This window comes from Sarcophilus harrisii, chromosome 2 (genome assembly GCF_902635505.1).
Source record: "Sarcophilus harrisii chromosome 2, mSarHar1.11, whole genome shotgun sequence".
Lineage (NCBI taxonomy): Eukaryota > Metazoa > Chordata > Mammalia > Dasyuromorphia > Dasyuridae > Sarcophilus > Sarcophilus harrisii.
The window spans coordinates 322,948,127-323,009,049 of record NC_045427.1 but is presented as its reverse complement, the minus strand read 5'-3'; the positions used below and the strand labels follow the sequence as shown (position 1 = coordinate 323,009,049).

At 36.2% G+C, this 60,923-nt stretch overlaps 1 protein-coding gene across 5 annotated transcripts; it reads left to right on the top strand.

Annotated features, from left to right (window-relative positions):
* The first annotated feature begins 20,257 nt into the window (after window positions 1-20,257).
* On the top strand, window positions 20,258-59,843 carry MAX (MYC associated factor X). 5 transcript variants are annotated; one of them, XM_031952725.1, is made up of 5 exons: window positions 20,258-20,560; window positions 21,287-21,313; window positions 29,039-29,146; window positions 57,840-57,969; window positions 59,178-59,838. In XM_031952725.1, the coding sequence occupies exons 1-5, from the start codon at window positions 20,525-20,527 to the stop codon at window positions 59,363-59,365; spliced, it is 489 nt and encodes a 162-aa protein (XP_031808585.1). In that variant the 5' UTR covers window positions 20,258-20,524; the 3' UTR covers window positions 59,366-59,838. The 5 variants fall into 5 exon arrangements, with proteins under 5 accessions (XP_031808585.1, XP_031808587.1, XP_031808586.1 ...); XM_031952726.1 differs by having other exon boundaries at window positions 20,262-20,560; window positions 57,846-57,969; XM_031952727.1 differs by lacking the exon at window positions 21,287-21,313 and having other exon boundaries at window positions 20,260-20,560.
* The last annotated feature ends 1,080 nt before the right edge of the window (window positions 59,844-60,923 follow it).

The following is a 60,923-nucleotide window of genomic DNA, read 5'->3' as shown; positions in this document are numbered from 1 at the left end:
TTTACTTTTGATCTTAATGGAAAAGCTTTGTCATTTCTCCAATACAAATAATGGTATTTCTTGATTTTTGATAGATCTTGTTTCCCACACATTAAGAAAAGGTCCATTTAATCTTATGCTTTTTAGAGATTTACAGAGTTTTTTTGTGGGAGTTCTCAAGTTCTCTAGGTCCTAACATGCTGATATCTTAAGCAGAAAATCTCTGTTCATTCATTTTATAGATAGGTAAGATGTATTTTATTAAGGTCAGATCCATTTATTCCTATGCTTTTTCATGTTTTCAACAAATTATATTATCATAAGTTTTATTTCTGCACCAATTAATATATAATTTTTATTGTGTTGATTATATACTCTGTTCTGTTTATAGTCTTCCTAATGTTGAATCAAATCTGCATTTTTGATATATAGCTAACTTGACCATAATAAATAGTTTATTATCCTGCCATAACTTCTTTGCTAATATAATAGCCAGTATTTTTGCATAGACATGCCTTAATGATTTGGTCTAATTATTAGAATCATATTTGCATCATAACATTTTGTCAGGATAATTTTTTAAAATTTTTTCAAGAAACTTATGTGATGTTGGAGCTAGTTGTCATTTGAATACTTGATATTTATGAAATTCACTTGTAGATCCTTCTAGAACAGAGGTTTTATAATTCTGGAGTTTATTTGTATATGTATTATTCAATTTTGTTTTCTGAGATTGAGTTATTTAAATTCTCCATTTCTTCTGTCAATCTGGGTACCTCATATTTTTACAAGTATTTGATGAGGTTTAAATTTGGAGTACCCAAATGAAATTAGGGTTTCTGGTGGTCAGGGAGCTAAATAAGGTCTAGTGGCAGCGCAAGGGTAGGGAGTTTGGGGGAGCTCCCTTCTGACGGTACAGAGGTTCTTTGTAAAGGAATTTACAGACCTGAAAACCTAGATTGATAAAAGAGGTTTATTATGGGGATTGGAAATAACGTTAAAGTCTGGTTAAGGAAATAGGTGAGGGTAAAGAGAAGAGGGCACTGGAAAAAGTATTCCAGTGGGTAGAGGTTCCTTGGGATGCCAAGCATAGTGCTGGTATGTTTGGAACCTCTGCAAAGAGACGATTTCAATTTGGCTCTTTTTATAATGAGAGATTTAGCTAAAGGAGTCCCGTGGGTAGAGTCCCAAGTTGGCTCAGACTCAGTTGGGGCTGGGACAAGGCTGGATCTCCTGTTGGAATTCAAAGGGATGCTTTTGACTAGGATTTGTGAATGAAAGGTACAGGCTTCCTGAACTGATAATACATCACAGGAGGGGCTGGGAGTAATCTGAATCACATATCAACCTGAAAGGATCTTAAAGAGACCACAACCTGCTTCAATATTCACTTATTTATCAGTTTTATTGGCATATTTATTTATGTTGGTATATACTTTTTTCCCTGATCTGTTGTGAATTCTCTATTTTAATTTTGACCAGTTTTATTCTTTTAAATTTTTATCAAATTAGCTGGCTTCTATTAGTATTTATATATATATATATATATATATATACCTCCCACTTAGTTCTATTTATCAATTCAACCATATTGTTTCTATTTTATTTCTTTCTTTCACAGTTTCTATTTGGTGTTTAGTTTGGGGTTTGGGATTTATTGCATTTCTAGTTTTGTTTTCATTAGATGATTATTTCATTGATCTGCTCTTCCTCAGTTTTGTTGATGAAAATATTTAGATATTAATTTTCCCCTGATTGTTTCAGTTATATCCTCAAAACTGTTAGTATATTGTCATTTTTAAAAATGAAATTACCCCAATTACTAGTTCTTACACTTCTTTTTTCCTTGTAACCCTCCTTTTATGATTTGCCCTTATAAAGTTAAATTTTGTTTTGTCTCTGACTACTCCTTCTTTGGCAGCAGTAAATACACAAAGTCCCCTACTTCTCCCACCTCCTTTCTTCAAGTTAAGCTAGTTTTTTCCTTAAAAGGTATTGAAACCATCCTCAAGATTTAATTGGCTCAGAGGACTAAGGCTCAAGCCATTGATATAGTTTCCTGGTCACTTGCATATAAAACAGCCAGGACACAAGGGTCTGAAGCTCTTGCTTCTGGCTTGCAAGCATAGACCAGCAGCATGAGCCACATTGGAAAACTATGCTCAACTTAATGCTTTTTTTAAAAATAAACTTCCCTTCTCTGATCTGAAATTCTTTGCCTTGCTGTGGCTAAATAAATCTTAATTAGTTTAATGATCAAATGGATTTCAAATGTTTCATTCATTTCCATTTCAGACAAGCTACCAGGGAACTGGCTAAGGCAGGCCTAGAGCATGACACTCTCTTGAATCTATCTTACTTCTTAAACCCCCACTTCCTGTTCCTGCCTATTTTTATGCATGCATGTTTTTGTGTTGCACTACTGTCCTTCTGGTTCAGATAAGACTGGAGCTCTTTAGATTCTAGGCTCTCTCCATCCCTTCCTCCCTATTCTTTTAACCCACCCCAATAAGAAATACTAAGTTTCTTTCTATTTGCCCTCATTTCTTCTTAATGTATTTCTTCCTTCCTTCCTTTCTCTTTCACTTAAAACCAATCAAATAATTTCGAGACTTTGAGTTTGTGTCTCTCTTTACTCTGTGACATTTGAAGACAGAATTTCTTTTTTTTAAATGACTAAATTTTATTTAGCATTTTATATGAGACAGCATTTTATATGTGCTAAGCATGGCATTGTGCTAAATATAGATGCAATTTCTTTTTTGTAATAATAGCTTATTATTTTTCCAAATACATGTAAAAATAGTTTTCAATATTCACTTTTGCAAAACCTAGTGTTCCAAATTTTTCTCCCTCTTTTCGTCCCCTTTACTCCGCCCCCCCCCCCTTCCCCACTACAGGTTAAACATGTTCAATTCTCTTCTAAACATATTTCCATATTCGTCATGCTATGCAAGAAAAAAATCAGATCAAAAAGGGAAAAAAACACAAGAAAAAAAAACCAACAAGTAAACACTACCACTACTAAGAAAAAGTGAAAATACTATGCTTTAATTCACAATCTCCATACTTTTCTCTCTGGATGTGGTGGCCCTTTCCATCACAAGTCTATCAGAATTGCCTTGAATCACAACTTTGTTGAAAAGAGCCAATTCCATCACAGTAGATCATCACATAATCTTATCTTGTTGCTGGACAATGTTCTCTTGGATCTAAAGAAAACAAGAATTCTGGAAGGATTTCTGTACCTTCTTTCTCAGAACTCTTAATCCTGTTTCTGCCAAAGGCTGGGGAGTAGTTTTGTGGAGGAATAACTGGATTCCTCATTGGCTAAGAAAATGCTGAGCCCTGAGTACAAGAAAAAGGTACTTCCTTCAGTCTGTTACAGAGACTTCAGGGAAAGAGACTCCAAAGAGAAGCAGAGAAATAATAAACTACAAAAAGGCAGCCAAGGGAGAAATTTTTGAATGGTGGACTCAACCCTAGCAGCAATAGCCTCATCATGTTCTCTGTCTATTAAAACTTATAACTCTAGACTGTTGAAAAAGGATCTCCCCAGGTGAGATCATTCACTCCTTATTTAAGCTGAGATCATTTATTTGACCCAGATGAAAAGTTCACTTACTTTGTATATTCTTTGATATCCTAATATATAGAACTTCCCCAATTTTCATTTGTTGCTTCACTTAATGAGTTCATTTGATATTTGTGATGTGTGATGGTCTTGGTAGGAAGAAGCTAACCTGGCAAATGTAAACTAAGGCTTCTTTTCCACCTTAAGAACAATGAGGAAAGTAGCTTTCCCTCTGAACTGACAAACACCATAGTCCTAGACTAGGAGTGTTTGAGAGTTAGCCAATATTTCTAGATTAATAGCCCTAGAGACTGAAAGACTGAATAGCCTCAGCAATCCTGAATTTCAGGTATCCTTCCCCATAATGTGACACCAGCACAGCCTTCTCCTGCTCTCCTCTTTTTTATCCATGTCACTTACAAATCATATTTAATATATACTTAAACAGCTGTACAAATATAGCTGTATAAGTTTAAGCATTTCATCATCATTTAGCTCTTTCAACCTGCCATCTAGCACTATTGTGAGGATCAAATGAGATAGTATTTGTAAAGTGCCTACCACATAGTAGGTGCTATATCAATGCTAATTATTATTTATTACCATTTACCTTTCTAAACTTCCCTTATCTCCTATATTTGCATTTCACAGAGCTATTTTTGCCTTTTTCATCAGGAATGCTTTGATGTCTTCTATTTTATTAAAGGTTTTTTTTTCCCCCGATTGAATTATGCTGTTTTACAGAATAATATTCTCAATTGTAAGGCCCCTCTTTTTTTTGTCATTTGGATTATCATCTTCCAATATTTCCTTTCTGTTAAATTAGTTGCAACAAAATCTTGTGAATTCATGATAGTAATTCCTTAGTAGTTGAGATTTTTCTGATTGGTTACAGTATTTCTTCTTTGAACTAAAAAACTGAATTTTGGCTATGACATTCTTGGATGTTTTTCTTTTTCTTTTTTTTTTTTTTTTTTGAACTATGCCTGGGATCACATAGCTAGCATGTATCTGAGGCTGGATTTGAACTCAGGTCCTCCTGACTCCAGGGTGGGGCCAGTGCTCTTATCTATTATATCACTTAACTGCTCCATTCCTGGATATTTTTAACTTGGAATTTTTTTCAGGAAGTGACAGGTGAATTCTGTGGCCCTCTAGTGTTAATAGTTAATAGAGTTGATAAGAGTGCTTTCCTAAAATATGTCATACAGTTTTTGTGATTTTAATGGAGTCTAACAATTTTAAGCGATCTCTCCTGAACCTATTTTCAGGGTCAGTTATTTTTAATGGTAAATATTTCATATTTTCTCCTAATTTTTCAACCTTTCCTAGACTTTGCCTTAATTCATGCCTTCTGGTGACCCCATCTCCTTGTACAATTATCTATGAGGCATTGGATTCATTCCCTGTTTTAGCCTTGACAGACTCTGGGTGGAAGTCAGGAATTGTGCCATCCGCTGTAGATTACCTTAATATGGATTTCCCAGGCACTGAAATCCATCAGAAGCTGACTGGATCTAATAGCAGCGAATTTATCCTCTTCATCCTCTTGGAGGACTCCAATTCATGAGTACATTGTCTGGCCAATTCCATGTGTAATAATCTACTGGAGCTGGCTCTTTCTCCCACTGTAACTCTAGCTATGCTTCTGGTTTTAGACCTTATTTACCAAAGATATGGCTGGTTTCAGGCTCTTCTGGTTTATTCCTGCTCAGATTGCCTGGAGACTTCTGTTTTCTTGAGTAGTCAATAATTGATGGAGATGCTTACTCCTGTATTCATTTGGTACCATTGATCATTGTTTTATCTGGTGCCCTTTCAAACCTTTGTTGGGATTATTCATCAGGGAATCTGGGAATTATGACCTTGGACTTTTCTTAACAGGACCACCTTAACAGGAAGTCCCCTTTCATTGTGTTTTAAGGAAGTTACAGTCAGAGTTAAGTGGCTCAGATATCACTACCACAACCACAACATTTTTATGTGAAGTAATAAAGAATAAAGGAATAGGCAGACTCACTGCTATTTGGCCGAAAGCCTGCAATACCTTCCATATGTTCTTTAGTTATTTTTCATGTCCAGAAAGAACAAGGAACTGCAGTCTAATATCTTAAAACAAAAGGATCAAATGTGATACTTCATCAGCAATGCATCAACAATCCCCAATCAGCTAAATCTGATAAAATGTAATTGAGAAATATTTAACAAAATAAATATACACTAGCATATGATGTTAATATGTGGTTTTCTGAGTCAACAGTCATCCCACAGGAATTCTCCCATTAATTTGACACCACTGTTCTACAGGTCTTGCACAATTCTCAGCTGATTCTGTTGGGACAATTTAGTCAATCAACTTCCTAGATCTGAAAATTCTGGAAATTGAAAGAATTTAACTAGGTTTTTCATTATGTTTTCCTTTATCTTCTAAATCCATCCATCCCATTTCACCCACACTCCCAAAGCCCTCTGAACTTAATATTTGCTATGCTCTATACATGGCCAACCAAATCTTGTACCAGGCACACTAAGTAATAGTTATAAATGTTAATACAATAACATCATTACCTCAAATTTGTATAGGACTTTATTTTTTTTAAATATTCTTATACATAGAATTTTATTTCAACTTTACTTATCCTTATGTGAAACAAGTAAAATATTGCTATTCCCATTTTTGTTGATAAAGAAACAGAGAAAATGGAGGCAAATTGTAATGATTTAAGCTCTGCGAGCTAGTGTCACAGTTAGGATGAGATTTCCATTTCCCTGATTTCCTATCCAATGCTTTTTACATTGTAATTTGATGAGATGCTATCAGATTTTAATCCTTACAATTAATTTTGCTTCTCATTTTCTCTTTAAAAGTCATAAGCTAATAATTTCCTGAAGTCACAATAAAAATAAAAACAACCCCCCAAAAAAGAGATAGATGTTCCCTAGATCCATAGGTACCCTGATCCTTTCCTTTCATCATTCTTAAATCTTGTCCATGAAAAGGGGATATGTGTGCAATATTTGGTCAGTTTTTTCCTAGAGCAATTTCTTTAACTGCCAAGTTTCCCATAGCATTCTGCTTCCAATATAAAAAAGAATTCTATAAAAAAAAACTTTCAGTATAGGCATAAAATATGCACATGTTTAAATATTAAAACAAGAACTGAAACTGGGATTTAGTTATCTAGTACTCATCTCCCTCTCTTTAGCTATCAACACTTCTGATTGTCTTTTGGAGTTAAATTTATATTTGGAAAAATGTCAAAATCTTTAAGTTATTGCCCTATTTAGGTGCATAAATCCTCAATAAAGATCTGTGACTTATCTGCAAGTTGTAATTTTCTTGACTTCATTACAAAATCAATCAAAAAACCATTTTTGAGGATGAATTTTATGCAAGACATTGTGATGTGGGCTGTATGAAAATACAAATGATAGGAATACAAATACAAATTATAGCCCCTGTTCTCAAAGGAAAACAAAGCTTAAATTCAAGAAAAAATAGAAATGCAATAATTTAATGATAATAATGACAGTAACTAACCCAAGAGCTGTCCCAGTGCCTCACATAGTTAAATGGTGTTATTTGATTGATTGTTGTCCTTGGTGCTTGAAGATGGTCAAAATGACATCATTATATTCAGGTCAAAGTGCAGTATGTCTAACTGTGGCTGATCAGACCAATAAAATCTCCTAAAGTTTTATCACAAGTCCAGCACAAACACTGGAGTGGAGATGTCTCTAAATCTGCATGTCTCATGTTTCTTTTGAGATAACTGCCATTCTATTTTGCTTGTGCAACATCTATTTTGATATGGGCATGCAACGCTGGGCAGTCCTGTGCTAATGTCTCCCATGTCTCCCAAATGATTCCAAAGTTCTTCACAAAGATCATGTGAGCACTTGCCTTATGTGAGTTTTCCATAAAATACTCTTTTAAGCAAATGTATTTGAACAACATGGCCAGTCCATCAGAGTTGCATCCTATTTTATTTATTTATTTATTTATTTGTTTTGCTGAGGCAATTGGGGTTAAGTAACTTGCCCAGGGTCACACAGTTAGGAAGTGTTAAGTGTCTGAGTCAAATTTGAACTCAAGTCCTCCTGACTTCAGGGCTGGTGCTCTATTCACTGTGCCACCTAGTTGCGCCCTGAGTTGCATTCTTTGCACTAGATTTTTAAGACTTGGCAGTTCAGCTTAAAAAAGGACCTCGGTGTCCAGTATCTTCTCTTACCAGGTTATCTTCAGAATTTTCCTAAGACAATTCAAATGGAAGCTATTCAATTTCTTGGTATGATGCTGTTAAATTGTCCAGGTTTCACCAACATACAACAATGAAGACAGCACAACAACTCTGTAGACCTTCAGTTTCTTTTCTCCCCTACTTTCTTCAGAGTCTCCCAAACACTGAGCTAGCTCTGGCAATATGTTCATCATTCTCATCATCTATGTATACATCCCTGGAAAATATACTGTGGTAAGTGAATTTATTTACAGCATTCAAAAATTTCTTCATTTGCTGTAACTGATAGTTACACATATGGATGGTGGAGAACATGTATTTTCTTGGTCTTGTTAGGTCAAAATTAGCACAGGCAGTAGAAAATTAATCCATATTTTGCTGCCCCAGAGGCTGCACTGTGTGCATAATAATCTGTAAACAAAAAGTCATGCACTACCACTCCTTCAATTTAATCTTTGCTTGTTGTCTTTTCAATTTACCATCAGTACAATAGCTAATGGTACAATATCACTAAAAACATCATGCTATAAAGCATAAAAGCAAGCACACAACTCTGTTTCACTCCACCGATGGCAAAGCATGAGAATATCATCCATTATCCAAAACCTGTGAAAGTATGCCAACATGAAATTGAGGTACAATGCTGATAAACTGATTTGGGCAACCAAATTTTGCCATGATCTTCTACAAAGCCCTACTGAAAGCATCAGACTTTAGTCAGACCAATGTACATTGTGTACAGATCTATGTTCAGTTCCTGACATTTCTCCTGGAGTTTTCAGGCAACAAACACTGTATCAACTATTCTTTGGCCTTTTCTAAAGCCACGCTAGTTCTCAGATAGATGATTACCATCCAGGTTAAGAACCAGTCTATTAAGGAGGACTCTGACAAGGATCTTGTCTGCAACGACTACAATGTGATTGTCATAGGACAAACCATTTCCTTTTCCTTTATGGAGATGGACAATGGAGGCATCTTTGAACTCTGGGAAATAACCTCCTCTTGCCATATAACCCAGAAGATTTCAATTAGCTTTCATATAAAAATTCCATTCCCAGTCCCAGTCTCCCTCCTGCTCTCCTGAAATGGAATGAGCACCAGATACTTAGCCACATAAGAACCTCCTATTGACATTCAAAACCTCTTCTTATTTAAATGGAAGTTTAATTAGAGATAAATGGTCAATGTCTTTAGTATTGATTGACAACAATCTGTTGAGAACACTTTAAAAGTGTTCAGCTCATCTTTCTAGGATTGTGCCCTTATTACTAAGCAATAAGGGCTGCATCAGTGCTGACTAGTTGAGATGCACCATAGGTTTTCTGAACATAAATAGCCATCATAAAAGTGCTGTGGATTGTTAGTAACAGTGTAAGACTGAATTTTATTCATCTTCTTACTGAGTTAAGAATCCTGCATCCTCACTTACATTTTACTTTGTATGGAATTAAATGTTATCTTTTTAGAGACAGATGAACTATCCTACTGGTAAATCCTGTTGTTCTTATTTTTCATTTAGAGTTTCTGAATTTCCCCATTATTTTTGTCAAATTAATCTTGATATTTGCAAATGTTCTGGCCCACATGAGTAAATGTAGTGCTGCACACCAAATCTCTAAAAGTTGTCTACTCCTTTTCTGCTCTACTATTGCCAACCATCTGTTGGCTCAGTTTTCTGTCCAAGTTAGCAAGGAATTGTTCAGGCTCAGAGAAGCACTTGAACCTGTTAAGTTTTCTGATAGTTTTATCTTGGGGCCATCATTTTTACCGAATGTGAATGTTTAATTCAGGAAGTATAAGTCTATGATCAGTCCAGCACTCTGTACTACACATCTTCATCATACTAATACCTTTCTGCCTCTTCTTACAATGACATAGACTATTAAATGCCAAAATTTGCTGTAAGAGTGCAATCATGAAGTTTTATTGCATTTAGATAAACAGAAGACAATGTTGGTGATAAGAAAGTCATGAAACATACAAGTCTGCAGTAGTAAGTAACCATTGCTATTGTTGTTTTCATTTCAACTCTATTGTTGTCAAGGACTCCCCAACATGTCTTGATAGTCTGTGCCTATAGTCACAGGTGCCTAAAATCATGTATCATTACAAGCTTGTCTTGTTGTCTTTTGGCCTACTGATGATGAGGGTCTTCAGGTCTTCATAAAATTTTTCTTTGATCTCATCTGAATTTGTCATGGTAGGAACATATCCACTGATGATGGTGTGGTACTTTCCTGCAAATGACAACCACATTGTCAAGAGGCAGTCTTTCATCTTTTTTGAAGACATATAAACTTTATGACTAGATTAGTTTTGACTGCAAAATTCAGGGTCTCCTCTCCACTCCAGAAAAATGTGTATCCAGCTCCAACTTTGATAGACTGACCTTTATTTGCCAGCCTTGTTTCACTCAGAGCTATTGTTTGAAGTTCTCTTGAAACAAGAGATGTTTCTTCTTTCAGATCTACTGGATTTCATGCTGTCCATAAGTGTGTACATATTCCCTGTACCAATGGTGAGTGGAATTATCTTTGTAAAAATTTTTGAACATTTCTTTTGTTTGTTTTGTAACGTAGAATCTTCATCTCACAGTAAAAAGGCCAAACTTGGAGCAATTTTCTTTTCCTAAATAGTATTTTATTTTTTCCAATTACACATAAAAGTAGTTTCCAATAATTCATTTTTGTAAGATTTTGTGTTCCAAATTTTTCACCCTCCCTTCTGACTTCTCCCTCCCCAAGATAATAAGCAATGCAATATATGTTACACATATACAATCCTTTTAAACACATTTCCATATTTGTCATGTTGTACAAGAAAATTCATACTGAAAGGGGAAAAATAAATCACGAAAAAGAAAAGGCAAAAAAACAAAAAAGGTGAAAATACTATGCCTTCATCCACATTCAGTCTCCATAGTTCCCTCTCTAGATGTGAATGGCCATTTTCCATCCCAAGTCTTTTGGAATTGTCTTGAATCACAAATTGCTGAGTAAAGCAAAGTCTATCACAGTTGTATAACATTCTCCTGGTTCAAGCAGACAATTTTTAGGGCACATTTTCTAGTTTAACAGGAGATGAATATATGATCCTTAAAAAAAAAAAAAAAAAAAAAAAAGGCTGCTCAGACACCAACAGGGCTGCTGAATCCCACCACTGCTTCAATCCAGTGAGAAGATAACCTTATGGTCTGAGGCTGCCTTTGTGTAGGATTCTGACTATAGCTCTCGTTGTCCCCTCACCTGTTCCTTCATCACTTGCATGTTGTTACAGGCTTTGAGGTAGGTAAAAATGGTAAAATGATATAGGTGATATCTTTGGACTTGCACATAAACTGGATTTAAGTGAGGCACAGATGCACAAAGTCGTAGGCCTCACTTTGTCTTGTAGAGTCATTGAAGTCTAGTGGCAAGAGAAAAGTCAAAGCAACTAGTGATGGCTCAGGATACAGTGGTGACCTTGGGATCTTTGCTGTCTGACCAAGCTCTCGGTGCTCTACAAAACCTGCTTCTGCCACCCTCATGAATCATTGACCAGGGGAACCACTGTTCACATCCACTCATTCCACAAGGGCAAGTTTTCACATGCCTGGGGTAGACATCTCCCTTATTCATTGATGGGTTTGAATCCTGTCAGTTACTCTCAAGCTGGCTTAGCTCATCTACTGAGATGGTTTTAAGAGGGTGTGGCCGCTGTGCATGCTACAGCTTCTTGGAGCCAGAGGTGAGAGTTAGATGACAGGTGGACACTAGGTGAGAAAGAGCCCTAAGAAGGGCTGGGCCCAAACATCCTTAAATCCATTAAGTACAAATTGACATTCAAATGAATGCTATGAAGAGAGAGAGAGACAAGAAAGAGATTTGGCAGATACCTTCTTGGAATAAGAGGTATTTGAGATGAACTTTGAAGGATAGGCTGAAACTGACTATATGAAGAAGAGAAATATACAATTACCCAGAAAGGAAAAAAGCACATTGGCTCCTTGTAGGAATTAATTCGTTTGGCTTGAATGGAATGCTTTAAGAAGAATAGAAAATAGAGTGGAAAGGGGAGTTTGTACCAAATTTAGAGGGCCCTGAATCCCAGACTAGGGAATATAAACTTTATCCTACTGATATGCAGAGGAATGATTACACCAAAGATGAAAGTAATGAAAGTCTGGTGGAATGATGCAGGATAAGTGGAGGAAGGAAAATTCAGAGCAAAGAGATAAATGAAAACAGTGGTTGACTAGGTATAAGATAATAGCTTGAACCAGAGTATTAGAAATGAGAATGCAAAAGATATTTCTAAGAAACAGTAATCATGGCGATTAACTTAATTTACTTGAGCATGAAGACTTTGTTGTCAGTCCATCTTTCAATTAAGCAGATCACAATCCATCCACACACCCTCTGAGACTTCCATCCATGGCTTCTTCACAGAGTTCACTCAATGTGCTGGGATCATTCCCCCAGATCTTTTAACGTTACAGCAATGAAATATGCAGGTTCTACAGGTTATCCTTTTCTCTTGCTACACGAATAGATCATCTCTTTTCCTGTATTTCTTGGTGAATTCCTATCTTCCTTCAAGTGACACTGACTTCAGGTCAAGTGCTATTTCCTAAAGAAACACCTATCTTTATGTCTCCAGTAATTAATATAAGTAATAATTAACATAATATTAATAATCTCTATGAAACTACTCAACTATTTCATATTTAATTTTCTACATACATGTAATTCTCCCCTTCCCCCCCAATAGAACATGAGGGCAGGGACTGCTTTGTTTTTTTGAATTTGTTTTAGAATGTAAATGAAAACTGCTGTGAGTGGATTAAGAACTCTGATCAGTGAAATAACTAATGACTCCAAAAAGTTGATAGTATCTCATCTCTCAGCAAAGAAGGAATGGACTAGTGGAACAAAATGAGATATTCATTTTCAGGCATGGGCAATGTATTGAAATTATTTGCTTAAGAGGGGAAAGTTTGAGTAGTAAGGGTGATGCAAAAAAGAAAAAAAAACAAGCAATGAAACATTTAAAAGTTTATAAAAGAGAATCTAAGGAAGTTCAAAAGGGAATAAAGATCAACAGTGTTGATACTGTTATGTTAAATTTAATATATACATTTTTAAAGCTGTGTAATATAGATTCAATTTAAAATATAATTTTCCTTATATTTGTAAATTAAAATAGTCATATCTTTTGATGGTTGCTCATAATACAAATTTTTAAAATATGTGTGTCATAAGAAATTAAATAAACTAAAACAATGAATTCAGAGAAACATAGAAAAAAAGTATATAAAATGATGCACAATAAGGTAAAGAGGAACAGGAAAATAACTTATTTGAAATCATAATAATGTAAAGGAAAATCACTTTTAAAGATTTTAATATTCTAATCAGTATAGTGACAAATCATGACTTTCATTAAATACATGAAGTAGTATGCTTCCAACTTTTTATCTTGTTTAGAGCTACGCAAAGAGGCATGCTTTTATTTATAGAGTCAATGTTTGTTTTGCTTAACTATACTAGTTTCAATGGATAGATGACTTTATATGAAGGGAGGAGTTGGTGCTTATTGATAGTGATGCAAAAAATAAAAAGGAAATTTTAAAAAATATTTTAAAAAGAGTAAAAGTAAGTTAAACAGTTTTGTTACTATCATGTTAAACTGAATGTATTTTATATGGAGATGAAGAAATGTGTTCCTGCAGAATCCTAATGTCTTTAAAAATCATAGAGTTTTAAAAGGTAAACAGAAAGCCCATGGATAACTTTATTCTTTTTTAGATCATCTTAAAATAAATAGGAAAAGAAAATAAGAAATATCCTGGGGGAAAAAGACAGAATTTACTATCATCTCATATAACCTTAGTGTGGGAAATTATACAAACATAGAAAAAAGGGAAAGAAAACCTTACTCTCATCTGAACAAAAGCAGATTGAACATATACACATATATGTATATACATAATTTAGTGTAGAAATAATATGAAACTACAGAAAAAGAGAAAGGAATAGGGAGGGACAAGAGTGGGGTTTAGTTTTTGGGTAGAATGGAGATTTGTTATTTTTCCGTCATTTTCAGTTGTATCCAACTCTTTGTGACTCTATTTGGGGTTTTCTTGGCAAAGATACTAGAGTGATTTCCCATTTCCTTCTCCAACTCATTTTAGAGATGAGGAAACTGAGACAAACAGGATTAAGTGACTTGTCCAGGGTCACACAGCTAGTAAGTATCTGAGGTGAGATTTGAACAAGGAAGGAAGGAAGGAGAGAAAGAAAGGAGGGAGGAGAAAGGGAAGGAGGGAGCAAAAAGAGAAAAGGAGGCAGGAAAGAAAGGAGAGAGGGAAGGAGGGAAGAAAGAAGGAAAGCTAATAACAAAACTAAACCAATATGATTGGAGAGACATTACTTTTTCATGGATAAGCATGCCAATAGAAATGAAAATACTATCTAAATTAATTTATTCATTGTTATATACACAAAACTACTAAAATATTGCTTTGATAGAACCAGAAAAAATAATAAAATTCACCTAAAAGGAAAGGAAACAAGGGGGAGGGGGGAATGTAAAGAAGTAATAGACTTCCAATTACAGATCTTAAATCATAATACAAAGCAGTGAACACCACAATTATTTGATACTGGTTGGAAAAAAATAGAAAAATCAGTTAATTGGAACAGAATATATACATATAATTCAGAAACTAACATACCATTTGAAAAATCCAAAAACTAGAGCTACAGAGGAAAGTATTCACTATTTAATAAAAACTACTGGAAAAACTAGAATGTATCTCTTAAGATATTTAGTTTAGACCAATATTCTCACATCTCTTATCACAAAAAACTTCAAATGGATACATGACTCAAGATATGAAAAATCATCATAAAAAATAGAGAAACAAGAAAGGAAATACTTTTCTTAACTATTGTCAGGAGAAGAATCCTTGATCAAACAAGGAATGTTACAGAGCATAAAATGGTCAGTTCAAATGACATGAAATTGAAAAGATTTTTCACAAACAAAAGCAACGCAGTTAAAACGCTGAGAAACAGTTGAGTAGGAAAAAATATCTTTTCAATATTTCTGTGATAAAAGGTTGAAATTCAAAGAACTGATCTAATACATGAAAAAAAGAACCATTACCTAATTGATAGTCATCAGTTATGATCAGTCAGTTTTCAAGGGAAGAAATTCAGATTATCATCAATCATATGAAAAAATGCTACAAATCTCTAACAAGGGAAATGCAGACTAAAATAATTCTGATGTCTGATTTATACTTAGAAGATTGGCAAAGATGACAAAAAGGGGAAGTGATAATTGTTAAAAGTGATGTAAGAAGTAAGGCACACAAACGCTTTGTTGGTAGAACTTTATAATTGGTCAGCTATTCTAAAAGACAATTTGGAACTATACCCAAAAGTCCCTAAACTGTGCACATCTTTTGACCCAGTGATTCTATAACTAGGCTCATTCTCCTAAAAGATCAAAAATGTACAAAAATATCTATAGTAATACTTCTTTCTGTAGCAAATAACTAGAAACTAAGAAGATGCCCATAAGTTAGGAACTGGCTAACAAGTCACAGTATAATAAATGTAATGAGAAAGAAAAGGGAATAAGCATTTAAATAGTTCCTACTATGTAGCTGGCATTGTGCAGAACATTTTTACTACTACTGTTGTTGGTTTTCCTGGGGGCCAGCCTGGCTCCAAGAGATCTTGTAGCTTTGTCCTTGGCTCTTGCCTCTGCTTTCTTCAGTCTCCAGTCAGCTCCGACTCGTGGCTTCTCAATCTCCAGTCTGTGGCGAGTAGTCTTTTCTTCCAGAGTGTTCTGTCTCAGAGCCCTGTTGATGTTCCAGAGAAATTCTCCTTTCGCTCCAAGAGCTTCCTTCATTTATGTGATCTCCCCAAGGTTAACTCCACCTTCTGGAGGGAGAGGGATTCTGGGTTATCTCCCAGAGTGCTCTCTGGTCCTAAGGGAGGTGTGAATTCAGCTCTTATACTAGCCCTGAACTCTCGTGTGAACTCCATTGAGTACTTAGATACTTGAGCTCTCTAAAGGTGTGAACACAAGCATTGTTCAATCAGTTCCACCTAATACCTTGTTTCAAGTTCTGGCCCAAAATCAGATCAAATCAACTCCAATGTCTTCACATTTTGTAAAAGATTCCAACAACTACTATTACTACTTACTGCTATTATTAATAATAATAACAGTTAACATTATTACATAGTACTTATATGTGCCTGGCACTAGGATAAGTTTTACAAATGTTATCTCATTTGATCCTCACAATAATCTTTCAAGGTAGGTGTTATTTGTCACAAAACAAATGATTTTTTGACCAACAGGATAATTTCAGAAAGGCCTGGAGAGACTTACACGAACTGATGCTGAGTGAAATGAGCAGGACCAGGAGATCATTATATACTTCAACAACAATACTATATGATGACCAGTTCTGATGGACCAGGCCACCCTCAGCAACGAGATCAACCAAATCATTTCTAATGGAGCAGTAATGAACTGAACTAGCTATGCCCAGAAAAAGAACTCTGGGAGATGACTAAAAACCATTACATTGAATTCCCAATCCCTATATTTATGCACACCTGCATTTTTGATTTCCTTCACAAGCTAATTGTACAATATTTCAGAGTCTGATTCTTTTTGTACAGCAAAATAACGTTTTGGTCAGGTATACTTATTGTGTATCTAATTTATATTTTAATATATTTAACATCTACTGGTCATCCTGCCATCTAGGGGAGGGGGGGGGGGGGTAAGAGGTGAAAAATTGGAACAAGAGGTTTGGCAATTGTTAATGCTGTAAAGTTACCCATGTATATATCCTATAAATAAAAGGCTATAAAAAAAACAAAAAAAAACAAATGATTTTTATCTTCAGAGCCAAATAAATAATTTTAATGACTTCAAGTCTGGTTAAGAACAAACAAGAACTTGAAGCTATTCTCTTGTGCTTCATACTGACCTAAAAATTCTCAGACATGAATGCCAAAAATCAATTTTCACAAAAAGTATTAATAAAAATCTGCACCACTATCAAGAATCGTGCCACAATATAGTACAAAAAGAATCAGACTCTGAAATATTGTACAATTAGCTTGTGAAGGAAATCAAAAATGCAGATGTGCATAAATATAGGGATTGGGAATTCAATGTAATGGTTTTTAGTCATCTCCCAGAGTTCTTTTTCTGGGCATAGCTAGTTCAGTTCATTACTGCTCCATTAGAAATGATTTGGTTGATCTCGTTGCTGAGGATGGCCTGATCCATCAGAACTGGTCATCATCTAGTATTGTTGTTGAAGTATATAATGATCTCCTGGTCCTGCTCATTTCACTCAGCATCAGTTCGTGTAAGTCTCTCCAGGCCTTTCTGAAATCCTCCTGTTGGTCATTTCTTACAGAACAGTAATATTCCATAATATTCATATACCACAATTTATTCAGCCATTCTCCAACTGATGGACATCCATTCAGTTTCCAGTTTTTAGCCACTACAAAAAGGGCTGCCACAAACATTCGTGCACATACAGGTCCCTTTCCCTTCTTTATAATCTCTTTGGGATATAATCCCAGTAGTAACACTGCTGGATCAAAGGGTATGCACAGCTTGATAACTTTTTGAGCATAGTTCCAAACTACTCTCCAAAATGGTTGGATTCGTTCACAACTCCACCAACAATGCATCAATGTCCCAGTTTTCCCGCATCCCCTCCAACAATCATCATTATTTTTTCCTGTCATCTTAGCACAATACAGCCCTCTTTGTAGTGGCTAGAAACTGGAAACTGGATGCCCATCAGTTGGAGAATGGCTGAATAAATTGTGGTATATGAATATTATGGAATATTATTGTTCTGTAAGAAATGACCAGCAGGAGGATTTCAGAAAGGCCTGGAGAGACTTACACGAACTGATGCTGAGTGAAATGAGCAGGACCAGGAGATCATTATATACTTCAACAACAACACTATATGATGACCAGTTCTGATGGACCTGGCCATCCTCAGCAACGAGATCAGCCAAATCATTTCCAGTGGAGCAGTAATGAACTGAACCAGCTACGCCCAGAGAAAGAATTCTGGATGATGACTAAAAACCACTACATTGAATTCCCAATCCCTATATTTATGCACACCTGCATTTTTGATTTCCTTCACAAGCTAATTGTACAATATTTCAGAGTCTGATTCTTTTTGTACAGCAAAATAACGTTTTGGTCATGTATACTTATTGTGTATCTAATTTATATTTTAATATATTTAACATCTACTGGTCATCCATGCCATCTAGGGAGGGTGGGGGGAAGGAGGGGAAAAATTGGAAGAAGAGGTTTGGCAATTGTCAATGCTGTAAAGTTACCCATACATATAACCTGTAAATAAAAGGCTATTAAATAAATAAATTTAAAAAAAAAAAAAAAAAAGAATTGTGCCACAATATCATTGTGCTAAGAAAACAATCTCTTGGGTTTCCAGAGGATATATTTCTCATTTACCACCTGAATGTTAATTCCACATCAAACCGGTGAACCATAAATCAGATAAAAAAGCTCTGAAGGAAACTAAGCACCTCATGCAATATATAATATTCCCATATTGGCCTTCTAGAAGAGAATAACTTGTCCATGAGGCCTTTGAAACATAACAGGCTTATGCCCATCAGTTGGAGAATGGCTGAATAAATTGTGGTATATGAATGTTATGGAATATTATTGTTCTGTAAGAAATGACCAACAGGATGATTTCAGAAAGGCCTGGAGAGACTTACACGAACTGATGCTGAGTGAAATGAGCAGGACCAGGAGATCATTATATACTTCAACAACAATATTATATGATGACCAGTTCTGATGGACCAGGCCATCCTCAGCAACGAGATCAACCAAATCATTTCCAATGGAGCAGTAATGAACTGAACTAGCTATGCCCAGAAAAAGAACTCTGGGAGATGACTAAAAACCATTACATTGAATTCCCAATCCCTATATTTATGCACACCTGCATTTTTGATTTCCTTCACAAGCTAATTGTACAATATTTCAGAGTCTGATTCTTTTTGTACAGCAAAATAACGTTTTGGTCAGGTATACTTATTGTGTATCTAATTTATATTTTAATATATTTAACATCTACTGGTCATCCTGCCATCTAGGGGAGGGGGTGGGGGGGTAAGAGGTGAAAAATTGGAACAAGAGGTTTGGCAATTGTTAATGCTGTAAAGTTACCCATGCATATATCCTGTAAATAAAAGGCTATTAAATAAAAACCAAAAATAAATAAATAAAATAAAATAAAATAAAAAAAGAAAAATATATTCCCTTAGCCAATTATTTAAGCCTATTCCAGATTATTTATCCTATTCAGGGTTCCGATTCTGATCCCTTAAGGAAAGTCTTTCTGGAACTCGAGAAATTTACATACTACCGGGAATATTTAACACGTGGAGAATATGAAGCATATACAGAATAATGGGTTGGGCAACGGGACAAGGAGGCAATCTAGTAACAAATTCAAGAAAGGCCTCGCACCACAAGTTGGCACCAGGGTCTTTCCAAATAACCTATTATCAGCTTCCACTTCTCATCTTCATTTGCCACTTGTCACTTTAAATAACCTAAAAATTTCAAAGAAAAAAAAATTTTAATTCCTCACTATGTTTTTTTAAAACCTGATACATAGGGGATCGGTAAGTTTTGGGACTTCCTCTGACACACCAGAAAGGTGTTCACAGCCTGAAGCCCCCAGGAAAAAAACAAGTTCCGAGACTGACTGACGGGCAGATTCACACTTCCGGTCTGCAGTTCACACCTAGGATGCCTAAAGCTTCTGCCCACATTTAAAACGCCAGTGACAAATCGCCGAGTCTCCCGCGGGACAAGGTTTTCCTTTGCGCAGAGTTCCTCCCAAAGTGGCTTACATCCGCCGCGGGAAACCGTGGCGGGCGAGTCAGGGGAGAAGGGAAATTATCATTCGGACGCTCTTGCGCCGCGCCGTACGCGTGAGAGACTTCCCCACCCTCCCCCGCAGGCCGATCGCCCAGCAAAGAGTGCGTGCCTGGACACCCCACGCCGCTCCCGGAGCTTCAGCAGCCTCCACGTGTCCTCTCCCTACCCAGCAGCCTCTACGGCTACCCAGGGAGAAAAACCTCCTGACAACTCGCTCCACACCCCCCCGCCACGCCGAGTACTACAACTCCCAGAAGGCTCCACGCTCTCCTGTCTCCCTCCCTCCTTCGCGGGACACGCAGGCGCTCTGGTCCTCGTCAACAAGCCGGAGCGGCTCTGAGTGTTGGTCGTGCCTAACGGGATTTGTAGTTCTTCCTGGATCTTCAGTCCTTGGGCGATTGAAGGAGAGTGGACTCCAAGTCTCAGCGGCCCTTGCGCGGCCGAGTCCGGTCACGTGGGCGGGGGGCCGGGCGTGCGTGCCGCCGTTGATCCGGTGCTGCAGTGAGGAGGTGGTTCTAGCCTTGTTGTGTGTGTGTGTGAGAGTGAGTGAGTGAGTGTGTGTGTGTATGTGTGTATGTGTGTGTGAGTGTATGTGTGAGTGAGGGAGTGAGTGAGGGAGTGAGTGAGGGAGCGAGCGAGCGAGCGTGTGCGGCCCGGCTTGTTGTTGTCCCTGACTTCCCCCTCCCCTCTACCCCTCCCCCTTTCCCAGCCGCCGCTGCAGTGGCCGCTCCCTGGGCCGTAGGAAATGAGCGATAACGATGACATCGAGGTGGAGAGCGACGTGAGTCCCGGGGTTTCTTCCTTCCCGTGCGTGTCTGTTTGGGGGTCGGAGCCAGAGGCCAGAGACGGAACTGGACGGGGTGGGGGGGCCGGGGGAGGCGTGCGGAGGCCGGGCCGCTTCCTCCTCGCCCTTCCTCTCCCTAGACGGGTCCGCCGTCGCTGCTTCGGTCCGGGCGCTTGGCTCCCTCGCCCGGCCACTGCGGCCTCTGGAGTCCGAATAGGGAGAAATGGCCATGGGGAACCCTTCCTCTCTCCCCTCCCAACTCTCCTCACCACACCCCCGCGGGGGAGGGCAGCGTCACTGGGGCCGGTCTACTCCCTTCCCTGACCCCTCGGTGCCGGGATGGGGGTACACTCAGCAGTCCATTGTCCATATCTAGCGAAAGGGGGTTGTTGTGTTAAGGACCCTTCCCCAAACACCTTCCCCCCCCCCCCCCCCCCCCCGGACCTGGGGTTTGGGGTGCCCAGAATGCCCTAGGGAGCATTCAGGACCCCTTCCCCCCCAGCGCGTCCCCTCGGGCTGGGCTGGATCCCGGAAGAAGGGGCGGCGCACAAGACTCACACGCCCCCCAGCCCAGCACGGGGATCCCGGCTGGGGGGAAGGGAGGAGGGTCGGGCGTACTCCCCATCCCCTGCTTCCTTCTCCGCCGGCATTTTCTTTCTTATTTTTGAATGTGAAGCGTAAAAATAACTTCTATATTTTCTATTTTTCTCTCTCTTATTCCAGGAAGAGCAACCGAGGTTTCAATCTGCGGTACGTCTCCTTCTCTCCATTTCATTTTCATTTCCGTTCAGTTCTAATCCTTTTCGGGGTCAGAGAGAGTTCTGTTACTTTCAATGTTATGATGGTAAACTGCACTGTGAGATGCTGGAGGTGAGGTGGGGGCCTACGTCTGGGATTCTAGATGTGGGGAGAAGGGTTGCAAACTTAATCATTCTAGATTCTCAGGTGTTAGATTCCATTGAGTCTAGGTGAGTGGGAGGAGCTTTGTCCTTAGGAAGGGATCTGATTCTTGAGGGATCAAATCCAAGGGATCTATATAACTACTATTTGGATTCAGGAAAGGAGGAAGTTCTGAATTCAGTCGTTGTCAATATTTGAAGGCAAAGAAGCTGAGAATATTTGGAGACGTAGCTTTCAAACCATTGTTACTCTGGAGGCACATGTGATCATAGAAATGAAAAGAGCAATATGAGTACTGTATTCCTTAAAGAGCCTAGCAGTATTACACAAGAATGTAATGCAGAAATTAAAGCCACAAGTTGCACATACAGGAACAGTAGCAGATTGTGCTTTAGGCCCATGAGTTGAAGTAGGTTTTGAAACTAAAGAGAAAAAGCTTGGAGTTGATGTGGAAGAGAGGAATGGGAGTAAGTAGGTTCGTTAAGAGGGGAAGACAGAAAATGTGTTAGGTCATTTCTTCGGTTTTCTGTATTAATGTACTCAATTCTTGTTTCAGTGGATTGTAGATACAATCTAAAATTGTTGGGAACCTGGAAGTGTTTAGTGAATTTGAATGGGCATGGGAGGAAGAGATTTTGTTGTAGGCACAAAACAGAGGGAGATTAAGAGTGGGAAAGAGGGAGATGAATCACAACAAAGTTCTTTATAGTTTGCATTTGGAAGTAGTAAAGAATAATAATTTAAAGAGAGAAAACCTTGCTGAGTTAGACTTGATAACAGAGCAAGCTGTGATTCAGAGACTAGAAACTTCAGAAGAATTTAAATAATGTTAAGAGAAATCCCAGGATATAATTAATTCTTTCATTAGACCTGAAAACAGCTTCTAGTTGTCTTTTTTTTTTTTTTTTTTTTAATCATTTTAATGGGTAGATTTTGCCAAAATTTCATTTAACTTTTGAGAGTCCTTATTTTGGATTTTTTGTTTTAAATCTCCTTAATAGTATATTCACTTTAACACTACTTTTTTTAAACAAAAAATTACTTTTCTCCCGAATTCCTTTGATGTGATCTGAAAGTGGCCCAAATGAAGGTAGGAAAGGAGAAAGTCCTTGAAGAGCTACTTTTCTGGCCTTTTTGGGAGAACAATTAGTCATGGACTTTCAGCAAGAAACCAGTTGGGTTTTCTTGTTATTGTTGTTGAGAGTAATTAGCTTTTTCAGACTTGTTTTTGGTTTTCAAATGGTTGATGCATTGATTTTAAATGGCCACAAAATTATTAAAATGTATTTTTCTGCACATTAATATTCAAACTCAGGACTTTGTCTAAAAGTTTATGATTAAATGTTAAGGTGTCTAGATAGTTTATCCCTTTGATTTTTTTCAGGGGCAGGGTTTTTTTTTTAATTTGGCTTGCAGAAACTTTCAAATATTGTGCACAAGGTAATCACAACAGCATGAAAAAAAAGCAGATGTGTTAAAAGCATATTTTTCAGTATCCCAAATAACTATCAGGATCTTGTAGAAGAATAAAAATTCCTCTTCGTAGGATGAATGATCAAATTTGTATCCCAAAACCCAAGGCCTGGACATTTTTTTTTTCCCTAAATGAAAAAAAATTCTAGTTATGGAAGAGCCATTTTTAGGCCTTGACTTTTGAAGGAAAAATCAAGCTGAAGTAACAGGAAAAAATATTAAATAATTTGGATCAATATTGTAATAAGTTTAAAAATTACTTAGAAAATGTTTTGTTTTACAGGTGTAAAAATCCTGTGTCATGAGACATAAGAGACTGACATAAAGTAGGAAATAAAGCTAAATAAAGAAAGTGAAACTGAATTTAATATTCTGTGGGAACCATGCAAAAGATAAAGACTTTAATTGGTAGGAGAAAAAATAATCTGGACTAGAACAAAACAGTCAGCAAATAATCCAGAAGAATGATTGGGAGAATATTTCAGCAGCATAGAAAACTATGACAAAAATTACCATGTTGCAAGAATCCCAACTGATGCGATTGTCTTTTTACTTTAATTCTTTGAACTCTTTAAAAAGTAATGGAAGAATTTATTGTGTGAACTTTAAAAAGATAAATTCCTTTGCACATAATGTTTTTATGCTTTCTGTTTTGGTGGCATTTCACAGGAAGGGGTTTAAGCTTTGAATACAAGTATGTGAGACCTGAGACTATTTCTAAGAAATTGTTCTTCATGCTAGCTCAGCATACTGCAACTGCAGCATATCTTCTAGAAGTTTTAAAACAGGTTTGTGCAATTCCATTTCTGATGTGAAGTGTTAGCCTCTCCAAGAAACTTGCTTCTCAGAATTGTAGTGTATTCAGAAAGGAAGGAGAACAGATCCTGTGTGAATTGAACTTGAATAGCAAAGTACACTTTTTGTAGCAAGAACCAATTTTATGGCACAGATACTCTACTTCTTTTAAAGTAGTTAGTTACAATGCTAAAATTCCAACACCTTTGGCTCCTGAATAGAGCTTTATTACTATTAACAACTAGCTATGCCTTGCTGTTAGGATCCTGTTTAAAAGTAATTTTCTGTAAGATGGCTGCAGTGTTGGACTAATTGATCAGTTTGGATAGGAATCCAGGGTTCTGGCCAGAAGTTCACTAGGTTCAAAATAGTTTCCTCTAGTAAATGAAGTATAATGTGATGCCATATTTTGTTAGTCATATTCCTCAACTCCAAGGATTAATCTTCCAAAAAAAGCTGTAAATTTGGTCAATGAATAGTTAGCTTCAGGCAGTTGTGTGTTCTAACCTTGATGTTCTGACTCAGTTTAAAAGTTATTTCATCAAATAAACTTGTGGGGCACTTGAATTAAATTTTTGTTGTTGTTCCATCGTCTTTGGTACATTTATATCATTGCTGGCTACCATCATTGGTGGTTGAAATCTTCTGTTGATCAGACTGAATCTTTTAAGTGGCTTCAGAGTAATGTTCAATTTTTGAATGCTTTATTAGTTGTATCTTCCCTAAGTAATGATTTCTTGTGGATTTCTTGAGTTTTGAGCCCTGATGTATTCATCATTAATATCAGGAACAGGATGATATAGATTAGAGAACTATATAGGTTAGAGAACTATCCTTGGAGTCAGTATGGGGTGGGTTGGCCCACCTGTTATTCACATGCTACCTATGTGACCCTCTGCAAGTCACTTAGCCTCTCTTCCTAGAGTCTCTAATGCTGTAAGTTGCAGAACAGTTATAGCTAATGCATAGTTGGGGGAAATTCCTCAAGGGTAATTCTCTGCCCCAGTGAAGTCTCAGATCCAGGCCATAAGTAAAGGTTTTGTAAAAGTAACAGTAAACATGAAGGAAAAAAAGCTGAATGAGAGTTAAGAAGACTAGTATCTAACACAGACTTAACTATGTGACACATGTCAATGGTGTAATAAGTATATGGATAAAATCAGAGATGTAGATTAAAAAAAAGTTAAAATTTTAATGATTATGGTAATAAAACTACCAAGATTTCAAACTCAGAATTTCTTAAAAATCAATGAGTTGTGATAGATTGCTACCCTAAAAAAATTAGTGCAGGCAAATTATTTATCAATTTCCCTGTTTTTGGATGTGATGTATAGATATAGATATATCTACATTAGTTTTGAAAGAATTCTGCTCACAGAATTCCTTGGATATTTGGAGCCAGTCTGATGAGATATTTCTTGGTACTATCTTCCACCTACTTGATGTTTTCAGGAAAAAGGATGCTAACAGAAAACATTGAATGAGGATACAGTCTGTATTCAGAAAATTAGAAGGAAATAGTTTAAATAGGTTTCCTCCATTTTTAAGCAGAATCCATCAGACTATATGAACTCTCCTTTAAGTTAAGCAGTTTGGCTAAAAAAGGTGGCATTTCCTTTTCAACATTTAACAACTTAATATGTACTTGTTAGTGTCAGGGATGGATGAACAAATTGTAGAAGATTTTTATTCTGACTGCATCTGTGGGAAGTTCAGTGGAAGGAGAACTGAATGGAAGAATAAAGACCTTGGCAGAGAAGTCAAAGCTGGAAGCTCTTTTGTGCCTGAGTTCCTGTTGAGCATCTGTGGGCCACTCTTCAGTATCCCATAGTATTTTTGTAAGCCTGGGATGGCCTGAAGGAATGCTACTTTGGCAGGCACCATGAATCCAGTTTACTTGAGAAAAGGCAGGATCTGCAGCTGCTATCTCTATGGTGCATGTTGGTAAGTTTTTCCCTGGCTTACTGGCCACTCTAGGAATTTTCCTGTCCCTAGATATTTGTGTGACTTCCCCATTGCAGAACAGAGCAGGCTCATTTTGTTTTAACTTCCTTTGTACACAGTATATGCCTTTACATATTTTGTATGTGCCTGTGGGAAGAACCTATATACTACATGCTGGCAGTACTCACTAACCAAAGTGAGATTTACTACTTAGTAAAGTAAATGCCAGTATATGAAGGCACTTAACAAGTTATTGATGAACAGTAGTATCCTGGCAATTGGCTATTCTGATGAATGGTGGATAGTGTTGTCAGAATGCCCTGATTTGATATTGAATGTATCTGTGCCCAAGCACAGTTGTCAACTTAGCCTAAAGGTTTGTATATGCTCCAAAGCCCCTAGAAATACTGATGAGAGCTCAAGTACAGATTTGCCTTGGTTGTAGCTGAAAGTATGTAGTTAAGTTGTGGGTGTTACCAACGTAAGCTAGATGAACGTTGTAGGTAGGGTTAGTGGAGTGCATTTTCCTTGCCTTATTCATCCCTAAGAGCTTCACAGATTGGCCATTGATAGGTGTGGCAACTTAGGGGTAGACATGGCAGCAGGGATTGTTTTTTGTTTCCTCTCTTCTGCTAGTTAAATTGGACCTGGAACCGTTCTTGTAATTCCATCCACTGCTTTGAGAACAACAGTCTCCAGCCCAGGCTTTCTACCAGGCAGCAAACTGTGCTGCCTGCATTGTTGAGCCAACTTTTCAAACTTGGCTTCCTCCCCAAATGACAAGCCAAGATTTCTGCTGATGGTTGAAAGCCAAGTTCACTTACAGTTCTCCAACCAAAAGGCTTGTTGTCCGTTTCAGTCTTTTCAGGGCTCAGTGAATGGGAAGGGAGTAGTGCATTGTGGGGATGATTTTGGTCTTAAATTGTGCTTAGCTCCACCTTACTGATTTAGGACCTAGTGAAACCAGGTCCATCTTGATTTCTAACATATTTGAAAGGCTTCTCCCCCCCCCCCCCCCAAAAAAAAAGAGAGGAAAATTTTTTGCAAGGGAGTAGAGAGGGAGGATCAGGATAGATTATAATTATAGTTTCATGATGTTGCTTTTATGTACAGCCCTCTGAATTGAATAGCATTGAGATAGAAAGAAGACCAAAAGTTAAGAGCTTAAAAAGCAGCAAAATCTTGGGCTGCTCGATGGGTCCCTATTGGAGATTTAAAGATGTATTGCAGATAATGTCAGTGGAATAGAGGACATTGGAGAGAACATTTTGCATGATTAGTATATTGGCCACTTTAGATATGAGATGTTAGTGTGTTCTTCCAAGCTTTGCAGCTTTGTCCTAGAAAAAAGATAAGCAGCAGTAGAAGGAGAGAACAGATCTGGATTCTTAAATTTGTATGCTACATATTATTTCATCCCACTAATTTATACAACTAGAAAGTAGTTACAGCAGGGGTCCTAAAACTTTTTAAATAGGGGACCAGTTCACTGTCCCTCAGGCTGTTGGAGGGCTGGACTATAGTAAAAACAAAAACTTTTTTTTGTGGGCCTTTAAATAAAGAAACTTCATAGCCTTAGGTGAGGGGGATAAACGTCCTCAGCTGCTGCATCTGGCCTGCTGGCTGTAGTTTGAGGACCCCTGAGTTACAGACTAAACTATATTCAGGTGGTGTAATAATAGATGAAAATTCATTGACTTAAATTTGTTTGGCAACCAAGGTTGTATCTAATGGTTTTCCTCAGTTTTATGGTATGGCTTTGGTTCAGGATAGTGCATTCATTACTTGGTGAACAAGGTAAATGATTTTTTTTTTTTTTTTTTTTTAGAAACTGCTCAGTCATATACCTTGGAAAAAGAAAAGTTGTGTTTTCTGGCAGTTCTCTGTCCATAATTATGATGGGAACCATGTGTTAAGTTAGAGGAATAGATAGAATACTGTATTTGGGAATCAGGATGTAACTAAAGTTGTAACAGCTGCCTTCCTTCTCTATGCTAGTCTCCCCTTTCTCTTAAATGGTCAACTGTGGTTAAAGTCCTGTTACATCTCCTGTCTAAAGTTGTGTTTTCACATCACAGTATGGAACAAGGGCTTATTGATTACAGCAGATTATATCTTTTAGGACTTAATAGTGTTATGCATCATTCCAATACCAAATTGAATTACTGTTTTTAGCCTTACTTTAATGCTCTCTGTTCTATCCTCTTGATGCTCTCTATGTAAGTTTAAGTTACTTGCTATTTCCTTTTGCACATAAATTTATTCTTTAGATCACCAAAAGTAGAGCTATATAAATGATATCATTGGTATACTAGGAGTAATTTCTCAGTCTAAAGTCTTTCCCATAACTCTTTATAACCCAGATGTGGTTTAAATCCTTACTTTAAAGCAATAGTAGCACTTGCATTGTATCATAAAGATTAATTTACCCTTTTCACTTGAATTGAGATAAGTAAGCCATTCCCTTTTGAGGACTAGCACATTGACAGCCTCTATGTCTCTTCAGCTGATTGTTCTTGTTTATGATTTAAAGTGTTTTAAAGAAAAGGAGACTCTGGTTTGTGGATATTTGGACCCTGCCAAGTGAATGTGTTTTGCAACAAGTGACTAAGGGAGATTTATTCTGAGTGTGTGAAGGTGGAAAGCTTTGCCATCTAAGAACTGTGTCCCTCTGGTATAAACTTGATTGAAAGAGAAATGTTTCGCATGGATGTTAAGAATCGGGAAGCCTAAATAGAGCTGGAATCTTTGTCTTTTTGTTTTGTATTGTTTTCCCAACTAGTCACAGATTTATGCATATGGAGTTCTTTCAGAGTTCTCTTTTGTACAAACTGCAAGGGTCACAAATGGGGATATTATCATGTTGGGAACACAGAATCACTGTTTGGACTTCTTTGAGAAACTAGCACAGTATGTGTAATTTATTCCTTCCTTGGGCATATATGTTAAGGGAAGCTTCCCTTAGTGGAGATGATTACACTTTACTAATGTGTCTACCTGGAATTTTGTCACTGATCACTGGCTGTTGTATCACATCAGGAAGTTTGGGGAAAGAAATTGTTTCAAGAGAATCACGTTTTGCTTCCATGAATAACTTTTTTACTTGTGCATGAGCCAGATGTGTCGAACTGCCTTGGATGTACCTGTCACAGACCTTGCTGCTACTCATCTTTCTTTCTGCCTTTAACAGGGCCTAATTCTGGAGATTCCTCCCCACTCAATTATCCCCTTCAATTCAGTGCTTCCTAGTCCAGTTGCCAGGGACATCACTGACAACATAAACCTCTGGAATGAAACCTGGATCCTTTGGTGCTATGTATTGGGAATGTTGGTTCTGATGTACTCTCTCATTTTCTCTTTCAGGCTGACAAACGAGCTCATCATAATGCACTGGAGCGAAAACGCAGGGACCACATCAAAGATAGCTTTCACAGTTTGCGGGACTCTGTCCCATCACTCCAAGGAGAGAAGGTGAGTTTATTGAGAAAGCTAATAGGCTACCCCTAGTCCCTTTCAGAGATAATGAATCTGATCTGCATGGGAAAAGAAAGCATCTGGAGGTAATCTAATACCTATCATAATTCTTCTTCCTTCTTCTCCTCTCTCTCTATTATTTTATTGTCTTTGGTGCCTTTTAAGCATAATACAGTTGCCCTGTTTATCACTTTAATTTTTTTTTATATATTTTATTTTTTAATTACATGTAAAAACAATTTTTTAACATTTGTTTTTTAAAATTTTGAGTTTCAAATTCTCTCCCTCCATCCTTCCCCATCCCCTCCCTGATAAGGGAAGCAAAATAATAATTCTTAAAACATTTTATGATTCTTGCTTCACTTAGAACAAAAATCACATAAACTCCCTAACCTACTTTTTCCCATTTGCCACTACCAAACTATATAAGAAATAATGGTTCTATTTATGAACTACTCAGTTGGGTGATTCTTTATTATTTATTAAATGCCAGTAATTATGGATCACCAAAACAAAATGAGAAAAAATAAAAATTGATTCTTGCTTCACTTAGAACAAAAATCACATAAACTCCCTAACCTACTTTTTCCCATTCGCCACAACCAAACTATATAAGAAATAATGGTTCTATTTATGAACTACTCAGTTGGGTGATTCTTTATTATTTATTAAATGCCAGTAATTATGGATAGCCAAAACAAAATGAGAAAAATTATAAAAATAAAAATCTTGCTTTAAGTATGTTTATACATATATATATATACTTGCACATATTAACGAGCACAGGTTTTTACTCTCCTTTCACACTTATGGGCCCAAAACAGCAAAACTCCATTGTGCTATTGGTTGATGAATATTCTTTGCCCAGAGAAAATAGTAAATAATGACTACAGATAAAAATTTTCAGAACCCTCTGTGAACCAAGTTCTAGTAACTTTTTTTTCCAGACACAGTTTCCAGTGAGTGTGAACAGTCTGCTAAGTTTTGTGGAGAGACACATAAATATGTATCCTCATAAATGGGATTGGCCTTCCAAAAATTAGTGTTTCCCTGGAGAGGCAATCACCAGCTGTTTCCATATTTGAAAGCAAAGCAAGAGGTTGTGGACAAGGGTCAGTTCTTGGAATTCTGAGGTGAAACATCTGTTTTCACAGATAGTTTGGTCCTTAAAATAGAACATAAGTAGTTAAATGGCTCATGTTGAACTGTTGTTCAATAGAGTGAGTGACCATAGACTTCTTAATGCTTATAGGAATAATTTGAATAGCTTTCTTTAGGTATAGAAGTCTGGTGATGTTTTGCACTTAGCTAAGGTCTAGATTGTATTTGAATAACTAGGATGTATTTGAAATTGTTGTGACTTTTTTTTTTTTTTTTTTTACACTCGCACTGGCACTTCAGTGAGTCAAAATGCTTGGAAGTATGCCCTAAGGTGTGGTCAGTCTTTCATAGCACTAAATCATAGGTTAGGGCTGACCTTTATCAGAAGAATAAATAAATAGGCCATGTGAATACCTGCTATCGTGGAATCAAGAGTTTTTCTGAGTTAGATTTACCTATTGTAGACTTCATTTAATGACTCTAAGGCAAAGGTATTCATCTTGGAACAACAGCATTTCTAGGTGCAGCATAGTCACAGACCAAAGAATCTGAAACAGCTGGTCACAGAGCCACCCTCTCAGTCAAAGTGCATGTGTACAAAGGGCTGAGTCACTGATAATTGGTGCATCTTTCTATCGTATATCTGTAAACTTTAAAGTTTAAATTTAAACTTTGTAAATTTTAAAATACTATGTAAGTGAGCTTTTGAGGATTCTTATAATGTTTCTAGCATTAGTTGGTATATAAAAAAAGAAACAATTCTAGTAACCTTATAGGGAGCCACAAAGTAGGATTTACAATTTTTTTTCTCATATTTTTTACACATTAAAAAAAATCCTGATTTTGATCTTCAGTCCTCCTGTATGCATTTTACACACACACACAAAACAGTAACATGTTGAATCTATTATGTATTTTTAAAAAGTAGGCAGCATGAAATAGACATTAAAAGTTTCATATACAATTCTCTTTTTATGTTTTTATATATAGAAAATTATTTACTTTGGAATTCAGAATTTAAGAAAACAAAAAATCTTGTGAATCCTTATCAACTTATAGAAATGCAACCTTCTTTGTCTATATGAAGAAAAACTGGGAAAACATTTTTATGTTGATATAATTCCCAAACTGATCTGGGATAATGGCTCTATTATATAAAGTCATATATAAAGAATCGGATTCTTTAACTACTAGTTTGTAGGCTGGAAGACTGAAGTCATTTGCCATTAATTATACCTACTTTATAAATCCTAGTTCTGAAGTTATTGGGTACCTTTTTAATTCTGAAATCTAACTACAGCGTTTTCCCAGCAAAAGTGATTAAAGAAAGTTGACACTAGGAATTCTGAACTCTTTAGTTTTACTTGGTTTAAAAAAAAAATTGCAAATTCAGAGTTACGTACTTCATTACTCCTTTTCTCTTCTGGTGTTGTTCCATATGTGCAGTGAATCCAGTGATCCAAATAGATTTATCCAACTTCCAAACTCTTAACTACTGATGCAATTTAAAAAAAAAAAAACATTTAAACCAAAGGAAAGTAATTTGTTCTTGATTTGGCTTGTGGTAATTTGGATTGTGACAAATCAGTAGCCAAAGGTCTTTTCCATTTAGACTTCTATCAGCGTAGCTCCAATATCTTAGGCCAGTTGTCCTTGAGTTTTTCCTAACTTTGAATATTCCTAGTTCAGTTGATTTAATGATGCAAATTAATTTTAATAATTCATACTTAAATTGCTTTATGATTTACCATCTTTTAGTATCAGAAGACAGTTTGGGACAGTTTCCTTCTAGGTTAGATAATCACTGCTAAATTATTTCATTCAGTGTATGAGCAACTTACAGGTGGTTCTTTGATATGAAATTAAGATTATACTAATAGTAACTTACATAAATATTTGTTATTTGAGCATCACAGTCAGGAGTGTGCTAGAGCCCAGCTTTAACTAACTGAATTTTCATTATTTGTATTTATACTTCAAGAAACTAGCAAATTGTACAAATCAGGGCTTGTTTTATTGTTTTGTTGATTTTTACTAGATTTTAAAGTAATCAATGGAAAAAATGTTAGTAATGCAGATAAAACTTTAAAAGTATGTCATGGGTACAGTTACCATAGAGGCAATTGTTAACCATTTACCAGTGTTGAACATTTACCTGATTTAAATTTAAACATTTACCTGATTATAGCACTACTAAGTATTAGGACTTCAACCCAATTTTTCTCTAAACTTCTTTCTAGTAACATGGATATTAACGTTGAGTTGGGCAAGGGCTGTTTAAGAGTGTCTGTTCTCATTGAAAATGATCCGCTTTTTGCCTAAGAAAAATAAAGTGATCCGTATGTCTGCTGAGGAAATTACTACTTGAATGGTTATATTTTATATGCCTGACATCTTCAGTTAGATAAAGATTATTCTATACTTTCTAGGCTGTATAGCATTTTTGTGCTACTGATAAAATACTCTTGACTATTTGTAGTTAGTAGTTACTTAGTAGGTGGTAGTCATTATGTTTGTACATTCAAAAAGCTTTCTGGTTCCATATGGCTGCATTAATAAAGATGAATATGCAGCTGTTTTATTCTGGGAAGTTTTTATGGCTGCTGAAAGATTAATTCCTATTGATAACTAGTTTGGAAAGTCTTCATCTGAAGTTTATTCTTTAGTCCTATTCACTATTATTTATGTGTATTGCTCTTCTTGTAAATTTGGAGGTAGGACACCCAAGAAAGATATCTAGTACCAATAGTAATAAAAGCAAATCTCAGATGAATTTTGGCCCTCAATATTAACTACTCTTTAAGGAATTTTACTCTGATATATTGCTGACCAAAGAAATATTATTTGCCTCAAAAATGTTAGTTTTCATTGGCAATTAGACAAAAGCATTAAAAATACATCCTACTTATTTGGTGAGAATCTGAGGGGTCATGTATGTCTTTTAAAGTAGAAGCATATTTCTGCTATACCATAAGTTAGTCCCTAGTACCTGGACTTAAAGGGACTACTTCTTGCCATTGTAGTTGGTAATGGAGCTAAAGAGCTACATTCAATAATCCCATTCATACAAATAAAGGCTTCAGTTATCCATGCCCAAATTCATTCTCATCATACTGCCGTGTTAATTATTTTTTTTTGGGGGGGGGGGGTGCAGAGACTAGGCCTTCTTGTCTTGTTTGGGCTTGAAGTACAGCAGTCATTCATGGACCCAATACCAATGTTGACCATTAGGGAAGCTTTACCTTGTTCTGTTTTTTGTTTGTTTTTTTATAAATGAGGCTGGTTTTTCTCTCTTAAAGCAGCCTGGTCCTTCTCTTCTAAGGAATCACTATAACATCATTAAACATAGGGCAAACACTGGATCAATGTTGGTTCTATTGAAGCTCAGAACTCCCCAACTCAAAAAGATCCACAAGCATCAGCCTTCCCTAAAGTCAGGTATGACAGGCAGGTACCACTACTCCTGGCTCCAGAGTCATGTTGCCATATGGGGCTTTGTGCAGTCAAAGCAAATTCCAACTTTCTTATGAGATTGAGATAAGAAAAGTCAAAATTTTAGTTTTGCAAGCATCCCCCAGCAAACATTCTTGAGGCTGTATATGATATTGTACTTATTATTTAGACTTGGTCCAGAGGAACAGATGATGAAAACCTCCTTTTGGTAGTGAATTAGTGATTATAGATATGAAGTGTGTCATATGTGTCAAATATAGTCTATTATTATTTTTTGTTACAAGGAAAGGCTTTAGTGGAGGAAGAGTGGTATAAAAAAAGAAAGGTCAATTAAGTTTTCAAAGAACAAAAAAAATCAAAAAATAAAAATTTTAAATAGCATCAAGCAAACCTTTGAGTATATACTATTGGGAGTAGGAGTCTGTAATGGGCTTTGGGGACAAAAAGATTTAAGACATGAGTCATTAGGTTTATAAGTCTGAGATCATTTAGAAAGTTTTTTGGTATCATGGCTGCATTCTTCTAAGGGGTTTATAATCTGAGAGGGGTATGAGTATGTATATCATACATGTATATTTTATGTGTATGTGTAAAAAGATAAATAACAGTTATGGTAGTATACATGCTAGATGAGTGGTATAGAGTTTTGTGTCTAGTTTATTTTTATATTCTATTAAAGCCTGATTTCCTTAAAGGGGAAAGAAAGGAATATTAATCAAACCAAACTCCGCTTCAGACAAGCAAGATTAATCAAAAACCCAGTGATACTTAGCTACATTTCCAGAAGTATGTTAGTACTACCAAGTGGAAAGTATTACCGTGGACTTGGTACATTTCATCCAACTACATTGTTTCCTTGTATCTCAATGAGACATTAAAAAGATTGTGTTCTGGATTAACACAAAACCAAAGCCCGGCTCATTTCACCTCACTAAAATTCTTATTGCCCTTTCATGTGACTCGTGACCAGGTCAAAGTCTAACTTAAGGATAATATTTGCACTGTTTATCTGTCAGGGTTTTTATGGAGATGAAATTCAATTAGGTTCAACACACATTTGTTAGATGCCTACTAAGTAAGTGGTAAATGATGGGACTGAATAAAGACAAAACCAAAATAATCCCACCCTTCAAAGAACTTGTTCTATTAGGAGTATACTGTACACACACACACACACACACACACACACACACACACACATCAGGTAATTTTAAGAGGATGTCAGGAAGAGTTTTTCTTTGGAGAGGAGTGACAAGATTCTTAAGGAAACTAAAGATTCTAGAATGTCAGTTTGGTTAAAGCATATAAAAGTGGAATGACAATATAATCGGTGTAATAACATGTAATCAGCATGGAAAGGTTGATTGGGACCAGATTATTGAGGATTTTAAATGCTATAACAGATATGAAAAGTGCTGTTTGTACCTATGTCTCTAGCTCTGACCCATCTCCTTAGCTTCAGGACAGAATCTCTAAATTGTCTCCTGATATCTTCAATTGTATCACTTTAAACATTGCAATATTTTAAACTAAATTTGGTCTTAAAATTAGCTTCATCTTGAAGACTCCCTAGGTAATCATTCTCATGGTCATTCAACCCTAGATCTTAAAATCATCTTTGACTTCTTTCTTCCATCCATCCCCCCTGTCGAACTACAATTGTCATTTCTCAGTCCTTTTGTAATGTTCTTTGATTCTGCTCTTTTCTTTCGATTCCTATTGCTATTAGCCTAGATCTCATAGTTTCCAGACTAATGTTTATGCTTTCTTATTCTGTCCAGATTTATCCATTCTTATTTTGTGACATAAATATAAACCCAAAATGCTGTTTGATACTGGCATGATAGCCCACTGCTCAAAAACTTTTATTTGCTAACCATTATATGAAAATCAGATTGGTATTCAAGGCCTTTCATAGTTGGACATCTTATTGTTATATTTCTTCTTTCCCCTTTTTCTATGTAAACCTTGTTGTTCTGGCCAAACAGTTCTATCTCATTGTATATGTGATGTAGTATTATCCATATCTGTATGTACACACAAACATTCCCTCTGGTTTTATAAAGTTTAAGATTCAGCCTTATATGAATTCTTTCTGGCCTCCTTATCCTCTCAAATGATGAAATCTATTGAGCATTTAGTTGTTTAACATATTTTTTTTGTTCTTAAGTGCATATCTATCCTGTATCTCCAGTTAGATTTCAAGATTTTTCTGCCACATGCTTACCTGAGTGCTGCCTGCTTTTTTTTAAAAAATGTATGTGATATCTGCAATAAAATGGCAGATATTTTATAAAGCAAAATTTATAAAGATTAAACCAGGGGACAAGTACTACTACAGATCAGATCGTCCATATGATTGAAATAAGGTCCAAGTTACTTACTGGGACCTTCCCTCTGGGTTCCAGAGGCACATGACCCTGAACTCTAGGCTTCAACTCAGAGAATAAGAGCATAATAATTCTTACTGAAACTATTCCACCATCCTTTAGCTGTACTTTAGGATAGGTACCGATTGTTTTAGAATAACATTGATTTTTCTATGGTTTTTTAAGGTTTACAAAGCACTTTGAACATTTCTAATTTGAGCTTCATAACTTCCAAGTGAAGTGGGTATTATGAATGTTATCATCTCATTTTTACATACGAGGAAACTGAGGCTTAGAGGTTTTTTTGACCATGGTTTGCACAACTAAGTCTTTCCAATCCTAAGTGTAACATTTATTCTACCTTATCCTTGTGCTAAATTGGTTTAGTTTTCATCTCTGCCATATCTATAGTATGTTGAGTCCTAGATTTTATGTAATACACAAACCATTTTGAGACGGCCTTTGGAAAAGGGTTGAGCCCTTTGAGTGAAAGGCCAGGTACCATTTCTGTCCTCTTACAGATACTTGTGCCTTTCTTGGCTACAAGATGTTTATTTAGCTAACAGAAGATGATTTGGGAATACTAATGCTTTTTCCTTATATAAGAGAATCCCTATCCTTTGATAGGGAATTAGTCTGACCAAGTCAGAATATACCAGAACTATTAACTTCCATTATCTTGGACATTAACCTTCTTTTAATATACTGTAAAGATCATATTAGATTCTATAGTTGCCATATCTTACTTTTAGTTGGTTTGCATTTAAATTCATTAAGAATTCCAGATCTTTTCGTATGAGCTATGCCTCCTCTGTCACACCTGTTATATTATTGATTAAGCCAATTTGATCAAGATTTTTTACAAAATAGAATCTGAAAGCACAGTCACATATCCTCTAGTCCAAGCTATGAAGTTAAGTACCCTCCCAGATATATAGATATATATATATCTGGAGGTGGTTACTTAAGGTTGAGTATCTGATCTTTAACTCTTCAGGTCAGAAATTTAGTCTACATAGAAATGATCAAGCTCTGGGAAAGGTAATAAGTACTTATATAACACCTACAATGTGCTAAGTACTGTGATAACTGCTTTTACAGATATCATCTCATCTGATGCTCCTGACAACTCTGTGAGGTAGATACTAATAATAGCTTCGGCTTTACAATGGAGGAAATAAAGACAAATAGAGATTAAGTGACTTGGCCTAGGGTCACACTGAATTTGAACTCAGGGTCTCCTAACTCTACACCTAATACTCTAATCTGCTGAGCCACCAGCTGTCTCTACAGTTGGTTTACACTAACCAAATTTAGAAGACTCAGAAACCAACTATCAATTTTCAGATGTTAAGTGAGAGATGTCACTGTAACTGGTGGTAGTTATTTGTAAGTCCATCTCTCTTTCAATTAAGGGTTTACATTAAAAAAATTTTACAATGAATAATATGAATGCCAAGGCAATTAGTTTGCTGAAAGACTTTGGAAAACCAAATTAAAAATAAAAACTTTGTTAACTACAGAATCATGGTTAAAAAGTTCATTAGAATAAATTAATTTCAAGGTAGAAGAGATCTCAGGTTTTATGGGTAAAGAAAATTGAGTTGAGTGATCTTACTGCATATTACTCTACTATTATGACACCATTTACTTGGACCAACTAGATTATATTAGAATAGAATCATAATTTTCTTTGTAGTTAAATTTCTATGGGAAAATTTAAAAACTGCCATTGATTGCGTAGGCCCCCTTCATATATGTTTTAGAATCTTGTTACTTTGAGTAGTAATTCATCACTTGCCCCAAAATATTAGTTCAAGTTATGGTACTATTAAATAGATCACTACTCTTTCTGACTTGAATCATAGTTCAGTTGGTCTCTCCAAGGAAGAAGACAGTCAGTTCATTTCAAGAAATGTTAATAACCTGTCATTTGTACAGATTATTGTGCAAAGGATAATACATTGTAGATGAGGTAAAATATCTATTGTCTTAGAACCAGAGGCAGGAGAGGGGAATTCATGGGGGGTGGAGAGGAGTGATACACATTTTGCTATAATATACACTTTTTTAAAAGCTGCAAAAAAATATGTGAGGTCTTTGGGGAAGAGAAATTGATTACCAACTTAAGAAGATCAAAATAGGATTTGTGAAAGACAAAACATGAGAGAAAAGGATAGAAAGTTAGTTTTTCTTTCTTGATTGTGGAAGGCTTAGCCTGCTAACGTTTTTTTCCTTCCAAACATATTTCTGTATCTGTTATACTGCACAAGAAAAATCATATCAAAAAGTCAAAACAAAAAAACATGAGGGGGAAAAAAGCAAAAAACAACAGGAAAAAAAAGTGAAAATACTATGCTTTAATCCATATTCAGTTTCCATAGTTCTCTTTGGATTCAGATGGCTCTTTCTATCCCAAGTCTTAGAATTGCCCTGAATCACCTCACTGCCCAAAAGAGCGAAGTCCATCATAGTAGGTCATCACATAATCTCCTTGCATTGTGCAATGTTCTCTTGATTCTGTTCACTTCACTCAGCATCAGTTTTATATAGGTTTTTGTAGGCTTTTCTGACATCAGCCTGCTCCTCATTTCTTTTCTTTTCTTTTTTTTTTTTTTTAATTTATTTATTTAATAGCCTTTTATTTACAGGTTATATGCATGGGTAACTTTACAGCATTAACAATTGCCAAACCTCTTGTTCCAATTTTTCACCTCTTACTCCCCCACCCCCTCCCCCAGATGGCAGGATGACCAGTAGATGTTAAATATATTAAAATATAAACTAGATACACAATAAGTATACATGACCAAACCGTTATTTTGCTGTACAAAAAGAATCAGACTCTGAAATATTGTACAATTAGCTTGTGAAGGAAATCAAAAATGCAGGTGGGCATAAATATAGGGATTGGGAGTTCAATGTAATGGTTTTTCTGTTCCTCATTTCTTATAGAACACTATTCTTTTATATGTACATACCATAACTTATTCAGCCATTCCCCAACTGATGGGTATCCACTCAATTTCCAGTTCCTTATCACTACAAAGAGGGCTACTACAAACATTTTTTAATATGTGGGTACTTTTCCCTTTTTTTATGATCTCTTTAGAGTACAGATCCATTAGACATACTGCTGGATCAAAGGATACATAATTTGATAGCCCTTTGGACATAGTTCCAAATTGCTCTCCAAAGATTGGATCAGTTCATAACTCCACCAACAGTGCATTAGTGTTCTATTTTCCCACATCCCCTCCAACATTTGTCATTATCTTTTTATGTCATCATAGCCATGAGAGGTGTGTAATAATACCTCAAAGTTATCTTGATTTGCATTTCTCTAATCAGTAGTGATTACTGATTACTAAAATCCAAGTGGATTTTGTTATTTTTTTTTCTAACTCTATAAAGCAATTTCTTGACACTTTGATTGATATGGCATTGAATAGGTAGATTAGGTAGAATTGTAATTTTTGTTATAGTTCCGCTTACCCATGAGCACTTGATACACTTCTAATTGTTTAGATCTAACTTTATTTGTGTGAAAAGTATTTTGTAATTGTGTTCATAATAGTTTTGATTTTGTCTTGGCAGGTAGACTCCTAAATATTTTATTTTATCTACTGTTTATTTTAAATATCTTTACTTCATATCTTGCTGCTGGACTTTGTGGGTAACATAGAGAAATGCTGATGATTTATGTGGGTTTATTTTAATAGTGCAACTTTGCTAAAGTTATTGTTTCTAGTAGTTTTTTACTTGATTCTCTAAGTATGCCATCATATCATCTGTAAAGAGTGATAATTTTGTTTCCTTATTACCTACTCTAATTCCTTCCATTTCTTTTTCTTCTCTTATTGCTAAAACTAACATTTCTAGTACAATATTGAATAGTAGTGGTGATAATTTCACCTCTTGATTTTATTGGGAAAGCTTCTACTTTATCTCCATTACATTTATCATGCTTGCTGATAACATTTAGATTCATGTTATTTATCATTTTAAGGAAAACTCCACTTATTCCCTTTGTTTTCTAGTGTTTTTAATAGAAATGGATGCAAGTTTCTTTTTTTAAATAAAGCCAACCCTTAGTTTGTTTATTAATTCAGTAGTTTTCTTACTTTCAATTTTATTAATCTCCTTTGATTTAATTTCAGAATTTATAATTTGGTTTTTAATTGAGGGATTTTAATTTATTCTTTTTCTAGCTTTTTTAGTTGCATGCCCTATACATTTATCTTTTCTTTCTTTATTTTATTCATGTAAACATCTAGTGATATAAAATTTCCCCTAAAAACTGCTTTGGCTGCATCCCATACGTTTTGATATGTTGTGTTCATTATTTTCATTGTCTTGGATGATATTGTTGATTGTTTCTATGATTTGTTTGTTTGTTCTTTAGGGTTAGATTATTTAGTTTCCAATTACTTTTTGCTCTGTTTTTCCATAGTCCTTCATTAAACATAATTTTTATTGCATGATGATCTGAAAAGGATGCATTTACTATTTCTGCCTTTCTCCATTTGATTGTGAGATTTTTATGCCCCCAATACAAGGTCAGTTTTGTGTAGGTGCTATGTACCACTGAGAAAAATGTATCTTCTTTTCCATCACCATTCAGTTTTCTCCAAAGGCCTATGATACCTAGTTTTTCTAAAATTCTATTAACTACCTTAACTTCTTTCTTATTTATTTTGTAGTTAGATTTATATAGTTCTGAGAGAGATTGAGATTCCCCACTAGTATAGCTTTGCTGTCTATTTCTTCTTGCAACTCAATTAACTTCTCTAAGAATTTGGATGCTATACTTTTTGGTGCATATAAGTTTAGTATTGAAATGTCTTCATTATCTATGGTAAGCTTTAGCAAGATGCAGTTTCCTTCTTTATCTCAGTTAGTTCTGTTTTTGATTTTGCTTGATCTGCTGTCAGGATCGCTATCCCTGCCTTTTTTTGTTTACTTTACCTGAAGCTTAAATCAATTCTGCTCCAGCCTTTTATCTTTCCTCTGTATACATCTCTCTGTTTCAGATATGTTTCTTGTAGGGGCTTTTAATCCAGTCTGCTAGCAATCTGCTTGTTTTATGGGAGAGTTCATCGCATTCACATTCACAGTTAAGCTAACTAATTCTGTATTTCCCGCCATCTTATTTTTCCCAAGTTATGCTTTTTTCTTTCCTTTCACTCTTTCCCTCCTCACCCCATTATATTGCTTATGACCACCACCTCCTTCGATCTGTTCTCCCTTTTTTTCAGTGCCCTCCCTTCCTTATCCATTTCCCCTTTTACTTCTGTACTTCCTTCTGTTAGCCTCCCCATTTCCTTTCCCTTTTCCGCTTCTACTATCCTATAGGGCGAGACAAATTTCTACATCAAACTAACTACATGTTTTATTTCCTCTTTGAACCAAATCTAATGAGTTTAAAATTCAAACAATGTGTCCCCCTCCCTTTCTCTCAAGAATAGGTCTTTTGTGCCTCTTCATGCAAACCCATTTTACTTCTCCTTTCTTCTTAGTACAATTCCTTTTCCATGCCTATTTTTTTAATATCATTACATCAAAGTCAATTTATAACTATTCTCTCAAAGTATACCCTCTCTGACTGCCCTGACAAAGATACAGTTCTCAAGATTTACACGTATGTTCTTCCCATATAGATATGTAAACATTTTAATCTTTAAAAAACTTTTTTTTTTCTTGTATTTATCTTTTTTTTCTCTTGAGTCTCGTATTTGCAGATCATATTTTCTGTTCAGTTTTGGCCTTTTCATCAGAAATGATTGAAAAATCTCCTTTTTGCATGGAATGACCATCTTTCCAAGATAATGTTTAATTTTGCTGGGTAGTTAATTCTTGGTTGTAGTCTAAGCTTCTTTCCCTTCTGGAATATAGTATTTCAGGCCCTCTGATCCTTTAATGAGAAAGCTTTTAGGTCTTGGGTAATCTTGATTGTGGTTCCTCATTATTTGAATTGTTTTTTCTGGCTACTTGCAATATTTTCTCCTTGATCTAATAATTTAATTTAATTATTTTTAATTTAATTCTTTATTTTCTTATTTAATTCTATTTAATTAATTCTTAATTTTAATTTCTTTGGAGTTTTCATTTTGAGATCTCTTTCAAGAGATGATCCATAGATTCCTTTAATGACTATTTTACCCTCTTGTTCTAGGATATCAAGGCAGTTTTCCTTGATGATTTCATGAAAGATAATGTCTGGGATCTATTTTTAAATCATGGCTTTCAAGTAGTTCAGTAATTCTTAGATTCTCTCTCCTGGATCTATTTTCTAGGCCAGTTTTTCTAATGAGGTATTTTACATTTTCTTTTTTCTTTTTTTTTTTTTAAATGTTATTTGACTGATTCTTGATTTCTCATTGAGTCATTCACTTTCATTTGCCCAATTGTAATTTTTAGTGAATTATTTTCTTCAGTTAGCTTTTTTACCTTTTGCATTTGGCCAATTATACTTTTAAAGGAGTTATTTTGTTTAGTGGAGTTTTTTCCCCCCATTTTGCCAATTCTTTTTTTTAAGAAGTTTTCTTCTTCAGTATATATTTTTTTCTATTTCTTCAAATTTATTATTTAAGGAGTTGTTTTCTTCCCTCAGTTTCAGTGTTTCCTTTTCCCTAGGGTTTTGGCTTTTCCATCCAGACTTTAATAACTTTTGAGTACTCTCATTTCTTTTCCCCATTTTTCTTTTATCTCTCTTTAGATTCTTTTTGCACTCTTCCCAGAGAACCTTTTGAACTGGAGACCAATTCATATCCCCTTTAAGGCTACATCTGCAGACATTTTTTTATTTGCTGCCCTCTTCTGGGTTTTGTTCTAGTCTTCCTTGTCTCCATGGTAGCTCTCTATGGTCAGGTTTTTTTTTTGTTGTTTTTTTTTTGTTTTGTTTTGTTTTGTTTTTTGTTTTTTGCTTTTTTGCTCATTTTTAAAGATTGAAGTCTACTCTTAGGATATAGGGAAGATTGTCCTGTGTTTCCTCTACAAGGCCATGTAGCTTCTCACTTATTCTGCTGGGGCAAATGCTGCAGGCTTCCCCACTGAACTGAGCGTACTAGCCAAGTCCTGTTTCTTAAGTTGGAGTTCAGGGCTCATAATTTGCCTTTTGTGATTGCATGGGAAGTCTGCCCATGCACAGTTGGTTTGCTGATCTTACCTTCTCAACTAGGACAAAATAACTAGAGTTGCTGTGTTTTGGCTAAGAATCTCCAGCTAGATTCACTGCCAGGCCTCACTGCCTTGGGCTTCATTATACCTGCGCTGGGCTGTGTTTTCCCTGCCCATTTGAGACAGACATTTCCTGTAGTCCTTCCAAAAATATCTGAAGCTGGAAAATTATTACACTCAAATGTTAGTGGATTCTGTCACTCCAAAATCCATTTAGAGGCTTGATCTAGTGTTGCTTGTGAGAGAAGCTGGGAGGAATTTAGGCAATGTTCTGTTTACTTTCTGCCATCTTAGCTCTGCCCCTTATATTCTGGAAAACTACTTGCTAGATTTTTCAAATAATCTAAACCAGAGGTGAGAACTATTCCTAATTGTGAATGTAATGGGGGGGAAATAGCTAATAAAATAAATAAAAATATATTACAAATCTTAATTTGTTGTTTTTTACATCAGTATGCTGCCTGTTTCTATTTGAACTTGATGCCATTGTTCTAGGCCTCTCATAAAGAGGGCCTTTACTAGGGTGATGACTTAAAAAGGATAGTAGGAACAGTAAGGATGCAAGAAATATGTAATGAAGGTGGAATAAATAGCAATTGGTAATTGGTAATGAGAAGGTGGAGAAGGAAGGATTGAAGATAATAGCAAGATTTTAAACATGAAACTGAACTTATTATTCCATATTTTGTAAAAAAAAAAAATAATAATAATAATAATGATCCTAATTATGGATATGTTGAATTTAAGTTGTCAATGGACATGATCAAAGTGGGATAGGGGAAAATTTCCTTGAGGTATTTAAAGAGAGAAGTTATAACTAGAGATACAAATATACCTTTGTGTCTAGGAGAGAGATAAAGCTTTGTAATTTAGCTGGGCAAGGGGGAATAAACAAGGGTTGAGAACAGCCTTGGGAAGCACCTACCTTACAGAGTGGGGAAGAAGATGAAGTTCTAGCAGACAAACCATTAAAGAGACAGAACGAAAACCCAAGACAATTGTGTCTCTGAAGACAAGGATGGTCATCAGTGTCATGCTGCTAAAAGATCAAGGAAGATGACTGAAAAAAGGTCTAATAGATACAATATGATTTAGACATTGGGAACTTTGGAGAGAACTGTTTCAGCAGTATGATGATATTCAAAGTTTTATTACCATAAATCAAAGAGTGAATTGGTTGGGAGAAAATGTGGCCAATATGTTTTTAAAAGGAAATTTCAAAATGGAAGAGAATAAAGAGAAGGAATGATAAAAGAATAAAGGTTTGACATTTGGGCATATTTGGAATTGAAGTTATGAATTTTGGAGGGAATGAGATCATAGGGCCATGGCAGAGGATTTAACATTTCCATGTAGGACAATCAGCTGTTGTCTGAAACAAGAAACAAAAGAAGAATATATAGGTAAAAACAGTTTTGACTTGGAGAACAGGAGACAAGGACACTGAAGTTGAATTGTGAGTCTTCTCTAAAGTAGTAGAGTTGGAACAAGGGTTGGACTTGAAAATAGAAAAGGGGTGATTAGGGTATATCCCTAGTCAGTGGAAGTTTTTCACTTATCACTTTCTACAGCAATTATTAGTCCACAAATGAAAGTAAGTAGGTGATGAGATTTTCTGACAGTTAGGGAGTAGAAATGAATTTTAAGAGTTTTAAAATGTTGTGGAGTACTTTGATTGTGTCTGGCCATAGATTCCAAAGTGTCCAGACTTGCAAATGAAATCATAGTGCAGGGGGTTGACTGATATAATCAGGAGTAAAAATTGAGGAGACCATGATAAAGATACTGAAGTATCTGAAGAAAAGTACTGAAGAAGTGAAGGTGGAAGGACAAGAGCTTGTGGTCAGACAAGATAGTGACAGCAGTTTTGGTCTAGAAGGTGTTGCAGTTATGTAAGACAAGTCTTGGATGTAAGTATACTGGTGTTTGACAAGTAAACTAAGAATTTAGTAGCTGATATTCACATTCTTATTCAGCATAGCTTTTAATCTTTTTTGAACTGGATTTTTATTAATAGTTCTAACAAACTGATTGAGCTTTAGATGAGTCTGATACTTGCTAGGTTCCTCCTTTTGCCTTCTCCATTTTGACCATAATACTTGTGCAAATGTTGGGGAAGTTTTGCTTTCCTATTTAGTTAAGTGAATCATAGCAGGATTTTTCCCCCCTGTCCTCTGTTGAATTTGAGCCTTCTTTAGATGTTCTCAAGGAGGGGTAGAGTAGACAGGATTAATTAATGCAGATATTTCTTACTTATATATTTCTGATACATTGGGAGATGCTGATATGCACCATGATATATAATTCTAGTTTGAGTAAAAAAGATTGTCATGCTAATAATTTTATGGGCTTTTTTAAACTTGAGCCTAAGCCAGAGTCTGAAATTATTCTTTGGTTTATAAAGAATTGAACTAACGTATAGATTCATGCCTGAAAAGAAAACTTAAGTAACTTGACACTCTCTTTATTCTTCCTTCCTTTTTATATTCAGTTCTTTTCTAAACAGGGCAGATAAGTAGTACAGAAGATATAGCACATAGCCTGGAATAAGGAGATTCTTGCTGAATTCATATATGGTCTCAGACCCTTAGTATATATGTGACCTTGGGCAAGTTACTTAACCCCATTTGCCTCAGTTTCCTTATTTGTAAAATGATTTGGAACAGGAAATGGCAAATCACTCTGGTGTCTTTGCCAAGAGAACTCCAAATGTGGATATAAAGAGATAGACAGGACTGGAAAATGACCAAACAACAAAATTTGCTAAAAAATCCTTTTATTTCTAAGGAAGATAGAAATGCTTTCCATTTGGGTCTTGGATTTTACTGATTTTGTTCCACTGTAAGAAAACAATGAGTTACAACAAAGAATGCCATTTTTTAAAATGTTCATCACCATGTGTCCACAATTGACAGCTACATAACATTGTGTACCCTGTAAAAGACTAAATAGAGTTTGGTCAGAAATCAGAAAGGGGAGGCAATGAGGTACAGGTAAAATTCATGGGTTTGAATCCTTATTGTGTACTTAACCTCTCTGGATCTTGATTGCTTTACCTGTAAACTGAAGGGGGGGTCAGACTAGATGGATCTCTGAAGTCCCTTCTAGTTCCAAAATTTATGTTCCTATGAACTTTTACATGTGCTATGTAACGACAGATAATATGCATTTATGTTGCAGGTAACTTTTTTCATCATCTCCACTCCCTCTCCTTATTTTCTAATTTATTAATTATTACAGGTACTATTATAGTAAGTAATGATGCATATTGTAAAACTTAACACAAAAATAGGAATTTGAAAAGAATGAGATAGAGATGAAATTATATTTGATCCTAAAGTTATTAGGAAGCCACTGAATAAGATCAGACTTACACATTGATTAAAAAAAAATAACTTTGATAGCTGTGTGGAGAAAGAGAGGGGAGAAACATAATTAGAAGACTACCACAGTTGTTGCAGTGAGAGGTAATAAATGCCTGAATTAAGATGGTGTTTGTAAGCAGAGGGAAGGAGACAAATGTAAGATGTTGTGGTTGTAGAAAGGACAAGGGTTGGCAAATGATGAGATATGTGGAGTGAAGGAAGGTGAGAAATTGTAGACAACCTGGGTGATGGGAAAGAAAATAGTGCCCCTAACAAAAAGGGGGTAGTTTGAGGAGATAATGTAATAGACAGTGGAGAGAGCATATAGTCTGGGGGAACATTGAGGCATGAGAGTAAATGTCTGAAGAAAAACCACCCAGTTAATTGATCACGCACACATCCATAGCCCTCCACTTTGGAAGCTATCAATGCAGATAATAAGAATCACATAATTTTAGAACAGGAGACCAAAGAAATCAAACTCGGCCTTTATCTTGTAGGTACTGCTAAGGTTCGGAGAAGGTAAGTAATTTGCTCATTGTTAAATAACTAGGTAGAAGCAGACCTCAAGATTAGCATTCAGGTCTCCTGAATTAAGTGTTCTTTACATTTCATCACAGTGCTACAGCATGGATTTTTTTTTTAATTGAAGGTAATCAAAAAGTTAATTCATTTATTATAAAGTACTGTGTTTGATTTCAGAGAATCAACTGCAAAGGTGCCTATGTGGAAGTTCATGGGAAAGGGGGATTTGGAATTTTAGTGACCTATAAGTTCAAAATGAGTTAATAGTATTATTATATGTATCAGTCTCTAAAATTTCACCAGACTGCCAAAAGAGATTCATGACACAAAAAAAGTTTAGAACTTCTGGGCTATATTAACAAAAGCATAATTTCCTATACAATGTAGATATTCCCAATATATTTTGCCATGTCTTCTTAGTTTTGAGGCGGTCAATCCTTTCTGTCCACAATCATCCTTTCTGTCTGTCCATTTCCCTCCACCACATTTAGTGACAAATGCTCTCCAAATAGGTGATTTTAGCCAGAAGCCATGCCAAAGAAATGAAAGATAAAACCATACCAAAAAATTTACTTATCGTGTCAAGATTCATTGAAGGATATTTTTCCAGCATGAAAGGAATAACAGCCCAAAACAGGCATTGCAAACTTGTTATTTACTTCAGGTCTGTAGTTTGCATCTCATGCCAATCGTCTTTGCTTCATAGAATGCCATTATCTCAGATCAGTTTGGGAATTATATCAACATAAAGATATTTTCCCAGTTTTTCTTCATATATACCAGGAAGGTTGCATTTCTAATAAGTTGATAATGATTCACCAGGATTTTTTGTTTTTTTAAATTCTGAATACCAAAGTAAATACTTTTCTATATATAAAAACATAAAAAGAGAATTTTATATGAAACTTTTAATGTCTATTTCATGCTGCCTACTTTTTAAAAATACATAATAGATTCAACATGTTACTATTAAAATCCAGGAACTTTATCAAAGATGGCCTGCTTAGCTATGTTTCCTTCTAAACTTCCTCCCATTCTCTTTTATACAACCTTTTCCATATTGGCTAAAAATGTTTGTTTTTATATATAAATATATATGTTATAACTTTTTTTTTTGCACACTGTGTTCAATCATCTCTCTTGTCAAGTTAGTAATGTTCTTTATCATAGCTACTCTGGAGATGGAGTCGATGAGAGTTCTTACAAATAGTTTTCTTTACAATCTATAAATTGTTCTCATTTTATTCTTAGTTTCAATTCTTCCAAGTCTTCTCAAGATTTTTTAAAAAATTATTTCTTTTGTTATTTTTGTACATTGTTATTCCAATCGTTTTTGTGTCAGTTTGTACAGTCATTCTCTTCAATTTCCAGTTCCTTTTCCTTCCCCTTTTTTGCTTTTGCTTGTAATTGTTTCCTTCCTGTTATCTTCTCACCTACTGCCTGTTCCTTTTTTGATGTTTTAAATACCAAGGTCACAAGAGTATATGTTTGACCCTACTTTCTTTAGTTCAGATACAAGAAAAGCTTTGGTGATGCCCACTCCCTTCACCATTCTTCCATGCTTCCACCACACTCTCATCACACATCTGATTATGAGAAACATTTAGTTCCATATCCTTTTTTCTCCTTTTTATACTCATGTATTCCTTTCACTTGGCCTCCTCTCCCTCCCTCCCCCCCCCCCCCCCCCCTTTAAAACCTTCAGAACAAAGTCATCTAACCTAATCATCCTGTGTCTTAGCTCCCTCAACACCTTGGGATACCTGACATATCACACAGCCTTTTCCAAGTTATTCAGATAAAATTGCCTTTTCTGGGTTTTTCTTGACTCTTATACTTGGGCATTTTAAAGTTCCTATTTGGTTTTTTACCAGAAAAATTTACAATTCATGTGTTATATTAAAGCTTCTTCCCCCCCCCCCCCCCCCCTCCATATAAGATTATGCTCAATTTTGCAAGGTATGTTATACTTGTTTATAAGTCTTAATCTTTTGCCTTTGGTATATTAATTTCCATATCTTCTCCAATTTGTATTAGGAGGCAGAAGAAATTATGAGATTTTAACTCTCTGACAGGTTGCAATATTTATTTTTTCCTTTGTCTTGGAATTTCTGAAATTTGACTATGACATTCATAGGACTTTTTACTTTGGGGATTTGTTTTTAGAGATGATTGGTGTATTCCTTATATTTTTATTTTGCCCTCTGGTTCTGATAAATCTGGGCAGTTTTAATTTTTTTGGAAGTTATGTGTCCAGTTTTTTTTTTATTATTATTATTAATGGGTTTTCAAGAAATCCAATAATCTTTTTTTTCCCCTACACACAAAGTCATTTCACTTCTGAGAGTAAAAAGGTGTAGGTGAGGGCAGCTGGTTGGTATAGTAGAGCACCAGCCCTGAAGTCGGGAGGATCTGAGTTCAAATCTTGCTTCAGATGCTTAACATGTCCTGGCTGTGTAACCCTGGACAAGTCATTTAATCTCAGTTGCCTCAGCACACACACACAAATAAGTGTAGACTACTAAAAGCTATTTTCTTGTATTAAAGAAAAGTAATGTATCAGACATGTAGTTTGCATTTTACAGGTTCTGACATTTTAGACTGTTGAAAATATCTATATCAAATCTAAGTGTTTTAATGTGAATTTTCAAAATTTCAATTTCAACTCCTATATTTTAGGTGCAATGTGTTTTGTAAATTAAATTTTTTGGCAAAGATGATTTTCAACATTAATTTTTGCAAAATCTTGTGTTGTAAATTTTTCTCCCTCCTTCCCCCTTCTCCTTCACTTAGACAACAAGCAATCCACTATAGGCTAAACATTTGCAGTTCTTCTAAACATATTTCCACATTCATCATGCTCACAAGAAAAATCAGATCAAAGATGAAAAAAAAAGAGCAAGAGCAAACACACACCACTACCATCCCCCCAAAAGGTGAAAATGATATGCTTTGATCCACATTCAATAATGTATTGGAATTGCCCTGAATCATCTCATTGCCAAAAAGAACCAAGTTCTTCCCAGTTGATTATCATACAATCATCCCGTTGCTTTGTACAATGTTCTCTTGATTCTGCTCACTTCATATCAGGTCATGTGAGTCTTTCCCAGGCTTTTCTGATATAAGTCTGCTCATCATTTCTTAATAGAACAATATTCCATTATATTCATATACCATAACTTATTTAGCCATTCTCTACTAATGGACATCCATCAATTTCTAGTTCCTTGTTACTACAAAAAAGGCTGCTAAAAAGTCTTTTTCCCTTCTTTTTGATTTCTTTGAGATACACACCCAATAGTACTGCTGGATCAAAAGGTATACACAGTTTGATAGCTCTTTGGTCGTACTTCCAAATTAATTTCCAGAATAGTTGGATCAGTTCATAACTCTACCAACAATATATTAGTATTCCAGTTTTCCCACATACCATCTTGGCCAATCTGAGAGGTGTGAAGTGGTTTGATATTTTATTTTTCTCCTGTTATATGTAAAAACTTTGTTGTGGTTAAAACTTTAGGATTCCAAATTCTGTCACTCCTTTCTCACACCCCCTCATGGAGAAGGCAAGCAATACATTGTAGTCATAAAAAAGTTTCCATAATAGTCATGTTGTGAAAGAAAACATAGATTGACCCCCCCCCCCAAAAAAAAAACCTTAATAAAAAATAAAATAATAAAAGTATGCTTCAATCTGTATCCATGTACATCATCAGATTTAATGTGAGTACTTTGAAATTGTCCACAGCAACATAAGTACTTCATAAATTTACTTGTTTATGACAAATATATGCTTTTTTCCTAGTAATCTATTTACCATAACTTGAGTTGAGTAGCAAAACAGAGTAGAGTACTTGGTCCAAGTGGAAAAATACTTGTCTTAAAATTAGAGTCTTTTTTTCCTTTTGTTAAAACCAAACCCACCAAATCTGAAAAAATTGTAATCTTTCGAAGAACATCTTGATACGCATTGTCCAGATAAACATAAGCATCTTTCCAAAACTTCATGGTATCCATTTTCTTCACACAAATACAGGTCTTTGCACCAATAGTTCAGATGGAAGCAGTCCCATTTGCAAACAATCATGTTTGCAAACTGTATTTAACATATTTAGATTGGAGAGATGATATTTTATAAATAAGAAGCTTACTTGGTTTCATTAACAGTTTTTTTAAAAAAAATTTCTGTTAATGGCATACACAATCAGAAATTAAAATGCAGGTAGTGTTTCCAGCTTTATCAACTCTTGCACCCATCATTTCTGGGCAGTTCCTTCTTTTTCAGTCCTCCGATTCTTAAATGATATTTTGACCCACTTTCCATATCATTTTAAAAATTTTAGCTATATTCATTACCATTGTTTTCATTCCTTTGATTTTGTTCTGATACTTCTTGCTGTTCCCATGTCAATTTATGTTTCATCTAGTATGGTCTAAAGGAAATGTTACTTGGGTAAGATTTATGTCTTCCTCTTCTAAGGTATTTATTTTCCTTACAATTCATTCTTTCAAACCTTTTCCTGTTTCCACACCTTTCTGGGCTGACCTTCACTATCCTGGATTAGGCTTTTCCTGAATCTTTTTTTTTTTTTTTTTCACTCTTTAGATTTTGTTTAAATATTTCTTGACTTAACAAAGTGATTATTTTTGTTTGGTCTACTCTAATTTTCAAGGAGGCATTACTTAGTTGAGTTTTCTACTTTCTGTTATAACCTATTTATCCTTACAATTCATTCTTTCAAATTTTTATTTCATTTTTAAAATCTCTTGTTTCATATCTTATAAGTATTTATAGAATTCTTATGCCAAGTCCATTTTTTCCCTTTTGCTTCTGTTTGCTGTCATGTAGTTCTTCTAGATTGGATTTTGGGATGTCTTTTTGTTAGAGGAACTCTTAATGTCAGCATTCTCTTAGTTCAAGTTCCATTTGGGGATTAAATGAAGTGCCTTGTAAGTCATTTAACAATTAACAAAAAGGAGTTCTACTTTATCTTCACACAGCTAGGATATGTAAAAAGGGCACAATGGTACCAACCCTCAGTTTTGAAAGACACAACCAACCTTCCTCTCCTCCTTATGGAAGCACATCTGGTCAGTAGGTCATCTTTTGGGGGGTGGGGAGGGATTCTTGTAGCAGGAAGAAAGGAGAAAAAGAAACATGGCTTATCCCCATCTTATGCGACACTGATAGATAATAGTTCTGTCCCCCTCTAGATCTGTAATTCTTTATAGTGACTGGTATCCTCTGTTGACTGATCTTTAGCCTTAGTTTCTGAACTGGGCTTTTATATTAGGGCCTGGCTCCAGTTCCTACTGTACTTTCTTTCAATCGAGTGAGTCAGTTGTGCTTGAACTTGATCTGAGTCATAGGGGTTCCTCTACTGACCTTGAATTCCCAGGGTGTGTCCACACTGTAGTAGGTTTTGGACCTTCCTGGATCTTAATCTTTTATAACCCAAAGAGCTATAAAGCTGTGCAATGTACTCTTTGACCCAACATTGCCACTAAGGAAATCATAAAAGAGGGGAAAAGATCCACATAAACAGAAAATGTGTGTAACAGCTTTTTGTAGTGGTAAAGAATTGGAGAATGAGTAGATGTCCATCAATTGAGGAGTGGCTGAATAAGTTGTGGTATATGAAGGATAACAAATTATTACTATTCTATAAAAAATGATGAAAAAGCTGGTTTTAGAAAGGCCTGGAACAACTTCCACAAACCGAGACTGAGTGAAACAAGCAGAACTAAAAATACACTTGTACACAATAACAGCAAGAATGTACAATGATCAACTCTGAAAGACTTAGGTTCTCAGTGGTTCAGTGATCTAAGGCAATCCCAATAAATTTTAGATAGAAACCACCTACTTTCAGAAAAAGAAATAAGGAGCCCAAATGTAAATGCTATGTTCACTTTTTTTTCTCTTCCATAATTTTTCCCTTTGGTTCTGATTTTTCTCTCCCAACATAATTCTTAAAGCAAATTTTTAAAAAAGTAATTAAAAAAAGAAAGTGCTAGATCCTCAGGGCCCTCAGGTATTGCAAGACACTCAGGATAAACAATCCTAGAGCTTGGGATGTCCTGTTCTGACCATGGCTGTTCATACTTCCAAGGATCTAACATGTCTTCACCATCTTGGGGCATTCCTGTAGGAACCTTACGCTCTTGCTGCCTTGGAAATGAAAGTCTTTGCTGTCGCTGGCCATGCTTGGAAGCTTACGTCTTATTTATTGCCTCTGTCCTTTCTAGCAGACTTTTTTAATTGTTTATGGACTTCCAACTGACTGTATACTCTGGGGTAGAAGTGAATTATTGTAGGATTCAGTCTGTTGCTGTTTTTAGGTATCTGTAGGTATTTAGGGGCTGGGTTGGCCACCTCCATTCAAGCTGTTATCTTGGCCAAAATAGTTTCCCTCACTTTCCTGAAGTTCTAGGGCAATGATTAGTGAAGACAGAAAGTATTACCTGTTATTTTCACTCCTATTTCTATGCTTTGGGATAACATTATAATTGCCTGAAGGCTAGGGAAAGTTTTGTTCATTTGTTTAACTTGTATCTGACTCTAACCTATTTGAGGGTCACAAAACAGAGATACTAGCTAGAATATTGTCATTTCTTTCTCCAGCTCATTTGACAGATGAGAGAATGAAGGCAAACAGGGTTCAGTGACTTGCCAGGGTCACATATCTAATAATAGTGTCTGAGGCAGACTTGAACCCAGGGAGATGAATTTTAAGACCTGTACTCCAACTGCTATGCCACCTAGCTGCTTATAAATTTATTGAGTCTATTCCAGTGGACTTGGCCTTGTTTTGGAGGGTTGCAGAATTTTATCTGAATTTCCAAGGCCCAGAGGCTCATCACATCACACAGATGGCCATTATCTAGATAACTATAAGAGCTCATGGGGCATTTGGATAAGAGGCTGCATGACTCAGGGAAGACAAGTCTGGACCATTGACAAAATAAGAATAGAAGTTGCATTAATTCATAACCTAAATTTCTAACTTAATACTGTCCCAAGATTATGCAGATTCATGATACATGCTGTCTGTGAAGAAAGAGTAAGCCAGGTTAACATGCAGTCAGGGTTTCTATTTAGAACTTGAGCTACAGACAAGTACTGATGGCTAGACCAACTATATATATATATATATCTGAAGTTTGTATAGTTTGAGGCATCACATTTTAGAAAGAACATTAACAAGGTAGAGGAGCACATCAAGCAAAGTACATTAAAGATAATAAGGAGGTTAATCTCTACTATACAAAGATTTTGCATGAGGCCTTGGAGACAAGGATTCAAAATGATAACTATCTTCCAATAACTCAGTGGATGTCATGTGCAAGAGGGACTAGACTGGACCTCGAATATAGAATTAGGGTTAGTGAATACAAGCTAGAGAGGCAAATTTCAACTTAATATTAGGGGAAAAAAAAAACCTACAAACTAGAGTTTTCCAGAAGTGGAATGATCTGCTTCAGGAAGTGGTAAGCACTATATCTGGAGTTAAGTAGAGAATGGATGAGTTCTGAGGTCCTTTCCTCTGTTTCTGTATAATTCGGTATACACCTAGTTTAATTTTTTTTGTTGCTGTTGAGAGTTTTCAGTCATGTCTGATTCTTCATGACTCCATTTGGATAGATCCTGGAGTAGTTTGCCATTTTCTTCTCAGACTTGAGCTCATTTGACAGTAGGGTTAAATAAATTGCCCAGGGTCACACAGTAACTATCTGAGATCTGACTTGAATTTGGATGGATGAGCTCTGCTGACTTCAAATCCAGTCCTGTACCCATTTGGCTGCCCTGATTCATTTTATTATTTGTTAATTAAAAATCTCTTTTTAACATTGGAAAGCTATACACACAGGACCAAAGCAAATCTTTTTTATTTCACCCTATTTCCCTTCCCACTATGAACCTTCTCTCTGCTCTAGCCAGATTGGTCGGTTACAGGCAGTTTTCTGAGATTTCATTCCTGGATCCTGAATTATCTCTTTGTCCCACTTCCCAGTTATCTGTTATATCCTGAGTGCCTTTAATGATCCAACTCCTGTCACCTCCTACAGTGAAGCCTTCTCTCATTAACTCAATAAGATGTAATCTGAATTTCTGTAGTTTCATTGTTTCTGCCATCAATGGACTGGTTATCTCATTGATGTGAGTACTCTTGGCACTATTGTAGGTAATAGTTGAGCCATTTCTTTTCATCCTGTGTGTGACTCTTGTTCCTGTCTTTCGATAAATTTTTCACAATATATCTATCTGCTTAGTGTTCTGGAGGCTTTCCTCTAGTTCTTTTAATGTTAAATAAGTATTAGTACATCATGGGATCATCATATATTTATAGAAAAAAGAAACCTCCAATTTCTATTCCCCTCGTTTTATGGGTGAGGAGACTTAAGGTCGAAAGATGTTTTGATAGCCCACTTTCCTTTACAGTCATACATTTTTTTTCTGATGGCATCCTTTATGTACTTTATTTTATGCAGTTCTTGGTTGGTAGTATGTTGTAGCCTATCCAAGTTTACCATGATCCTTTGGAAACAAGAAAAGGAATTAAGCCACTACTTTGTGGCAGGAACTGTACGAAGTATTTTGCAAATATTACCGCTTTTGATCCTCCCAAAAAACTTAGGTGCTATTATTATCATCATCATCTCCGTTTTATAAAGGAGGAAATAGGCCGACAGAGCCTGTCACACAGGATCACACAGCTGAAGGTGTTTGGAACCATATTGGAAAACTTGGCTCCTGACTTGGGACTTTTTGAGTGTCCTGTCTGGTTTTCTCAACAGTAGCATTTCATGAATTGACACCGTACATCATGAGAAGAAAACTGCTGTTCAGGGAGAAACTTGTGTCTTTTCCCAATACAACCAACTCTTCTATTTAGTTTTAGTCCATGAATGTCTCTGATATATCAGTTCTTTGGGCTTTCTATCTAACTGCATGTGATAATCTAGACACTAAACATTCTTTATCCACTTGATTTTTCTTATGTGGATAGGTCAAAAACTTTTTTGAATTATTATGTATTGGAGATCTTTTCTTAACCCAACAAGAGATAAGAGGCAGTTACAGAAGGTAAAAAATTAGATAACTTATTGCTTGATTATGTATCTCATTTTGGAGGCTCTGCAGGGCTTGATGCAGCTAGCACAATGTTAGCAACAAAGAGGAACATCTAAAGGATTTCACCATGTATAAGGGATTCCTCCTTTATTTGGAGTTTGCTGGGCATTCATTATGGTAGTGGAACATCTGTATAATTTCAGCATGATACTTGGAGTACATTAGTTATGTGATCATTATTCTTATATTGTATGATGATTGATTCACCCAGCAAGCATTTATTTAAAATGCCTATGAATTTTAGGGAAAAGAGGAGTTTGGAGGGGAAACAATCCATTCTGCTTTGAAAATGTTGAGTTTTTGAGATGCCTGTGGGACCTCCATTTGGAGATAGTTTATGATGGAGGAATGGAATTTAGGAAGACTATTTTATTTGCACAAATACACGTTTCTCCCAAATAAATTTTAGAGTTCAGGGAGGTAATGAACAAGATTATAATGTGTTTTATATTCCTTAAAGTGCACTTTAAATTACACTCTAAAATTTTGATACTCCATAATGAATGGCTTTGGGGGTATAGAGCAGGAAAGCCAGATTAACTGCAGGATCTTATAAGGCTATAAGCCATCATATAGACCACCATATCCTGTACTTCGTTTTGTTACCCATCCTGAAGACTTATAAACTGATCCTGTCAATATTTCATAAGAAAATTTGGTTTTTGAAAACCTGAGACATGGTAGTAACTAGAGTTATGCTTCTAGATTTTCAGAGGACTTCATTGTCCTAAGAAATATTCCTGTTTCCCACTGTTAAAAGTAAGCACTCCATTGGGCAGTGATTCTCTTTGCCTCTGTGCTGTGCCAATTTAAAATTAGATTCTGTGAAACAACCTGGGAGAAGGTAGCTTTGAAGAATTCCTGCATGTTTGCCATCTAAAAGAAACCTCCCAGCCAGGTTGGACACGAGGAGCACTATACCTAACATCAGTTTCATTAGTCTAGTAATTAATTCTTCTGGCAAAACAGTGCTCAGATCACCCAAAAACCTTGGTTCTGTAACTTCTTACATTACCCACACCATTATCGTCACCACCTCTTCAGGTATTTTATGTTTTCACAGAATTGATTTGGGGGAGGGGGGAGCTGGGAGTTTAGATATGATGCTGATGAAAAACTACAATGCACAAGAAAAAGAACATTGCTTATTTTATATATTTTGGATACAAATAATTATATTTTTCTTTGAAAAATTTGGCTGAGCCCTGAGAACTTATTAGAACAATTTTATGTGCTTTCTCAGCCCAAATAGCTCTAGACTGGGTCTGGCTTCCTTTTTATAAGAGAGCGCCACAGTTTTATTATAGAGTGACCAGGCTCCAACAGCAAATATCCTAATTCATTAAATGCCCTAGATATAACTGACCTTGGGAATTGTTTCTCCATTAACATAGAGACACCCTTAAGTGAACTACAGATTGTTGTATTCATTTTATTTAACTTCACTCTCAGCCCCTCCATGACTCTGCAGCCACTGCTTCTGCTATATAAAAACATTTTGTTTCCTCACTACCATGGACTAGGTCTTTATTTTGTCCCCTGTGCTTTTCTCACTATTGCAACAGGCATCCCGGGCCCAAATCTTAGATAAAGCCACAGAGTACATCCAGTATATGAGAAGGAAAAACCACACACACCAGCAGGATATTGATGACCTCAAGCGGCAGAATGCTCTACTGGAGCAGCAAGGTGAGCATCTCAGGCACTGGGGCAGCTGGCCCTCCTTTGCCATGGCTAGCTGAGGGCCATCTCATCTGCGCCGGGATCAAAACCAGTTGTGGAAAACTTAATAAGCCTCAGACCTGGATCTAAAGAACTATATATTTGCGATATAGAGCCTGAGAAAGGAACTTGTGTTACCTATCCAAATCTATAAGACTGTGAGGAGGCAGGGGTGACTAGGGAATTCAACCCTGGATTAGAAGTTTTTGTCTTTTCTGAATTGGAGCCAATCGTTTCCCAAATCTGTGCCTTATTTGCCCTGTCAGCAATCAGAGACACCAGCTGTCTGTTAACAACTTTGAGGTCCTTGGATTTAAATATATGTTGTAAGTACCAAAGCCTCACAAGTGTTCGTTAACAAGTGAGCCCACTTCAGTGTAAATAATTGTCCAATCAGGGCAGCAAATGGGCCAGGTCCCTGCTGTTGTCAAATGCTCACAACCGCCTTTTCCTATAACCACAGGGGAAAGCGAGAGCTGATCAAGTTCTTTGTTCCTGGGGAATTCACTTCTCTTCCTCCCTCATGGAAGATGCAAGTAAAAGGAAATGCAAGTAACCACTTGGGTTAGAAAAACGCAACATCAAAAAAAAAATGGGTTCTTAGCATTCCAGACTCAGACAAGCTGAGCTGGGGCCTGGGAAGTGGGAGGTATTGGTGGGGAGGCACCAAGCTGGACAGCCTGCATGTGAGGGGTCTGTCAAAGGGCTCAGGCACCATGTGTGGTGAGATGCTTCTGAGGGCTCAGATTTTCATAACAAGAGTCTTTCCTAGTAGGGAGCTTAGCCAAAAAAATTTTTGGCTCTCATGTCATCCTTTGCTGCTGTTGTGGATGATATAATCAGAACTGATACAGTCTTTCTCATCCCTGTCAAGACTGCCATTGGTGGAGATCCCAGCTGCTTTTGTCTTTCCATTGCTGGTTTCCACAAGGAGCTCCATACTCCTGTCTTTGCAGTGTGCTTCTGTGACAGGGCTGATGACATTGCAAGCCTTCTCTCTAGAATTGTTTGGGAGGGAAGGGACATCTTCTGGAAGGGAATACTGCTTCTGAACCACCCATAGACTCGGGGATTAGCAGACCCTTAGGAAGACCACAAAGGACCTTGAATCTGAGCCATCACTTGTGGTTAGCCTGTGCAGAGCGCCTTAACACAGTCCTTGTCTTGCCTTTCAGTCCGTGCACTGGAGAAAGCGAGGTCAAGTGCCCAACTGCAGACCAACTATTCTTCTTCAGACAGCAGCCTCTATACCAATGCCAAGGGCAGCACCATCTCTGCCTTCGATGGGGGCTCTGATTCCAGCTCTGAGTCAGAGCCTGAAGAGCCCCAAAGCAGAAAGAAACTCCGGATGGAGGCCAGCTAAACAGAGCAGGCCAGCAATAAGAACTGTCTGTCTCCTCCATCGTCTCCTCTCCCAGTTCATCGTTAGACCCCTTCAAGCTGTTTTAAAGACTCTTTATTTTCTTTTCTTTTTTAAAAAAGTAGAAGCTCTTGGACTGCAGCTTTCATCTTCTGCCTTTTCCCTTCAGCAACCTTCCCTTACCATGAATTTTTAAACCAAAACATCCCAACTTGGCAGCTTTTTCTGTGGAGGACAGACGGACACACCTCTGAGCACATGCTGCCCCTGACCTCCCCAGCCAGCTCCTCCCACCTTGTGGGCATCATTGCCCAGGTGATTTCTCTGCTCACAGGTCTCCCTTTCCTCTTCCCTACGTCTTCTTTGTCCCTCCTCCCCCCCCCATTTGATACACTTTGTGAATCTGTGAACTGCTCAACTTTTAGAAGATGACCTGTTTGGAATAATCAGAATTACCCAGAATTTTTTTTTTTTTTTTTTTTTTTTAAGAAAAAATTTTTTTTCTAAAAAAAAATTTATCACTCCTGCTGAAGGGTTAGGTTGGTGGAGAGTTTGTGGTGGTGAAAGTAAGTGGGGACATCTATGCAGTCTGGTGTCTTGGGTGTATTTCACTCATGCTTCTCTCAGTTCTCCCTACATGGAGTTGGGAAGTTCATCCAGCTTTTTAATTTTTTTTTTTTTTTTTTTTTTTGCCCAAGTTGCCGGCATTCAGGAGGGTCATATGACACCATGTGGTATGTATTTGGAGACTGCAGTAGGGAAGTTTCAGCCACCAGGGGATTGATTTTTTTTGGCGGGGGGGAGGCAGGGACAAAGGGAGTAGAGAAAAGGGAGGGTTAGGGTTGGGGGAGGAGTGCATTTTTTTGTATTAAGGGCCAGTGATGATGTTTTGATATTTATTTCCTGCTACTGAAATTTGAATCCAAGTAGACTCTCCTATTCTGATGATGTCGGTATTGCAAAGCGACAGATTCATAAAGTAATGATCAAATTTTCCTTTGTGTGTGTTTCTAAGAAATAGAGCCAACTGATTTTGTATATAAATATACCAAGAGCATCTTACCTGGTACTAAAAACCACAGACTAGTTCAGGCCCTTTCTGTTTCTCTTTTTCCCTTCTGTTTTGGGACCTCTCTCCCATATGTGACCTGGCCCTGGTTCTGGCTACGGTCAACGGGTTCCTGTGAAGGGTTTGTGTGTTAAGCCTCTTTTTTTTTTTTTTTTTTTTTTTTTTTTTTTCTTTTTTTTTTGGGGGGGAGGGTGGTCTCTACCCTACCCTGTTCTGGCGTTTGCTGATCTCTAGTGTGTACTATGTAGTCTCTGTCCATGTTTAATTCCATTCCATGGAAATAAAAAGTATGTTGTACATACTGCCTAAGAATTGTCTTGCAAGTTAAGGCTTCCCCCTTTACTATAAGACTATAAATAAAAACTTATTTTATCCTTAATGTGATGATGTCTTCTTGCCATTTTGAAGGCCAAGTGGTTTGGGGGATAAAAGCTTTTTGCTGCTGTCTCCTGATGCATAAAGATTTCATCTGCTTCCATAGCTTTATGGTTG

Coding starts and splice junctions, on each gene's coding strand:
- MAX (XM_031952725.1), top strand. CDS start 20,525: ATGAGCGATAACGATGACATCGAGGTGGAGAGCGAC. Junction 21,314..29,038: donor AACCGAGGTTTCAATCTGCG/GTACGTCTCCTT, acceptor TTTCTCTTTCAG/GCTGACAAACGAGCTCATCA. Junction 29,147..57,839: donor CATCACTCCAAGGAGAGAAG/GTGAGTTTATTG, acceptor TTCTCACTATTG/CAACAGGCATCCCGGGCCCA.